The sequence below is a fragment of the Rousettus aegyptiacus genome, unplaced genomic scaffold (genome assembly GCF_014176215.1).
Source record: "Rousettus aegyptiacus isolate mRouAeg1 unplaced genomic scaffold, mRouAeg1.p scaffold_m13_p_9, whole genome shotgun sequence".
NCBI classification, from domain to species: Eukaryota; Metazoa; Chordata; class Mammalia; order Chiroptera; family Pteropodidae; genus Rousettus; species Rousettus aegyptiacus.
This window is the reverse complement of record NW_023416312.1, coordinates 6,240,719-6,301,373: the sequence shown is the minus strand read 5'-3', so window position 1 is coordinate 6,301,373 and position 60,655 is coordinate 6,240,719. Positions and strand designations below refer to the sequence as shown.

At 37.7% G+C, this 60,655-nt stretch overlaps 1 protein-coding gene and 2 pseudogenes across 5 annotated transcripts; 1 reads left to right on the top strand and 2 right to left on the bottom strand.

The window, feature by feature from the left end:
• Positions 1 to 4,001: 4,001 nt before the first annotated feature.
• LOC107514775 lies at positions 4,002 to 4,307 on the bottom strand (annotated as a pseudogene).
• Positions 4,308 to 8,832: 4,525 nt separating this feature from the next.
• LOC118607862 lies at positions 8,833 to 10,398 on the bottom strand (annotated as a pseudogene).
• A 625-nt stretch (positions 10,399 to 11,023) lies between these two features.
• On the top strand, positions 11,024 to 59,231 carry BEND2 (BEN domain containing 2). 5 transcript variants are annotated; one of them, XM_036226947.1, is made up of 15 exons: positions 11,024 to 11,123; positions 13,470 to 13,661; positions 16,194 to 16,345; positions 25,424 to 25,495; positions 29,376 to 29,480; positions 30,251 to 30,413; positions 36,259 to 36,384; positions 39,227 to 39,346; positions 40,594 to 40,701; positions 45,667 to 45,804; positions 47,877 to 48,092; positions 49,171 to 49,292; positions 50,995 to 51,223; positions 53,539 to 53,739; positions 57,572 to 59,231. In XM_036226947.1, the coding sequence occupies exons 1-15, from the start codon at positions 11,108 to 11,110 to the stop codon at positions 57,736 to 57,738; spliced, it is 2,127 nt and encodes a 708-aa protein (XP_036082840.1). In that variant the 5' UTR covers positions 11,024 to 11,107; the 3' UTR covers positions 57,739 to 59,231. The 5 variants fall into 5 exon arrangements, with proteins under 5 accessions (XP_036082840.1, XP_036082839.1, XP_036082841.1 ...); XM_036226946.1 differs by having other exon boundaries at positions 50,992 to 51,223; XM_036226948.1 differs by lacking the exon at positions 25,424 to 25,495 and having other exon boundaries at positions 50,992 to 51,223.
• The last annotated feature ends 1,424 nt before the right edge of the window (positions 59,232 to 60,655 follow it).

Here is a 60,655-nt window from a genome sequence, read left to right as displayed (position 1 = left end):
GAGCTTTATTTGTCCTCAAAACCTTTGTTACTTGTGATGTTATTGATGGAGCAAGTGTGCTAGAAAACGGCCATGTTCCCAGATACAGTCCCACGTGGGTTCACGTGTCTGGCTGGCAGTTCCAGCTGCTCTTACCACCAGGGGGCAGGAGCCAACCCGCTTTGCTGCCCTGCCCCCCAGCGTGCGTAATAGAAAGGCCTTAGAGGCCCTGTTGTGGGCGAGTTGCCTTCAGTAGCCGACCCCTCAGCCCACTTGCCCCAGGAGCTGCTGCTCGGTGCCCGGGAGCCCAGAAACCTCCTGCTGTTGCTTCTCAGAAGTGTGTCCTGTACTTCCTGGAGGCACCCGGGCCCTAACAGGCCCCAGGGGTGATGCTCGAGTGACCAGAATGGGGGTGTCCATTTGCTGCCTGAGACTTGGGTGATTCAGAACCACTTGTTCAGTGGTTTGTAAATTTTTAGTCCAGAGAATATGTTAGCCGCCTGTGAACTCTCCAGGCTTTTAAAACAATCTTTCCTCTAGCTCTGCCTCTCAGTCCATCCGTGGACACCCTGTAGCCAGCAGAATTGTGCAACTCAGGCCCTCTGGTCACGTGAGCATTTGCTTTTATCTGCATGACTTCTGCTCCTTGAAGTGTCTTAGAGTACATGTTCCATTCTGAGGACTTCTTGGACTTTGAAACATGGACCCCCTCCATAGGGATGAAAAAGCCTTGCCCTTCTGTAATATCGTCAGAAATTAAAAATCAAATATCACAACTATGAACAATAATGGGGTGGAGGTGGAGCACTGCTTTTTCAAGCTATAAAAGGGACTGTACTCACAGTTGGCTGAGGAAATGAAGTAGGGTTACATTTCTGGGGCTGTTTATACAGTGTGATGCCAGGACTTGCTTGTATTTCTGAGTCCTATGAGGCTGATCCAGGGAATGAGGCGTGCCCAGGGGAAAAAGGGTGTGCAAGCCAGGACCCATCTTCAGAAATCATGGTGGGCAGGTTTCCTTCCCTCCTGCCTGGCATTCCCTCTTTTGTCCAGCAGCTTGATGGAATTGAGCCCCAGTGAGCACAGACTCAGCTCGAGCTTGCCCATGTTCTCTGCTCTACCAGGCAGAAGATGGGGGGAGTGGTCCTGGAGAAGCATGGGACGAGTTGGTCAGCCCAGAGCTTGCAGAACAGGGCATGTCACCCTTCTGGAAAGCTGCATGGAAGCCAAATATGCTCCCTCAAGTCTTGTCAGCTACCAGCAGCACACCTGCAATCATCAGGACATCAGCCCGAACCCCCAAGCTGCCTGTGCTAACCCACTTTTTCAATGGCCTAGGCTGATAAAAAACAAAAAAAATCAAAACTCCTTCAGGGATGGGGGGGGTGGCAAGGAAGAAAGACAGAATGGTAAAATGCATCCCTCTTTTTTTTTTGTAGTGAAAATATGGGTTTGTGAACTTCTAACACAGAGACCCCAAATCCTAGTAGCTTCAAAAAGAGACGTTTTCCTGTCTTGTTTTTATGTTGGTAGGAGAAGGTGTTCCACATATCAGAGATCCACACTCCTCCCATCTTGTTTTGCTTTCCTCAGCATGTCACCTCCATCTCTTGGCTCTATATGGTTGCTTTAACTCCTTCCATCACATCTACATTCCCATTCAGCTATCCCTATCCTCTGGGGAGTCTTTAGGAGGCTGCATGCCCAGCCCAAAAGCTCTTAATCTATGAACAGGTTAACCAATTTTGGAGACAACCAGCATTCTGTCTCACATGTTTTATCATCCTAGTAAAGATGATAGTTGAGGCTTAAGTGATGAGATGAAACTAAGGTAGAAGATATAGCAAGGATAAGTTTTATCAGGTTCATAGCATGAAGGTTGGGTGGGGGTAGATGGAGCTGAGAGCTGTAAAGGATGGGAATTTTAGAGGAGTTAGGAATTTATGATTGGTGGCCCTTTCAATAATAATGTAAAGGCAAGTTAGAATTTGTTTTCAATTATTTTTGGTTACTGATCTGTTTTTATGAAAGCCTCTCCAAGTTAGATTGGACTTATGGGGTTTCAAAATGAGAATTGCAGAGTGACAGCAAATCTTGTGGGCAATTTTGGTATTTCAGGAATGACACTAGCAGAAGTGTGAGTAGAGTATAGAGGAGATGAGAGATGCATCAGAATCACGCTGTCATATCTTTCCTCCTGCGATCGGAGTCTTTGGCCAGCTGAAGGAGAGCCACTGTGCCTGAAGGGGTGCAGTAAGAACCACCATAACTAAAGGGGTACAGTAAACCTTCAGCTGGTGATTTTGTTTTCCTTCTGTGTAGGTTGGCCCTGCTCTTGAGTTTCAGTCAGGGGAAAGGGCCTAAGGTTTCTAGTGTGTAGACAGAGGGCTTGACCTCAAGGCCAAGGAGCTCTTCCCTTTACACTAATAAGAAGAAAGCAGAGCCTGGCTAGAGTGGAGGTATTTGGAGGAGAACTTGCCCAGAGGGAAATTAGGGGCAGGAGGAGGAGGTTCGATTTGCTCCCAGTGGAGCCCTTGGGGCAGACAAGATGAGGGTGCAGTCATCAACAGCCTCTCTGTGGTGGGATGGTTCTGAGGCTTCTGGAGCCATCCTGGGCACACGCAGGGACTGGGGTTGTAGCCAGTGGGACTCAGTCCTGGGGAAGCTACAAGGAGGAGTCAAGGATGGAAGGTCAGTACATGGACTTAAAACCATTACAAAATACAAATTCAATGAGAGAGGATGACATTAAATAGAAGATGGACTTCTGCAGTGTCCCCTGTGCTCCATGCAGGGAGTTGAGTGTGGAGGTCTCTGGAGGCTGCTGGCTGTCCTGGGGCCCCAGATCCTCAGGGAAGGTCTCTTCCCCTGCCATTCTGGTCACAAAGGGCTCCTGGCTGCTTTTCTTGTCCCTCCTTTTGGAGCATCTCCTGGGCCCGAGAGCGGCATAGCAGTCTTTCCAAGTATGTGACAGAGGTCTGAGAGGGAGAAGGGACTTGGGATTAGAACGCCCTCCCTCCATTTTCTGCCTATACGACTTTGGTCACATTGCTTCAGCTCTCAGAGGAAAGGATTGTCCCTTTCCCTAGGGGTCTGAGAATTTAGGGAGATATGGCGTGGGAAGCAGCTTGACATGGTGGCTGCTGAAAGTGTCTGCTCCTTTATTATCGCCTTCCCCTCCCGCAGTCCCTGCTGCTCCCTTTTCAAAATCCTGTTCACAGCTCACCTCCATTATACTGGAGCCCAGGAAAACCACTGTGTGGCCTTGATATTAAAGAAGACTTTCATTTTATTCTTTGAATAAATTTCAGCATGAGTTCTGGAGAGCTGAACAAGCCCTGGAACAGGAAGGTTGTTGCGTCAGCTTCGGACGGGCCCCCAAAGGCTGTGGGAAGCCACGAAAGGGTTAGAAATGAGGGAGGTCACACAGCCAGACCTGCGTTCTGGACAGATCATTCTGGCAGCCCCTGGGAGGTGGGGAGGAGAGTTCTCAGCAAACCGCACCCATCACCCACTCTGCACAGTACCCTCCATGTAATCCCATCCCGGTATTTCCCTTGGGGGGCGCCTCCAGTGATCTCATTCTACCTTTTCCTGGGCTGTTCTTAGAAGAATAGGTGTCACTCTGAGGGTGGCCAAGTTGTTGGGAATTACAGCCAGCAAACGATCAAGCGCAGTCACCTTTCTCTTTCAAATGGTAGAAGCCGCTACTTTAAAGATTGTGTGAGCTCTGGGAAGCCCAGTGTGTTGCAGGGGGCTTCCATGAAATTTCGGGCAGAGCTTTTATTTCATTTTTTGAATTTTTATTTATGTTTTTTCGGGCAGAGCTTTTTTCATATACATTTTTATTTGGAAATGTTTATATTAATACGGTGAAACTAAATTTTAAGAGACACGATGTCATTAGTTTTGGATATTATTAATTTATTACAAAAGAGAGACATGGAAATTATTTACATGAGATTTCAGAACTTCAGTGGAATAGGCAGCTTCACAGTTTGCCATTTCAATAGTGATTTATTTCAGTCTACGTACCTTCCAAGAATGCCGTCCTCTCTAAATAAAAAATAATCCTTGTCTAGAACTACTTTGGTGCCTCCATATTCTAGAAGAAGAAATTTGTCTCCAACTTTCATGCTAACTGGTTGAATTTCTCCACCTTTTCCTTTAGAGCCCAATCCAACAGCTACTACTGTTACTTGCAATACTTCTCCTTGAGATTTTTCCAGAAGTGTAATGCCTCCTTTGGCTACAGTTTCCCCAGCACTCCTTTCAACTAATCCTCAGTCAAAGAGGGAAAGAAACTTTCTAAATGCCTGTCCTGCCATTGCTACCGCAGTTCGTACTCCGTCTGTTCTCATGTGCAAGGAGAGACCTGCCTCGGGCAGAGCTTTTAAATGATAGTCTCTTCCGTTTGCTTTCTCAGAATTAAAATCTCACGTTAAGAACACGAGGAGGCAACCAGAAGCCTTAACTGCCTTCGAGCTGGACTCCAGGCTGCAGATTCCCTGTGGCCCCGCGCTCAGGAGTCTAGGTCTGGCAGGGAGGGCCGTGTGTGCTGCGGCCTCTCCCTCAGGTGTGAACAGTGCTGGGGTGAGGGCGGGTCCCCCACCCAACCCACGAACCCAGGCACCCAGGGGCCATGGACCTCGGCCAGGAAACAAGGTGGTGACACAAGGTGGGACTAGCATCTCTACCACATAGAAGGAAGTGAGGAGAGGTCCAGAGTTCTGTGCCTGGCGGCTAGTCTTGTCTGATGGGGCGGGATGAGGTGTCAGCCTGGTGGCCAAGCTTGTCGCCACCTGCTCCTAGAGCTGGACCGCCCTCCGTCCCAGGCTCCCTGTGTCTCCAGCAGGGTCCCAGGCCCAGACTTGGCCCAGGACACAGACTAGGTTTCTTCGGAAGGTCAGAAGGTCAGACTTACCTTGCCAAGACCACCTACTGTATGTAGGTCATACAATGATGGGGAGGTGTTCGCTTTTATTTACCTGTCTCCTTCCCAGTTTCTCTCCTGTTAGCCATCACAGTCCCATCTTCCCCTCAGTCTGTCTCTCACATACACTCTCTCACACACACATGCACGCACACACATGCACGCACACACATGCACACATACACACACTCGCAGAGACACACACAGACACACACATGCACACATCGTAGTGTGTTTTAGATCCAGACGATGGGACCCAGTCCCATCACCCCTAGGACACAGCTTCTCCTGGGACTTTTCCGCCTTTTCGAAGAAAACACGTTCCTCACACTTGCTCCTGAATTCGTGCCCCTCCCCTAAGAAGTGTTCTTAAGGCCTTGGAGCTAATTAGCCCATTGTAGCCCCCGGGGCGGGGGGTGCAAGGTGAACAGCAAGAAGAGGTCTCAGTCAAGTGCGGGGTTTCACACCTGGGCTCTGCAGCCCAGGCATTTCACTCTGGGATTGGTGGCTGTTAGCAGTGCCTTGTGAAAACTGGCCCGGGTTGTGGGGGTCAGTACTTGGCATCAAATAGAAAGCATCAGTGTGGGCTCTCCACCTAAGGGTCAGTGCTGCTCTGTGAGGGGGTGGTGTCCGTCCTGTGGCTTGTGGGCAGTGAGTGGCGGTGCTGTAGGCTGCATTAAAGTCTCTTCATGTCCTCTTTGTGCTGGCACCATGGGCCAGGCCCGCTGGCTTCCACTACACATGAACCAGGTCAGTAACATGAACCTGCCGAGTGATGTGAGAATGAAATGCTCACATTGGTCACAGGTCACAGGTCATCGGTCAGTCACAGGCTTTTTGCATGTGACCGACCCCGTGTGACGCACAGAGGGGTGCACCTCAGCCTGACGCTGTGAGAATCCCCTGGAACTTTGCATGCACAGCGCCCGGCCTCCTGACCAGTGACATGGGAGTCTGTGGGGCCCAGGCCTGGGCACCAGGATTCCTTACAGGTCCCCCGATGATTCTTATAGGTCCCCGGGTGCAGCCAGGGAGGGGAGCAGGCATCTAGAAGTGTGACTGATGCCAGTTGTGATGTAGCTGGGCCCCCTGACTGCCCTTCCTCAGGGGCAGTGGCTCTAGTCTGGGCCCTGTGCTCTCCTTCCAGTTCCCTTCATGCCTTCCACCCTTGTCCCTCTGTTGTATTCCGAGAACCCTACCAACTTTTCCCTGCTCTATTTTTTGTCCCCCCAGAATGAGGTTGTCACTTCAGCTCCATACACCGCAGCATGCGGCATCCCCCAACTTGTATAGGTAAAGGAAGCTAGAAAGAGCTGGGCTCACAAGCAAGTCTCTCTCATTGGCTTTGCTGGAACAGTTTTCCATTACTAAAGAGTGAGGAGGCTCCCGTCTGAAAACTTGGGCCCTTGTGGATTTCCAATCTGGATCCTTCCCCAAATATAAGATACTCAGAGACTAGCTTTCTCCAGAGACCAAGGTCACTAACCAGGTGACTCTGTAAGGACCACTATGTGTGGGAGTGTCCTGTTGTTGTTGTGCATCAAAGGGCTCTGCCCTCACCCCCCAGTATAGATGGTTTTATTATTTCCTTCTTCTGCTGTCTTACCTTTTTCTATACCTTGTTATATTTCACTTTGTGCTGAATATTTTATTTAAATATTTTTTGTAGAAATAACTTGATGTTATCCTCACAGGAAATAATTTTTGTTTGTTTATACTAGGTACCTGGGAGTGTTAAATCCCCAAATGATGAGACTGAGCTACAGTTCATGTGCTAAACTGAATCACTTTTACTCTGAAGGTATGGCTCTTTGTGGTCCCTATCCATGGTAGGGGTGGCTTACCAGCACCCCTTCTTCAGCGGGTTCCAAATTCTGACTTTTGTCCCTCAGTCCCACAAAACCACCAGAAGTACAGCCAGGCCTCTGTCAGTCTTTTCTGGATCAGTAAATGCTTTGGGGGGATGAGAGAGTCCCTAACCCCTAGGCCATGAACCTACGGGTCTGTGGCCTGTTAGGAACTGGACCGCACAGCAGGAGTTGAGCGGCAGATAGCAAGCAAAGGTTCATCTGTATTTACAGCCACTCCCCAGCACTAGCATCACCACCTCAGCTCCACCCCAGATCATCGGGCATTAGATTCTCATAGGATCACTGGTCCCTGGTGCCAAAAAGGTTGGAGACAACAGCTCTAGAGAAAAAGCAGTCCTCTCAGCTTCTCACACCTGTCTAAGTTTCTGGTCTTTTTCCAGCTCTCAGCTCAGTAGTTAATCATTGTTTTTCTTAACTCTTCGATGTTCTTGAGACTATCTTAGAACATTTTGCCCAACTTTTTCAGTTGTCTTTCCGGGGAACAGCTGCTGTGCCTTACCCCATCCTCCATTACAGGAAGCAGAACTCCCGGTTCCCATGGCTGCACAGGGTGTTGATAGTAATACCTGATCTGTTCGCAGCCTCTGCGGCTTAGCTCACACCTAAGGATAGGTAGATAGATAGCGCTACTAGCATCTCCTCCCACTTCTCCCAGTGCTGTGAGGTCTCCCTCTCCTGCCAGGCAGTATATTATGCCCTACTCAGGTTGATGTGGCTTAGGTATACCAGGAGAAGAAAAGCTAGCTTTAGGAGTGACAGAAAGTGTTTCCTCCCACTATTCCATGCTCCTCCATGGAGAAGAGGAATCAAGTGAATGAGTGGAGAGGACTAGAAATGAAAGTAAAGGGGTTGTTGAGCATCCATTGCATGTTCAGTTACATTCCAGGAACAGACATTGTGAACCCACTGATTACTAGGTGCTAAAAGGAGGCCCAAAAGGGGGTGAGTAAATCAGTCTTGGTCTAGGATAAAGAGAAAAATCACACATTAATTTGAACAGAGAAAAGTTAAATCTAAAAAAGTATTATGTATAAGAGAGGATTGAAATAATCAGGAATTGGCTAGTAAGAATAAAAACAACTCTAAAGAATACGGAAATAACAGGTCTAAGGAACAGCTACTACCTCTAGGGCTGAGAGTGCAATGAAGAGGCACAACTACGACTCAAAGAATGAGACAAGTCACTGAGGTGCTGCACTGGTGGAAATTCATGGAAATATACCGTGTGTGTGTGTGTGTGTGTGTGTGTGTGTGTGTGTGTGTGTGTGCAGCACTCTGCAGCAGCCTGCCTAGAAAGCAAATGGGAACCAAGAAGCAAAACTCGATTCTTCTATAGTCTCTCTCCAGCACATCCTACAGAAAAAAAAAAAACTTGAATTGTGCTACTTGCGAAGGGAAAAATATTTAAAGGGCCCATATTCATTTCCACAGAGCAAGCACAAGGAGTGAATTTGAAGCTGAGAAGCAATAAATGTATAACCAGCTCAGTGCATAGTTCTGCTTATTCACCTCCCCCATGCAGCCTCCTACATACATTTACACCTCATACAACAGCAAAGCAGCCCTGCAGTTCTACCTAATAAGATACAATTTTCCTTTTTACAGATGAAGAAACTTTCACCCTTCCCCCAACCCCGGATGAGGAAACATACTGTGCTAAGGGTCACCGTATAACCTATGCATTGAAAAGAAACTCAAATTCCAGACACTGAGTGCTTTTTAACATTTACTTAGAACCCTGTGAGGGAAATGCTATTTTAAAAATAAACAATATGTGATACTGCTCTCCAGGAACTTAGGAGAGAGGCATGTTGGCGAATATTTCTTTTTTCCCCTAATTTTGTTAAAAAATATAATTTACATACATATACATGCATATGGGAAAAACGAAATGTTAATAATAGTTAACATCTACAGAGTTAGCATTTCAAGGAGTATTGATGGATAGCCATAGTTTTTATCTTACTATTTTTCTGTATTTTCTAAATTTTCTATAATGAACTATTATCTTAAGGAAAAATAGACTATTAAAAAAAACTCCATATACTCTTAGAGACTAAGTGCAAAATGTTTACACTTATTTTCATCTTCACTGTCAAAAAAAAGGAGGCTACCGGTTTTTTAAAATTTTATTTATTTGTTTTAATTAGTTTCAAGTATATAGTGCATTGGTTAGACATTTATATAGTTTATAAAATGATCCCCCTAATTGCTCCTTCTCTCCTCTGGTTTTCCACCTAGCCAGTATATTAATGCTAACTGCATTCCCTCTGCCATACTCCCCATCTCCATGACCATCTATCAACTAATTTGTATTTCTTTAATCCTTCACCCCATTCCCCAGGCCCCCAAAACCACCTTCCCTCTGTTTGTCATCACATTGTCCATATATTTGTGAGTCTGTTTTTGATTAGTTTGTTCTTTTTGTTCCTTAGATTCCACATGTAAGTGAAACCATATGGTATTTATCTTTCTCTGTCTGACTTATTTAACTCAGCACAATAACCTCTAGGTCCATCCATGTCGTTGCAAATGGTAGGATTTCCTTTTTTAAATGGCTGAGTAATATTCCATTGTATATATGAACCATAACTTCTTTATCCAGTCATCTGTTAATGGGCATTTAGGTTGCTTCCATATCTCGGCTATTGTAAATTGTGCTGCCATGGATATTTCGGCGCATAATCTTTACAAACTATTGTTTTGGTTTTCTTTGGGTAAATACCCAGAAGTGCAATTTCTGGTTCAAAAGGTATATCCATTTTTAATTTTTTGAGAAACCTCCGACTGTTTTCCAAAGTGGATATACCAAATTGCAATCTCCCCAACAACGTATGAGGATTTGCTTTTGTGAGTTCTTTTTAACTGAGTCCAATTTATTTATTTCATTTTCGTTTTTTTTTTTTTGAGCTTACTGTTAAACCTGAATATTTTTCATCTGTAGAACGCTCGACTGGTTTTCTGTACATGGCTCTTCGGTCGACTGATGCTGGTTCGTCATCTGTTTTTGCAGTTTTTATTTCTGCTTTAATTTTCATGACTTCTTCGACTTACAGGTCTCCCTTTTTTAAAACTACCATTTGGGGCTGTTTATCTTCTTTGTCACTGTGATCGCAATTTCCACCTGGCAGCTGAGGCTAGATTCTCTTGGTCCATCCAGTGGGCTCTTCCCGTAACCCACTGTTCCTTGAAGCCAGCCAGGAATGCGTGCTCAGCTAGCCGTTCCTGCGACACCTAGTTCCATTTGCCCACGGCTGCTCTGGGGAAAAACTGGCTCGGCAAAGATTTCTAATATCAGGCAAAGTTATTTAAATACTAAAAGGAGGCGAAGGTAACCCGCGGCAGAATCCTAGAGAAGAAGCTACTCATTCTTACCGGTGAAGTATAGGAAAGTGTGTTGGTGTAGGTGTTATTCGAACAGATGTAGCACTGAACAGTCTTTGAAAGATGTGAAATTTTTCCAGAAGCAATTGAGTGAGAGGTAGAATAACATGGGGGGGTGATGCGGGTGTTCAAATCGTAACCCTGCCGCCAGACTTGTGATTTTGAGCACGTTAATGTTAAACGCTCCGAGCCTCAGTTTTCATCTTTGAAATGGAACAATAATACCGACATCTTACATAAGGACTACCACATAAGATCAGACGTGTTTAATGGCTGGCTTGTTGTGAGCGCTCGGTAAATCGTAGCTATTATTATTTTATGGAGGAATGAAGCACACGGCTGTTTGGAAAATGGCAAGTACAAAGCACTACAGCTGAAGTGTGACATAGATTTAGTGGGCCTTAGTAGGGGCACATTTTAAAAGTTGGATTATTTTCAGATTTGTTCCGAAGCTGGCATCGGGCCTGAGTATGCAACTCGGAAAACATTAGAAAGTCTGAAATCAAATCTCTTACATTCTACACTTTTTAATGATGTGTTACGTGTGAAATGCATCTTCAGAAGAGCGGAATTACACTGGTGGCTACTGGTTCATATATATATGTGTGTGTGTGTGTGTATTTATGTATTATATATATACATATATATGTATTTTTTTAAGTACCCTTTAAAAAACATACGAATATATATGTTTGGAAACATATGTATATAGGGGGTGCGGCAAGGTGCCACACTTGACGTCATCCCTGCCCCCAGCCCCCCACCCTGGCGCTCACTGGCTAGGTGCCACTGCGCAGCCGCAGAAACGTCTCTTAGGATTCGAGTCCTGCGCCTTCGGTTGGGTGCGTCAGTCTGCCGCAGTCGTTCGGTGGGTGAAGTCGCACTCCAGCCGCGGCGCAGACACCGGGCCTGAGACAGTCGGCCTGTCTTCTGCCTCACGATGTCTGAGGAACAGGGTAAGGGACCCTCCCCGAAACTGCCCCACTAAGTTCTGCCTCTTACAACGTCCAGGGAAAGGGTCTGGGAGGGTTCGCACCGAACCCACCTAGAGGGCTACACAGGCCACCGTGGGATTGGTTGGTCATCGGCCAAGGCCCGTTCGTCGTACCCCTATAGGTCAGTGAGCATGTGGGAATGTAGGTGTGGTGGGCGGGATCTGGCTCCGGGTCCAGGGTGTCCCCTGGGCTCTATGTGTCCTAGAAACTTATGGTTTCCCCGGTGTTCATGGCGTCGCAGAGTTTCGGGGCATCTTTAGGGTTTATGGCGTGTCAGGGACTCGACGTGATCCCGGGGCTCATGGCGCCTCAGGTTTGTGTGTTATAGCGGTTTGAGGTGATCGTGGGGTTCATGGCGCCTCAGAATTATGGCGTTATAACGGTTCGACGTTACCTTGGTGCTCATGGCGCCTCAGGTTTGTGACGTTATAACGCTTTGAGGCGACCCCGGCGCTCGTGGCGCCACTCGGGTTAATGGCGTCCTAGTGTCTTGAGGCGATCCTCGCGCTCGTGGCACCGCTCGGGCTCATGGAGCCCCTAGGGGCTCGAGGTGAACTTGGCGCTCGTGGTGCCACTCGGGTTAATGGCGTCCTAGTGGCACCGCTCGGGCTCGTGGAGCCCCTGGGGGCTCGAGGTGAACTTGGCGCTCGTGGCGCCACTCGGGTTAACGGCGTCCAAGTGTCTCGAGGCGATTCTTGGGCTCGCGGCGCCGCTCGGGCTCATGGAGCCCCTGGGGGCTCGAGGTGAACTTGGCGCTCTGTGGCGTCACTCGAGTTAATGGCGTCCTAGTGCCTTGAGGCGATCCTCGCGCTCGTGGCGCCGCTCAGGCTTGTGGCGTCCCAGGGTCGGGGGTGATCTGGGGCTCACTGCATTTCCGGGTTTCAGGGTGTCCCAGGGGCTCGAAGCGACACTGTGCTTGTGGCGCCAGCGTTCGGAGTGTCGGAGCCTGGTTTCTGCATGAGGGCTGAGATTCTTTCCTGGACCCCACTAGTGGTCGTGAAACAATCTCCGCCATCTCTGCTCCGGAGGCTGGGCCATCGCAGTGCATTTCTGGTGCCCTCCAGAGGATGGCTTCAGAGCTGGTCCGTTAGGCTGCACTTGTTCTTTGAACTTTTCTCAAGGCCTCGTGGGCACCCCCTCGAGCCGCTGCTGAGCCCCGCCCCTTGCGAGCGGTCAGCACTTTGCAGCGCCGCGGTGGCGTGGTTCGAGGTGGTTCCCACAGCCTCTCCAAGGGTGCTACCGCCTATCAGCTTGTATTGGCCGCTTATCGAGTAACTGGTGCTGACTTGCTGGGACTGTGTTGGTCTTTCATCCTTTCTTTTTTCCTGTTGGAGGAGGTAGGCGTCCAGGAAGGACCAAGACTCTCAGACTGTATATCGAATCTTGAGTTTAAAGGATTGATGAGCTAACGAGTTGATTCGTTTTAACATCTGAGATCGATACATTGATTTTGAAGCTTTGACGGTAACCACATTTGGTCAGAAACAGATAGTGCAGGCTTGCCGTTTTATCGTAAATACGTAAACGAGGAAAAAGAAAATAAAAATGTGGGTGTGGAGAAGTCTTCGCGTATAGAGCCTGATGCAGGACTCAAAGAATACTGTGCATGCTCCAGGGCGCATGCTGCCTGCTACACGGTTGAGCACGGTCATTTGATAAAAAAGGCTCCAATTTAGTTTGTTGGGGATCAAAAAATCCGACCCGTATGGCCATTGTAATCTGTCATTTTGCTGGTTATTCCTTGCAGTGGTCATCATGTGGAATGTCGGTTTCAGCCTTTGCCATTGTGAACTATGCCTTATCTTATAAGTTCATGGCAACTTGGTTCTTGATACCTTGGGAGCATAATCTTCAAAAAACTTATGAATGTTATAATGTCTTTTAAAAATTGCTTATGAAAGTTATATATAAATAAATAAATATATATATATATATATATATATATATATATATACCTAAAAGAATTAATTGAAATTTTACAAATTTACTGAGAAACCCTAGGGGGCCAGGTGTTCATGTTTTTTAAATAAGAAGAAATTTATTGCTCTATAAAATCACAAGTACTAAAAATAATACCGTGTGTGTCTGTAGATATACATATAAACATACATATATATCTCAAAACTTTATACTAAGCAATAGATTTCTTAGCTAGCTTGCAATGATTAGAGATATGAAAATATTTAATGTAATTTTTTAGCTAAAATATATTTTTAAAATAATCCATAACTTTATAAGGTAGTTTCCTCTAGAAACTGTTTATTTAATGTGGTATCTAACCTAAACTTTCTCTGTTTTTATTCTTAGATTATATTATTGTAACTATTGATGATGACAGTGATAACAATAATGATGAGGATGATGATGACGTTGTGGTAATCGAAGATTCTGAAACAGAATCTACTGAGAACACAGATTTCACTGATAGCGTGCCTACCACACAACCAAATTTTCAAGGCAATAGTGATAACTATCAGCCACCATACCAAATGTCATATGGTAATTTTGTTAAATTTCCTCCTGCGTGAAATTTTGCTTCTGGTCCCCTTTTTCAGTAAATTGCTTAAATATTCCTATGTGTTTTTTATTAATTAGTAATTAGCAGAGGGCCATAATATTTACTTGTGCTTGCATTTTCCCTTCATTTAAGCTTTGTCATGTTTCCTTTTCTGTTTTTGCTGTACAGAGGGTGGAGAAGTAGCCTCAGAAAGCATTATGGAGAATATATTCTTTCTCTGAAAAATTTGTGCTTGGGAATTATAATTATAACTGTGTGGTGACAAAGTAAAAGCTGAATTTATGGGAAAAACAGGTTGGGTCAGGGGTTCCTGAAACAGATGACATGGTTGTCTATGTGGAAGGTCTCAGAGAATCAACAAAAATCTCTGGGAACTAATAAGCAATTATAGCAAGATTGTAGGATACAAGGTTAATATGCAAAAGTGAATCCTTTTTATATATACCAGCAATAAACAATTAGAACTTGCAATTAAAAATAGCACTATTTACATTAATACCCCAAAAAGAATCCATGGGAAATGGAGTCCTGCTTCCAGAACTGCTATAGCTACTTGTCCTTTCAATGGTTGCTTCTCAACCACAGTGATGGAAATGGGAGGCCATTCACCTCACTTGTATACAGAGAGCCAAGAGACATTAACCCCCTGGAACATTTCTTCAGTAGCTATATGACATTTTGTTCTTTGCCTTTTGCTTAGAGAACTGGGTTTCCTACTCTTTAAAATATTGAAATGTTTGCTTAGTTGGCAAACTTTCTGTAAAGGGCCAGATAGTAAATATCTTAGGCTTTGCAGCCATAAGGGCTCTGTCACTACTCCACTCTGCTATTGAAGCATAAAAACAGCCTGTACGTAAATTGATGAATGTAGCTATGTTTCAGTAAAACTTTATGAACATTGAAATTTGAATTTCTTATAATTTTTCTATTTCAATGAAATATTCTTTTGGTTTTTATTTTTTAAATCACTTAAAGATGTAAAAAAAATTCTTAGCTCATGGGCTTTACCAAAAAACAAGCGGTAAGGTATATTTGGTCTATAGGCTACAGTTTGTGGAACCTGATCTAACTGATGCCAAAAACCCTTTGATACCACTTGTTATTTGTTCTGGTTCTAAAAATATGTGCAGGACCAGCAGATACTTCTTGTATGTGTTATATCTGGCTGACTCCAACAGTACTCCTTAGTGGGAATGAACAAGAGAAGAATTTTCAAATGTGGATACCCATTTTTTTTTTATCATTTCTACTTCTAGGAATTTATCCCATAGAACTACTTGCACAGTGCAAGACTGTTCAGCAGTGTTTTTTTGCAAGAGCAAAGCTTCAGAAGTAACTCAAATATCCATGAATCAGGAACTGGTTAAATGAATCATGGCCTGTCTGCATGATAGGAAACTAAGAAGCTGTTAAAGTGATTTTAGTATATCTAAAGGTATTGGTTTAGAAAGACCAATGCACATTTAGTGAAAAAAAAGGAGGTTGCAGAGCAGTAATTATAGTCTGATCCCTTTTATTTATCTAACAGAAAAATTCAGAAAAGGAGATTTCAGTAAAGGTAGATAAATATTGTTTTTATTGTGGGAAAATATACATACATCATAGTTTTCATTTTAACCTTTTGTAAGTGTACAATTTAGTAGCATTAAACAGCCTAATAGCTCTGGTAGAATTTTCAGTATAATGTTGATACCAGTGGTGAAAATAGGCACCCTTGTCTTGTTCCTAAGCTTAGGGGAAAAGCTTTCAGTCATTCAACATTGAGTATAGTGTTAGCTGTGGGTTTTCGTAAGTACCCTTTATCTGGTTGTGGAATTTTCCCTCTGTTCCTAGTTTTTTGAGAATTTTTATAATGAAATGGTATTGGATTTTTGTCAAATGCCTTTTCTGCATCAATTGAGATCATAGTTCCCACCCCTTGATTTTATTAATGTGATATGTGTACATTGATGAGTTTTCTTATGTCGAACTATCCTTGCATTCCTGAGATAAATCCCCCTTGGTCATGGTAGGTAATCCTAATATGCTGTTGGATTAGATTGGCTAATATTTTGTTGAAGATTTTTTCATCTGTATCTATAACAGATATTGGCCTATAATTTTCTTTTCTTGTAATGTCTTTATCTGGCTTTGGTATCAGAGTGATTCTGGCCTCATAGAATGATTTAGGAAGTATATACTCTTCAGTTTTTTTGGAAAAGTTTGAGAAGGATTGTTGTTATTACTTTAAATGTTTGGTAGAATCTGCTAGTAAAAGCCCTATAGTACAGGCCTTTTCTTTGCTGGGGGGGTTTGTGATGACTGATTCAATCACTTGTTACAGATCTGTTGGGATTTTCTATTTTTTCTTGAGTTAGTTTAGATAATTATTTAAATTATAAGAATGAATTGCTTTCTCTAAAATTCAGCCAGGACTTCAATTCAGTTTGAGTTGGCATTCTGAGAACATATCCATATTAAATTTATTAAGGTTGTAAATATGTGAATTAACTTTTTTATATGTTGCTTTTCAGGAGTTGAAAGTTTAGCAGAGCTAAGTAACCAACCAGCTTCACAAATGAACCATCCAGGAAATTTAAAAAGATTTAACCCCAACTCAGGAGAAGTGGAGTTTATCCCATCGTACAGAAACAGCCAATTCTCTAATTCAAAAGAGGATGATATGGTTTGTATAGTAAAGTGAAAATCTTTATTTTTTTTATTCTGCTTTTTTTTTTAAAAAAAAAAACGAGTTTAATTTCATACATTAAAATGCACAGACCTTAAGTATATAGCTCAATGCATTTTGACAGATATGTATACCCACTCCCATCAAGATAAAGAACGTTTCCATCATTGCAGAAAGTTGCCTCATACTTCTTTCTCATAAGTCCCCACCCTCCCCAAACCTTTGAGAAATATTATTCTGATCTTTTTTTAATCATAGATTAGTTTTGCCTGCTTATAAAACTTAATATAAATAGAATTATACAGTGCACACTCTTTTGTGTTACAGTCTCTTTTCCTTAGAATAATATTTTGGAGAATCATCTGGTTGTAGCAGTATTTCATTCTTGTTTATTGCTGAGCAATATGCCATTGTGGGAATATCTATAATTTGTTTATTCATTCTCTTTTTGATGGACATTTGAGTTGTTTCCAGTTTCTGGCCACTATGGGTAAAGTGACTATGAACATTATTATGGAAGTCTCTTTGTGACCATTTATTTACATTTAACTTGGGTAAATACTCAGGAGTGGAAATACTGGGTCACACAGAGCAGATGGAAGTTTATCAAAAACTGCCATATGGTTTTCTGAAGTGGTTGTACTGTTTTACATTTCCATCATATTCTGCTATCCTTTTTCATCTCTGAAGTTGAATAAAATAGATTATTAAACTATATATAATTTGACTTAACAGAAAATGCATTTATTTCCTTACATAAGATTGAGGATAATAATACCACATAAGTGTTATAGGCAATTCTCTTAACTTCTGTCAGCTCCAATATTTTCATCTTTGGGGAAAATGTTAATTTCCTATCAAGAGCCAGGGTTCCTGACATAACTATGTGAAAGTAATTTAAAAAGCATAGAGCACTATACAAGAGTAAGATGGCAATATTGTTTTTATAATTAATCTGTATTATAATTCCATATAATTTTTGCTAATTTTGTAATACAGGGCTAATTCAGGTAATTTTGAAAACAAAGATATTGATTACTATTTGATATGTTTTTAAAAAATAATTTAAACATTTTTCAGTTACAGTTGGCATAAATCTCATATTAGTTTCAAGTATATAACATGGTGATTAGTCATTTATATAACTTATGAAGTGATCATCCCAATAAATCTAGTACCTATCTGACACCATACACATTTATTACAATATTTTTGACGATATTCCTTATCTGTACTTTACAGCTCCATGACTGTTTTGTAACTACCAATTTGGACTTCTAATCCCTGCTCCTTTTTCACTCACCTCCCAACCCTCCACCCATATGGCAACCCTCAAAATGTTCTCTGTATCTGAGGTTGTTTCTGTTTCATTTCTTTTGCTTAGATTCCGCTTGTAAGTGAAATCATATGGCATTTGTCTTTATCTGTCTGACTTACTCCACTCAGCACAATACCCTCTAGGTCCATCCATGTTGTAGCAAATGAAAAGATTTCATTCTTTTTCATGGCTGAGTATTATTTCATCGTATATATGTACCACCTTTTTTTCCATTTATCCATTAATGGACATTCAGGTTGTCTTAATATTTTGGCTATTGTAAATAATGCTGCAGTGAACATATGGATTCACCTGTCCCTTCAAAAGTAGTGTTGGGTTTCTTCAGATGAATATCCATCCAGAAATGGGATTACTGGGTCCTTCTTTGTCTCTTGTTATAGCTTTTGTTTTAAAATATGTTTTGTCTGGTAAAGTGTTGTTACCCTAGCTTTTTTTTTTTTCCCATTTCTGTTTTCATGAAATATCTTTTTCCATCCTTTTTCTTTCGATCTCTGTTTTTTGATCTGAAGTGAGTCTCTTGTAAGCAGGAGATATAAGGGTCTTGTTCTCTTATCCATTAAGCCACTTTATCTTTTGATTGGAGCATTTAATCCATTTATATTTAAAGTCATTATTGATAGGTGTGTACTTATTGCCATTTTATTATTCATGTTTTCAATCTTTTTTATTCTTAAAGAAGTCCCTCTAACATTTCTTGTAATACTAGTTTGTTGTTGATGAACTCCTTTTCCTTTTTCTTGTCGAAGAAGCTCTGTATCTGTCATTTGATTCTAAATGATAACTTTGCTGGGTTGTAGGTCCTTGCTTTTCATCACTTCAAATATTTCCTGCCAATCCCTTCTTGCCTGCAAAGTTTCTGTTGAAAATCAGCTGCTAGTCTTATGGGAGCTTCCTTGTAGGTAACTAACTGCATTTCTCTTGCTGCTTTTAAGATTCTCTTTGTCTTTAACCTTTGGCATTTTAATGATGATATGTCTTGTTTGGGACTCTGTGCTTTCTGGGCTTGTATGTCTATTTCCTTTGCCAGGTTAGGGAACTTTTCCATCATTATTTCTTCAAAAAGATTTTCAATTACTTGCTCTCTATTCTCCTGGTATCTCTATGATGCGAATGTTGGTATGGTAGATGTAGTCCTAGGGGCCCCTTAAACTATCCTTAATTTTTTGGATTTTTTTTCTTGTTGCTGTTAGATCGAGTGTTTTCTGCTACCTTATCTTCAAAATTGCTGAGTTGATTCTCTGCTTCATCTAATCTACTGTTGATTACCTCTAATGCATTCTTCGTTTCAGTTATTGTATTCATTTCTAACTAGTTCTTTTTAATGTTTCCTATTTCCATTTTTATTTATATCTTTTTGTTTTAAGTTCTCACTGAGTTCATCTACTCTTCCCCTAAGTTCATTGAGCATCCTTATAACTAGTGTTTTGAACTTGGTGTCTGTTAGATTGCTTGTCTCCATTTTGTTGAATTCTTTTTCTGGAGCTTTGTTCTGTTCTTTCATGTGGGGCATGTTTCTTTGTCTCCCCATTTTGGATGCCCCCCCTGTTTTTGGTTCCATGTATTAGGTAGAGCTGCTATGTCTCTCAGTCTTAGTATGGTGGCTCTATGTAGTAGGTGTTCTGTGGGGCCCACTGGTGCGATCTACCTGGTCAACTGAGCCGGGTTCTCGAGGTGTGTGTCTTGTGTGGGTTGTGTGTGCCCACTTCCTATTGTAGTTGACTTTTGGTTGCTCAGCACATCCGTGGAAGGGATTGATTCTCGGGCTGATTGGTTGTGAGGACTGGCCAGTGAAGAGCTGACCCTATGGAGCAGGATTCACTTTGGCAGGGCTGTGGCGCCTGCCCAGTTTGACCTTGGGTGTATTGTCCTCAGATGCAGCCCTGGCTGCTGCTCTGGCTTGGTCTGCAGCAGGCCACTGGGCATGCTGGCTCTGGGGCCTCCTGGGAGGGGCACTGCTGCAGCTAAAGTTTAGCCGCAGCCTGTGCCTTGCCTAGGGTCACCTTGCAAGAATCACAAAGCAATCTACAGATGGCCACCACCCATGCTGGGCTTGGAGGTGCCTCGAGAGACCAAGCCATGAACTGAGGGCAGCTGCTGCCTGTGCTGGACTTGGGGCTGCACGGCAAGAGGTACAGGGCATGCCAAGGCCAGATGGTGCTTGTTTGGGTTTGCAAACCTTTGAGAAATGTTAGGAAAGTCTGCAGCATGAGCCCAGACAGACTATTTGTATGGAAAAGCCTCTGGAAGTGGCTTGGATAGGCCTGCATGTTGGGGGGTGGGCAGAGTCTCAGGGAATCGCCTGGGCAGGGTGGCCTGTATTAGCCAAGTCGACGTTGACTCAGACATGCTGCTGCCTTCATGTGCATGCTGGGAGTAGGCAGGGCTCAACAAAGGAACAATGGCCTCTGCCAGCACTTCTGTCTGGGAGAAAGCTGCCTCTCCAGCCCTCACCCTGAAGCCAGATAACTCAGTTCCTCCCTGTATATCACTGGTGCCTTTCAAGCTGCTGCTCCAGCATTGGAGCTCAGAGTGACTGAGGCTGTCAGTTGTTAAGTCTGCGCACAGGCCCCTTAAGAGAAATCTCTGCTATTCCCACTGCCCTCCATCTCACTCGTCACTCAGCCACAATCTCTGCTGGTTTTTACAGCCAGAAATTGTGGGGACTTCTCTTCCCGGCACTGAAACCCAGAGCTGGGGAGCCCAGTGTAGAGCCAGGACCCCTCACTTCTCCAAAGAGACCCTCGCAGCTGAGATATGTTTTTCTGATTCTCAACTGCTACACACAGGTGTGGGACCAGCTCACTCCGGGTCTCTGCCATTTCTACCAGCCTTGAGGTGGCCTCTTCTGTGTTCCCGGTTGTAGGACTTCTGTTCAGCTAGACTTCAGGCAACTCCTAATGATGGTTGTTCTGTAGTTTAGTTGTAATTTTGATATGGTTGTGAGAGGAGGAGGTAAGTGCAGTGTTAACCTACTCCACCATTTTGACTAGAAGCCTACTTGATATATTTATATTTAAATTATTTGTATAGTCTGCAATTCATCCTGAGAATAAAGAGTTACTATACTTAAATGTAATTGTTATTTGCTATTTACTTATTTTATCCTGTTTTAGTCTGGAAAAGGATTTAATTAGAGATTAATTTATTAAGAAAAATAGGTGCTTAAGTTTCCTCTTTTGTCCACAAAGTGTCACTGTTGGATTATTTGAAAATCAAAAGCCATATAACATTTGGTTCTTTGTTTGCAGTTAAAAGTACTTCCTTTTAAAGCACTTTTGGTGCCAGATTATTGGAAGACTAGTCTGTCCTACCCTTAAGTATGTAAGGGTTAAGCTTGGTGAAAAATGGTGCCTTTAGTATAGTTGGTTTAATGAGGAAACAGTTCTGCAAGTATCTTTTTTGCTGCTGTAGTATTTGCAATGGGCAGAAGTACTTAGGCCTTTGGTGCTGCTTGAAAGTGAAATTAAAGTCTTAAACCTTTCTTTCTTTCATATTTCCTTTCGGCCTATTAATACATCTTCCCTAGGGAAGAAAATAATTGGGAAGAAGGTGGAAGCGTTATTAATACATATATATATATTTTTAATTAATTTATTTTAATTAGTTTCACGTATACAGTACATTGCTTAGACATCTATATATTTTGTAAAACAATCCCCCCAATTCCTCCCTCCCTCCCCTGGCTCTCCACCTAACCGAGTTATTAATGCTGACTGCATTCCCTATGCCATGCTCCCACCCCTGTGAACATCCAGCAGCTACTAATTTGTACTTCTTTAACCCTTCGCCCCGTTCTCCTATCCCCCTAACCCCCTCCCCTCTGTCTACTACCAAATTGTCTACTATATTTGTGAGTCTGTTTTTGATTAGTTTGTTCTTTTTATTCCTTAGATTCCACGTATAAGTGAAATCATATAGTGTTTATCTTTCTCTGTCTGACTTCAATACCTTCTAGGTCCACCAAAGCAATATCTTTTTTTATCACCTTTTCATATGCAGGGGTCTTGTTTTCTTATCCTTTCAACCACTCTATCTTTTTGTTGGAGCACTTAATTCTTTTCCATTTAAGGTACTTATTGATAGGAATGTAGTTGTTAACATTCTTTATTCCTGTTTTGGATACATGATTTTTCTTCCTAAAAAAGTCCTTTCAACATTTCCTGTAATACTGGCTTGGTGGTAATAAATTCCTTTAGCTTATTTTTGTCTAGGAAGCTCTTTATCTGCCCTTCAACTCTAAGTGATAGCTTTTCTGGATAAATCATTCTTGGTTGTAGATCCTGGGTCTTCATCCTGTTGAATGTTTTGTGCTAAGCCCTTCTGTCCTGCATAATTTCTTTTGAGAAATCAGCTGCCAGTCTTATGGGTTTTCCCTTATAAGTAACTATCTGCTTTTCTCTTGCTGCTTTTAGTATTCTTTCTTTGTATTTAACCTTTGGCATTTTAATGATGATGTGTCTTGGTGTGGGCCTCTTTGGATCCCTTATTTTTGGAATTCTCTGAGCTTCCTGGGTTTTATGTCCATTTCCTTCACCAGGTTGGGAAATTTTCCATCATTATTTCTTCAAACAGCTGTTCAGCATCTTGATTTTCTTCAGTTATGCTGATCAGATGGATATTTGGACCCTTAATAGCGTCCCATATTCTCCTTAAGTTATTTTTAAAGTCTTGGCATCTTATCTCTTGCCGTTCTGATTGCATGTCTTTGGCTTTCCTGTCCTCTATATAAAGCATTTGATCCTCCTCTTTATTCACTTTGTTTATTCCATTTAATATACATTTCATCTCAGATAATGTGTTCTTCATTTCAGACTGGTTCCCTTTCATAATTTCCATTTCCATTTTTATGTTTTTTTTAAATCTCTTTGTTGAAGTCCTCACTGAATTTAACCAAAAGTCCATTGAGCATCTTTATAACCAGTGTTTTGAACTCTGCATCCGTTAGATTACTTGACTCCATTATATCTGGATCTCTGTTCTCTTCTCTCATATGGTTTCTGCTTCTTTGTCTTCCCATTTTGGCTGCCTTTTGGTGTCTATTTCTATGTACTAAGCAAAGCTCCTAAGTCTCCTGGTCTTATTAGTGAGGATTTGTGAAGTAGGTGTCCAGTGGCACAGTCCTGAGAGGGGTTCAGCTGCAGGCCAAACTTAGCTCAAGCCTCTGTCCCTCCGGGGCCACCTATTAAGATTCAGCAAGCAGTCCACAGATGCTGAGTTTATAGTTGCCTCAAAAGGCCACACCAGAAACCGAGGCCAGCTGCCTCCACCCGTGTGAGTCTCAGCAAGGAGCACCTGACTCAGTGAGGATACACGTGGATGTGGCTTGGGTGGGGCCGTGAGTTGAGGGAGGTGGGGTTTCAGGGGATCCTCTGGGCGTAGCTACCTCTGTTATCCAGTTTGATGACATTACGGTTATGGTGGCACTGTGTCCACACACAGGGAACAGGGAGGGCTCAATAGGGAGCAATGGATACCGCCGGCACTTCTGTTCAGAGTGAGTCTCGCTTCTGCCCTCTCTCCACAATATCTCACTCTAAGTACCCGGTGCCCCCTGGGCGCAGCGGAATCAGCACTGGTGCTCAGAGCAAGCAGGTCCTTCACTACGAAAATGAGGTTGCGGCCCCTTTAAGAGGCTTCTACTGCCGCAGCCTCCATCTCACTCAGTCACTTGGGACCGGGCAGCCCTGCGTCCTCGCTCTGTCCTACCTTCTGCCGTTGCAGGGTGCTTTCTTGGATTGCTCTCTAGTTGTATGACTTGTTCACCCCAGGTGATTTACTCTTGCTGCTGCTCCTTGTTTCCACCAACTTTGATTTGGTTGCCAGAGGGATGAACAGCCTCTATCATCTACGCCATTTTTTTCTCCAATACATATATATTGGACTGAATATTTATGTATATTAATCGCTAATTGCCAAGTATGTTCACATTATTATGATTTACTATCTAAGCTTAGATAGTAAATTCCTTTTAGCCTTTATATACTGTGGAGTTACACTGAAGTCATGAGTTCAAGAAATATTTCTCTCGTGAATTTGTATACTTCACTTCCTTAACAGTGAGCACCTAACAAGACAGTGAACACTTAACCATTTTATTTCCCTGTTTTCCTTATTTAATAGGAAATTCATAGAAGTTTTGTACCCTGTTCAGTGTCTTTTCTAATTTTTGAAATAATTTCAGATTTACCGAAGAGTTGCAAAAATTTTAGAGTTATCATGTATACACTCCAGACAACTCCCCTTAATCTTAAGTTATCTGTATAACTTAAAATTATGGTAATTGTATAACCACAGTGCAGTTTTAAAAACCAGGATATCAACTGCAGTCCTCGTTTGAATTTCGCCACTATCCCTTCTTCCTCCATCCTTTTTCTATTCCACCATACAGTCCAGCATCCCATACAGACTTTAGTTCTGTCTCCTTAGTTTCTTCCAGTCTGTGACAATTTCTCATTCTTTACTTTTTTCTCATGACCTTGACATTTTTGATGAGTGTGCTCATCAGTTATTTTGTAAAATATCTTTCAATTTTGGTATGTCTGATATTTTCTCTTGAATAGATTGAGATTATGAATTTTTGGCAAGAACAGCACAAAATGATGTGGTCTCTTCAATGAATCATATCAGGAGTACATGGTGTCCACATATCTTTTTACTGGTGATGTTAACGTTGATCACTTGGTTTACATGATGTCTTTTGGATTTTTGCCCTGTAAAGTTACTGTTTTTTCCTTTGTAATTAATAAATATATTCGGTGGATGGGTACTTTGAGACTATGCAAACTTACTGTTGCCTACTGGTTAAGTTAGCTCGTGGATTTTATCTGCAACATTCACTATCGTGGTGTTTGCCTAATAGTGACTCTGAATTTCTCTTATTCCTTTGTAATAATTAGAATTCATTTGTAAGTAAGAGCTTTCCTTTCTTCCCCATTTATTTATTCAATTATGTATTTTATATTAATATGGACAATAAATGACATTACATTTATTATAATACAATAAATTTGTTTATTAATTTATTAATATAATAAATGGCATTTATTGTATTTTTTGAGTAATAATCCAATGTTATAATTATTTTATTGATGAAATTTTCTAGCATTGGCTAGTGGGAGCTGTTTCCAGTTGGTTCCTGTTGCCTTTTGACACACTTCTACTTTTTCTGGGCACTTTATTATTTTTTGATGCCACAAGATGTTCTAGGCTCATTTATATTTTCCCTGTCACAGCCCTCGAATTCATCTCTCTCCAAAGAGCTCTGGTTCCTTTTAGTGCAGTGTGGTACTTTGAAACCAAGATCTGTATACTATATGTGTTCACTGCTACTCTTGTGTCATTGATCTTAGGTCCTCTTAGTGGACAGAGGTAGGAAAAAAATGTGTGTATAATAATCTATCCATACACATACATCTATATTTCTATAATACTTTTTACATATATTATAAACTGTGTTCATACTGATACTTAGCAGCTTTTATTAAGCTTAGATTCTTATATAATAACTTCTTTCCTTACCCTCACTCCCTTTTAATCAACTCTTACCTTTACATTCTCACATGAATGTGGATTTTGGTTTTACTTTACCTCTTTCTGAGACTTCCTAAATTTTTTTGGAATGTAGGTGAAAAAGAAAAACAATTAAAATAGATATATAAAGTGTTATATTTTTTCGAGTGCTTAATTTGGCTCTTAGTGCTATGAAGCATTCACTATTTATTTTATAATTTTAATAGGGAAATACATCTGACATTTTCTGTGGTGAAAATCATCGAAACCAACTTATGAAACTCCAACGCTCTTGTGAGGTACGAATGTTCTGTTTCCTAAATGTAGTTTTCCAAAATATTGATCTAAATTTTTCTTTACCTCATTTGATGTCATTTTACTATTAACAGAAATTTTGTTCTACTAAGTTCTGTATAATTATCACTCCATTGTGATACATTAAAAGAAATTCTAATTGGAATAACATTCCTAGGTGAAATAATAAAAATATGAAATAAAAATAATGGTTATTGTAGCTAAAAAAACTGCTCAAATATATTTTTTTAAAATCTAGATTTCTCAATATTGAATTAATTTTCTCTACAAAATCTTTAAAAGAAATTGTCTAATTTGGATAAAATTTAGTATGTTCATACCATTTAGTATGTAAGTGCATGTCAAGATATCTCAATTGAAACAATGGCCGCCTACTGATGTTTTTACAAGAGTATATATTACATAGTTTTGCGGGAATTTTGTAAATTTAGCATGTTGGTAGAGATTGATAGAAGTATGTAATTATCAAGGATTTTGTGAGCAGCATACCCTAGAGGTAATGAAAGTTTTTTGTAAAGAAGTATTTCTGTCTTGAATAAAATAAGCTACTTTGAAAAGTAAAGAATATTTATGAGAGTCTTTATCATCATTATCACTGAGAACAGAAGTGCAGTGCTTAAAGGGAATATACTGAGTCTTCTGGGGAAGGGCGTACAGAGGGTGGGCTGTAGTGGGGAGGGAGGGGGCTCTGATTTTGAGCAGGGCTATGCCCCAGGCTTGCCTCACTTAAGCATCCACGATGACCTAGGTGGACACTGCCTGTAGGATGAAGCCCACTTGATCGTGGTGTATAATCTTTTTAATATGTTGCTGTATTCGGTTCGCTAGTATCTTATTTAGAATTTTTGCATCTGTGTTCATGAGAGGTATTGGTCTGTAGTTTTCTGTTTTTGTATTATCTTTACCAGGTTTTGGTATCAGGGTAATATTGGCCTTATAGATGAGTTGGGAAGTATTATCTCTTCTACAGAGGATCAATGGATATTGCCAGCACTTCTTTCTGGGAGAAAGCCTCACCTCCAGCCCTTACCCTGAAGCCTGACAACTCAGCATTCCCCCTTATGTCCCTGGTGTCTCCCGAGCAGGTGAACTGGTATTGGAGCTCAGACAAGCAAGTCTGTCACTGATAATGTTCAGTTGTTGTCATGGCCCCTTTATGAGGAATGTCTGCATCTGCCGGCTGTAGCTGTCATAGCCTCTAGCTCACTTAGCCACATGGGACTGGGCAGCCTTGCGTCTCTGCCCTGTCCTACAGTTACAGGGTGATTTTTTATTTCTCTTCCTAGTTGCAATGCCTCTGTTCATACAGACCCCATATGACTGTGCTTGTTGTTTGCTCTGTAGTTCTTCACATTTCTGATGTGTTTCCAAGAAGAGATGAACAACACTTCTATGCTCTACGCCATCTTGCCCCTCTCTTCTTTTGCTCTGGTAGAATTTTTTTTCTCCATTTCCTCCTTTCCATACACTTTATTCCCTCTATCTGGAATGACTTCTAGTTGGATGTGACAATTTCTATATCATCCATGTTGCTTAATGCTTATCTCATTTTCTGACTCTTTGACCTATGCACAGTATTCTGAGAAATATCCTTGACTTTATTTTCCTGATGTTTTATTAATGTTTTTTGGCAGAGTAAATCATATTTAAAATTTTCAGTAATTCGTTTTTATTTTCTGATTGTCTTTATTTTATAGTGTTATAGTCTTGTTTTATCAATGTGTGATATCAACCTGAATCTCTTTGAGCATATGATTTAGATTATTGTAAGTGTTCTTCTGTTTTTGAAATTACATCTTTCTTTTCTAAGTTCATTTGTTTTTTCAATTGCTCCTTTGCTCAGTCTGAATCTACTTGAACCATTCCCTATTTACCAAAGGTTTTTATTTAGTACAGTTCTGATTCTCAAGTCTATGTCTTTAGCCTATGCTGCTCTCCACAGCCCCAGAATCAGGCATGTGTCTAACTGCCTGCTGGAGAACTCTATAATGTGTACAAAATCATCTATTCTACATGTCCTCCCTCAAGTTAACTACCATCATTTCCTTAATTGTTTAAGCCTGAAATCCAGACATTGTCCTTGACTAGTTTCTTCCCCTCTTTCCAATTTACCAAGTCCTGATGGTTACTTCTCCTTAATATCATAAAAACCAGTTTCTTTTCCATCTTAACCATCATGACCTCGATCCAGACCCTCATTATTTTCATTTCAATCTTTTCTAAAAATGAATCTGCCTCATGTCTTTCTTATGTTTGAATTTCTATCACTCGCTCTCAGGGTAAAAATCTAACTCTGGTACTACTTGCCTCCCCAGCCTTCTTTCCCAACACTTTTCCCTTTAAATCTCATACTTCACGCTAAACTTTAAATGGTTTCCTAAATATATTAGGCTTATTCATGCTTCGGTATTTCTGAATCTGCTTTTTCTTCTGTTCTGTTTGCCCTTCCATACATCTTCCCCTGGAGAGCAATTTCTCATCTTTTAATTCTCAACACAGACATCTCTGAAAAACCTGCCATGACTGCTAGCCTGAGTTAGGCCCCTTTTTTTCTGTGCACACTTAACTTCCTGTTCTTACCTGTGTCATGGCACTGATGATAATAATAATAATAATAATAATAATAATAATAATAATAATAATAAATGACTGAGCACTGTTGAGCCAGTCATCATATAGTACTGTTACTATTATGTTAATATGAACATAATACTATAGCACCTTATTTAGTCTTCTAGAGAATTCTGAGATTTTCATCCCAATTCTATACATGAGGACATCAAAGCACAAAGAAGTAAAGTAACTTGATCAAGGTCACATAAACAATATGGCAGAACTGTAGTATTTAAACTCAACTGTGTTCTCCTAGAGCCTGCATTATTTACCTCAGTGCTATAGGCCAGTGGGTCTCAGGCTTGATCGTGCATCAGAATCACCTGGGAGGCTTTTAAAACCAAAGATCGCTGCCCCACTCTCAGAGTTCCCAGTTCCTTAGGTCTGGGGTGAGAGATTTTGCATTTCCAACAAGCTAGTAGGTGATATTGATGTTGCTGGTCAATGTTCCACACTTTGAGAACCACTGCTCCAGGCTGCTAATCACTTTCTCTGTTGAAATCGTCTCTTTACTTGTCCCTCTCTCCAGCTAAAATGTGAGTTCGTTAGGATAGGAGCTGTTTTTTTTTTCTTAATGTGCATGTTCCCAGCATCTAGTATAGTAGTTCTGACAGGTGGTAGGCCCTCAATAAATGTTTATTGGAATGAATGAATGAGGAAATGGTCCTAGCCTCTTATTTAAGTGTATTTTTTTTGCCTGAATGAAATTTCTGTGTATTTCAGGTTTTATCAGTCACATACCTGATTGGCATATAGGGAAAGTGTACTCAAATACTTTACAAGGTTAATTGTTGATTGCATGATTTTAAAATACTTTGAAGCTAACAGTCACGTCTGTTTTATTTGGCTCACTGTTCTTTCCAGAATGGAATGCTCAGTGCCTATTAGTACATGTCACCATTACATGGAAAGAGGCTCCTTGGCCTTTTAGCAGATGAGAAAATATCTTTCATAAAATAACACCTTCCTTGATGTAAAATGACTCCATCATAAATGTGATGGGTTATAGGAATTGTGGTACATTTACTTTCTGAAATTAAAGCTTCTTAAAATGCCTGTATGACATAGAATAGTTGTACAAGAGGTTGGGCTCCTTATGTCACCAGTAACCAGGTATCAGGTGGGAAACAAAGAATTTATGACAACTTGAGAATTTTGTTTCTAGCAGTTAAAATTTGGCTTAATGGTATTTTCTTATATGCTACTTTTATTTTGAAATAGGTGCTACTAAAATATTTTTTATTATTATAGGGTTTGCAAGACCTTATTAAGAGCACAAATAGGCAGGTTAACCAGCTGTGTGGAATCGTTTCAAAAATGCAACATTCTTGGGAGAAACCACCATTTTCAATCAATGTAAGTGTTATAAAAAGATTTTTAGTACTGTGTTAAAACTCAAGTTACTAAAGATCCCAATCAAAAGTGAGAGAGAACTAATAACTGTGAGATTGGCAAGTCTGATCTGTACTTCTTTTAGAAGCAGATGGGAGACTAAACCTCTTTGAAAGAATGGTGAAATTTAGTTTCGAGAAATTATGATACTGAATATTTTTGTTTGTAACTATAATGCAGAACATTCAATTAGAATGTAGAGTTGAATAGGAAGGAATAAAAACCATGTAATACGAATTTAGCATTTATCCTTAATTTTGGAAAACGATGTTGCAAGGAAAATAGGTATTAGTGCTTTTATCAACTTGTTCATTCTAATTTTTACTCACAGATGATTTATACTTGATTTGTGTTGATTTAGAGGTCATTTGGATTTGCACAAAAAAGTTTTGATTGTATACCTCATGGAGAAAACCTAGGAGCCAAAGAGAAGAACTTAACCCATTCTGTTTTCTTACCCTGGACAGGGAAATTGTAGCCCATCTTTACCAGTGCAAAGGCAGGAAAACCATGCCTCCTGGACCAACCCTATAGGAACATCTCTTCAGTCAGCAGTACTCCCTGAACTGCAGCAGCCAGTCCTCAGGGAGAGTCTACCACTTTCCAAAACTGTCCCCATGTATTCATTACAGCTCCATTCGACACTAGACAGTCTATTTTCTGGTCTTGCTTTTCTATCCTGCTTTTGCAGCGAAGGTGCCAAAAGTACCAGCAGTGTTATCTCATCTTCTTAGGCTTTCCAACAGCAGTTTTGCCACAATGAGAACCCAGCAGCTGCGCCACAAGAATACCGTTTGGCAAACGCTCCTGAGATGATGAACTACTCAACTTTAATGGAAAATAACAGCATGAGACCGAACGCTGCCTCGTCATCTCTCTATAACTCTCCCAATTTTGGTGAGTTTGAAATGGCATGTATTATAAATAGCATCCTTTAATCTAGATTTAATGCAAGCTAGCAGTAGCTATTTTTTTCAGTTAAAAGTTTTATTCTGAGATCATCGTAGATTCACACGTAGTTGTAAGAAATAATACAGAGTGATACCTTTCACTCAATTTCCTCCAATGGTAACAGCTTGTAAAACTACGCTAAAATAGCACAACCAGGATATTGATGTTGATATAATCCATGCTCTTATTCAGTTTCACTTGTATTCATTTGTGTTTCTCTGCATTTAGTTCTATATAGTTTTGACATGTAAGGTTTGTATGTCCACCGCCACAGTGAAGGTACAGAACGTTTCATCACCACAAGGATCACTTGTGTTGCTCTTTTATCACCACACTCATTATCCTCTGGTAGCCCTACCCTTCACATTCCCCAATCCCTAATTTTTGGCAACCACCGATTTACTCTTCATCTTTAGAACTTTGTCCCTTCAGAAGTGTTATATAGTTGGATGCGTATAGTATGTAACTTTTGATATTGGCTTTTTTTTTTGCTCAATGCAAGTCCCTGGAGATTAAACCAAGTTGTTGCATGTATCACTAGTTCCTTCTTTTTTATTGCTGAGTGGCATTCCATGGTATAGATCCGATCTGACATAGTTTATAACTATTCATCCATTGAAGAATATTTTGTCTTTTTTTCCCCCTCCCAGTTTTTGACTATTAGGAGTGAGGCTGCTATGAATATTCATGTACAGGGGATTTTTTTTTTTGTAAATGGAAGTTTTCATTTGTTTGATATAAATACTCAAGAGTTCGATGCTGGTTATGTGTTAATTGCATGTTTAATTTTATGAGAAAACTACCTGTTTTCCAGTGTGGCTGTACCAGTTTACATTCCTGCCAGCTATGTATAAGTGATCCAGTTTCTCCGAATCCGTATTTCTGCTCTTTCCATTTTTCTTTCTTCCTTCTTATGCTTTTATTCCTCCTTTCATCAAATCCTTACTGGTAGAAGATTTCCTTTAACCTTTCTTGAAGAGTAAGTCTGCTGGGGACAAATCTTTTAGTTTTCCTTTGTGTGAGAATATCTTTATTTTCCCTTCTTTCCTGAAGGACAGTTTTACCCAGCATAGAATTCATGGATGTTCTTGTACTACAGGCTTCGAAAACTGTTTTATTTATAGAAATGCCAGAAAGAGCAGGGACCAGCCTTGAAAACAGCAGAGTCAATATATTACACAACTTTATTGGGAAATGACAGTGATCAAGAAACTACCTCTTCATCTGTGTTCATCTTTTCCCATTTTAATGAGTTAGAAATGATACATATCCCAAGTAGCACTGTTTAATCTAGATTTACCAACATTCTTAATACAAGTCAGTGGTAGCTCTTTTTAATTGAGCTTTTTATTCTAAGGTAATTTTCGATTCATGTGTAGTTGTATGAAATTATACAGCGATTCCATTTATGCTTCACCCATTTTCCCCAATGAGAACACCTTGAAAAACTATCATAAAATATTACAACTAGGATACTGACATTGATTAAATTCACATTTGTGCATGTATGTGTGTATTTAGGTCCATGCAGTTTTATTCCATGAGTCAGTATATCTGTCACTACCACAGCTGTGATACAGAACATTTCCATCATCACCACAAGGACCCTTCATATTGTCCTTTTATAACTATAACTACCTCCTTCTGGTCACCCTTCCATCCTACCCTGCCTCATCCTAACCTCTGGCAAACAGTGAGCTGAACTCCCTTTCTATAATTTTGTCATTTGAATATTGTTATTTAAATGGAATAAAATACTATATAATGTTTTGGCATGACTTTTTTTTTTTACTAAACATAATTTCTTGGAGATTCATACCAATTATTGCATGTATCAATAGTTCTTTCCTTTTTATTGTTGAGTACTATTCCATGGGATGAACGGATAGCTGTTTTATCTCTTCACCCATTGAAGGACATCTGCAATATTTCCAATTTTTGGCTGCTACAAATTAAACTCTATGAGCAGTCATGTACTGATTTTTGTGTAAATATAAGTTTACATTTCTTTGAGATGAATGCCCAAGAGTACAGTTCTGGGTCATATGGTAATTCCATGTTTAGTTTTATAAGAAACTAAGCAACTGCTAAAAACATTTTTCAGAGGAGCTGTGCCATTTTACCTTCCACGCATAATATATATGATACAATTTCTCTGTATGCATTTTTTTCTCTCCATTGTTCTTTCTTTTTAAATTTTATATTATTAGTTTCAAGCATACAGTACATCGGTTAGACATTTATATAGTTTATGAAATAATCCCCCTGATTGCTCTTTCTCTCCTCTGGCTCTCCACCTAGCCAATATATTAATGCTAACTGCATTTTTATGCCACACTCCCCATCCCCACGACCATCTATCAACTACTAATTTGTATGTCTTTAACCCTTCACACCTTTCTCTCAGCCTCCCAACCCCTTTTTCTTCTTTTCTTCCTTCCATCCTTCCTTCCTTTTCTTTTTATTTTTTCTCTTTTCTTTTCTTTTTTTCTTTTCTCTTTTCTTTTTTCTTTTCTTTTCTTTCTTTTCTTTTTCTTTTTCTTTCTTTTCTTTCTTTCCCTCCTCCCTCCCTCCTCCCTTTCGCTTTCCTTTCCTCTTCCCTTTGCTTTTGCTTGCTTTTCCTTGTCCTTCCTTCCTTCGTCTTCCTTCCTTCCTTCCTCCTTCCTTCCTGTCCTTCCTTCCTTCCTTCCTCTTTCCTCCCTCCCTCCCTCCCTCCCTCCCTCTCTCTCTCTCTCTCTCTCTCTCCTCTCTTTCTTTCTTTCTTTCTTTCTTTCTTTCTTTCTTTCTTTCTTTCTTTCTTTCTTTCATTTCTTTCACTTCTTATCAAAGTTCCATCCTTTCATTATATCATTTTCATTTGAAGACTTTTCCTTAGCTTTTCTTTAAAGATATGCCCGTGAGGGACAAGTTCTTTTACTTTTTCTTCCTGTGAGTCTGTCTTTATTTCTCATACATTAATGAAGGATAGTTGTGCTTTGTATAGAATTAATGGTTGAGAGTTCTTAAGCACCTGAAAAATGTTCTTCCTGTAGAGATGCCAAAAATAGCAGAAACCAGTCTGGAAAACAACACTGAGACAATGAATAACCAAGCTTCATTGGGAAATGATGGAACCCAATGTTCTTCCTCTTTATATGTCTGCCTCACACCCAATTTTGGTGAGTTTCAAATGATAAATATTACAAGTAGTACTATTTAATTTAGATGCATCAACATCCTTAATGCAGGTTAGTGGCAGACCATTTTTTTAAATTAAACTTTTTATTTTGAAATAATTTTAGATTCATATATATTTGTAAGAAATAATATAAAGAAACCCTTTTACACTTTACCCTTTTCTTCCAATGATAACATCTTGCAAGATAATAGTAAAATATTGCAAACTTGGTATTGACGTTGATACAATACACAGGTTTTCTTGAGATGCTCCCAGTTTTACTTGTAGTAATTTGTGTCTGTTTATATTTATATCTAATTTTATCACACAAATAAGTTTGATATTCTACCAACACAGTTAAGATATAGAACATTTCTATCCCCATACACATGCCTCGCTTTGCCCTTTTATAACCACACTGACCTCTGTCGAGTCACCCTTTCCTTCCCCACTGCTCATTCCCTAATTCCTGACAAACACTGATCTCTAATTTTTTCACTTCAGGAGTATTATATAAAGGGAATCTTATGGTATGTAACCTTTGAGGATTTTTTTTTTCACTCAGCATAATTCCCTGAAGATTCATCTAGGTTGTTGCATGTACCAGTATTTCCTTCCTTTTTATTGATGAATAGTTTTCCATGTCTTCGCTGTGCATTCACTAATTGGAGGACATTGTATTTTTCCCCCTCCATTTTTTGGTATTAGGTGCAAAGCTGCTGTGAACATCCACGTACTGTTTTTTTTTATGTAAATATAAGTTTTTATTTCTCTGTTATGAATACCAAGAGCGCAGTTGTTGAATCTAATGGTAATAGCATGTTAGTCTTATAAAAAACTCCAAAAAAAAGGAAAGGAAAAAGAAAAAGAAACTGCTAAACAGTTTTCCAGAGAGGCTGTACCATTTTTCATTCTTACCAGCAATTGTAAGAGTAATCCAGTTTCTCTACATCCATATTCCTTTTCTTCCCATTGTTCTTCCTTCCTGATGCTCCAAATTTCCTTCTTTCCTCATATCCTTTCCGTTTTAAGGTTTTCCTTTAGCCTTTCAATATGGAGAAGTCAGCTGGGAACAGTCTTTCAGCTTTTCTTTGTCTCAGATGATCTTTATTTCATCTTTTTTCCTGAAGGATAGTTCACCTCAGATGGAATTCACGGTTGAGATTTCTTTTCTTTCTGCAGGTGAAAAATTCGTGGTTACAAATATGCCAGGAAAAGAAAAAACCAGCCTGGAAAATAGCTCAAACAATGCATTGCCCAGCTTCCCTGGGAAATATCAGTGGCCCAGATACTGACCCTTCTCCCTCTCTGCCACCCAATTTTGGTGAATTTGAAATGATACATATTACAGGCAGTGCTGTTTAATCTAGATCCATCAACATTTTTAACAAGACAATTGCAGCTCTTTTTAAAAACTTTATTTTGATGTAATTAAAGATTCATATGCAATTGTAAGAAATAATACAGAGAGATCCCATTTATCCTTTACTTATTTCCTCCAGTGATAACAACATAGAAAACTATACTACATATAGTGGTACAACCTGGATATTGACACTGATACAATCCACAGATGTTATTGAGCTGCTTCCAGCTTTACTTATATCTGTGTTTGTATGTGTGTGTATATACGTTCATGTGTATATTTAGCACTATGCCATTTTATCATATCATTAGATTTGCACATCCACCACCATAGTCAAGGTAGAAATCATTTTCATCACTCAAGGATCCATCATCATTGCCCTTTTACAATTATATCCACCTTCCCTCCCTCCTAAGACCCATTCCTGATACCTGGCTGCCATTGACCTCTTCTTTGTTTCTGTAATTTTATCTATTCAGAAGGTTATATAAGTGGACTCACACCGTGTGACTTTTCGGGATTAACTTTTTTTTCACCCAGCTTGATTTCCTGGAGACTCATCCAGTAATTGCATATATCAATAGTTTATTACTATTGTTGCTGAATAGTAGTCCATGCTATGGATATACTAAATTTTGTTTAACCACTCACCTGTTGAAGGACATCTGGGGTTTTCTTTTTTTCAGTTTTTGGTTATTAGGAGTAAAGGAGCTTTTCATTCCTCCGTAGTTCCTTTCCATGGTATAGATATTAAAAAAAAAATTCATACATTGAAGGACATCTGTTTTTTATTATTTCCAAATCTCTGGATACTACATGTAAAGTTACTATGAGTAATTAGGTACTGATTTTTGTGTAAAATAAGTTTTCATTTCTCTGTCATGAATGCCCAAGAGTGCAGATGCTTGGTTATATGGTTATAGCATGTTTAGTTTTAGAAGAAACTGCCGAACAGTATTCCAGAGAAGCTGTACCATTTTACATTCCCAACAGCAATGTATAGGTGATCCAGTTTCTTTCCATCCATATTTCTGATCTATCCATTGTTATTTCTTTCTTCCTGATGCTCCAAGATTACTTATTTTATAATGTGCTATCTGAAGATATTTCTTTAGCTATTTTACTCTGATAGGGACAATTAAAAAAATTTTTTCCTTTGTGTCAGACTGTCTTTATTTCCCCATCTTTCCTAAAAGATAACTCACCCAATATAGAAATCACAGTTGAGAATTCTTATCTTTCGGCATGTGAAAATTTTGTATTTCTAGAAATGCAGTCAAAAGGAGAAACTATCCCGGAAGATGGCGCTCAGATAATGTATTACCCAGCTGTATTTGGAAATAACAGTAGCTCATCTGTTGCCTCTTCGACTCTCTCCATCCCACCCAATTTTGGTGAGTTTGAAATTATACATATTTTAAGTAGCACTTTAATCTAGGTCCATCAACGTCCTCAACATAAGCTAATGGTAGCTGTTTTTTAAATTAAACTAATTTTGTGGTAGTTTAAGATGCACATGTAGCTGTAAGAAATAACATGGAAAGAACCTGTTTATGCTTTATCTATTTCTCCCAACAACAACATCTTGCAAAGCTATAATAGAACATCATAACCAGAATATTGACATTGATAAAATCCACAGATCTTATTGAGATTTCTCCATTTTAATTGTATTGATTTGTGTGTATGTATTTAGTTCTGTTTGATTTTATCGCATTAGTAGGTTTGATATCCACAGCTACAGTCAAGTCACAAAACATTTCGTCCCCATGTGGATACCTCACTTTTCCCTTTTATGATCAAACTCACATCAGAATAATTCCCTGGAGATTCATCTGACTCATTGTGTGCATCAGCACTTCCTTCTTTTTTATCGTTGAGTACTATTCCATGGTGTGGATGTACCACAGTTTGTATATTGGTTTACTGTTGAAGAACATTTGGATTTTTTCCAGTTTTCAGTGTTACAAGTAAAATAAAATTGGTATCACCATTCATGTACAGGTTTTTGTGTAAATATAAATTTTTCACTTCTCTTAGATAAATGACCAAGAGTGCAGTTGCTGGTTGTATGATAATAGCATAATGTTTAATTTTATAAAAAACTGCCAATTTTCCAGAGAGGCTGTACTATTTTACTTTATTGCCAGTGATGTATGAGTTACTCAGGTTCTCCACATTGTTATTTCTTCTGCTTTCATTGTTTTTTTCTTCCATTTTGATACTCTAAGATTTGTTTTTTCAATATTCTTTTCTGATAGAGGAGTTATTCCTCTAGCCATCCTTAAATGTGAACACCTAGTGAGATATACTTTTAGGTTTCCTTCATGCGAGAATGTCTTTATTTCCCCTTCATTCTTTTTTAAAACAGTTTGAATGCTCATTTCTTTTTTTTAGCTCTATTTAAGTATAATTGACAAATAAAATTGTAATATATTTAAAGTGTACAGTGTGATTTGATACACATATACATTGTGAAAGGATTCTCAACATCAGATTAATTAACACATCCATCATTTCACATATTTACCTTTTTATGTTTTGTGATGAGAACACTTAAGTTCTATTCTCTAAGCAAATTTCAGTTATACAATCAGCATTATCAATCATAAGTCACAATGCTATACATCCTGAGACTTCAGTTCATTTTATAACTGATAGTCGTACCCTTTTACCAACCTCTCCCTATTTTTTTTAACTCCCCAACCCTTGGCAGCCACCACTCTATTTTCTGATTCTATGAGTTTGATTTTTTTTCTTTTTAGATTCCACATATAAGTGACAACATGCAGTATTTGTCTTTCTCTGGCTTATTTTACTTAGCATAATACCCTTCATATTCATCCATGTTGCCACAAATCTGCTTCATTCCCGAAGAATAGTTTTGCCTGATATGGAATTCATGGTTGAGATTTGTCTTTCAGTACTTGAAAATATTTTATTTATAGAAATGTTGGTAGAAGCTCAAACCAGTCTGGAAAAGAGCCCTGAGACAACAAATTATCCACTTTTATTGGAAAACAACAGTAGCCAAAACATTTCCTCAGTATGTTACTGCATTCCTCCCAGTTTTGCTGAGTTTGAAATGATACTTATGACATGTAGCATATTTAATCTAGATTCATCAACATCCTTAGTACAAGATAGTGGTAGCTTTTTCTAATTAAGGTTTTAATTTTAGAAAAATTTAGTGGCACATGCAGTTGTAATAAATAATACAGAGATTCTGTGTTCCCACTACCCAAATTTCTCCAGTGGTAACAACTTGCAAAGTGAGAGAAATGATCACAACCAAGATGATGACATGACACCATTCACAGATAATACTCAGATGTCCCCAGTTTCACTTGTATTAATCAGTGTGTGTGTTTAGCTCTGTACAGTTTTATCACATATTCTCTACCACAGGCAAGTCCCCTGTGGTAGAGGATATGTGATCGGAAATGGTACCATCACCACCGTAATCCCTCATATTACTCTTTTATAACTACACCCACCTCCCTCCACTTGACATTTCCTCCCATTCCTACCCCCTGTCCTGTCTCTAACTGCTGGTAGCAAAGATCTCTTCTCCAGATCTATGATTTGTCCCATCAGCATTGTTATCTAAATGGAATCATGTGGTGTTTGAGATGGGTTTCTTTCCCTCAGTGTAATTCCCTAAAGACTCATTCAATCACTCCTTCTTTTTTATTGTTGAGTAGTATTTCATGGCATGGATGTACCAGGAAACATGTACATGTTCACCTGTTCAAAACTTCTGGGTTTCCTATTTTGGGTTGCTAGTGGTAAAGGCTGCTATGAATACTCATTCATAGTTTTTAATCTTTCTTCATTTCATTCATTTCACTCTTTCACACAAGTTTTCATTTCTCTGGGATGAATGCCCAAAAGTGAAATTTCTGGTCCTTTGGTAATTGCATTCTTAGTTTTTTTTTTATATGAAACTGACAAACTGCTTTTCATTGTGGCTGTATCATATTCCATTCCTGCCAGCAATGTATGAGTGATCCAGTTTTTCTGCATCTATATTTTTGTTCTTTCCATTGTTCTTTGTCCTTCTTGATGCTCCAAAATTCTTTCTATTATATCCTCTCTGTTTGAAGATTTCCCTTTAGCCATTTTTAAGCATATATCAGTTAGTGATAAATATTTTACAGAAGGATAATTTCATTGAATATAGAATGTAAGGTTGGGAGTCTTTTCTTACAGAATTTGAAAATATTTTCCTTATAGAAATGGTGGTCAGAGCAGGAACCAACCCAGACAACAACATTCAGATGGTGAATAACCCAAATTTAATGGAAAATGACAGTGATCAAGATGGTCCATGTTTCTTCATCCCTGCTGATTGTGGTGAGTTTGAAATGATACATATTACAAGTGACACTGTTTAATCTAGATTCTTTAATACCCTTAGTAGTAGCTTTTCTTAATTAAAAAATAATTTAAATTAATTAAAAATCAAAAGTTTTATGTTGAGAAAATTTTAGCTGCGCATGCAATTGTAAGAAATAATACAGAGAGGTCTTGTGCACAGTTTACCCAGTTTCCCCCAATGATAACATCTTGCAAAACCATAATATAATGTCACAACCAGGACATAGACCTTGATGCAATTGACAGATATTATTGAGATGTCTTCAGTATTATTTGTATTCTTATGTGTGTTTATGTTTGTGTGTGTATGAATATTCAGTTTTATATAATTTCGTGACATGAGTAGGTTTCCGTATCTTCCATCATAGTCAAGATTCAGAATATTTCTATCCTCACAAGGATCTCACTTGCTGCTCTTTAAGACTGCTCACCTTTCTCTTGTCACCCTCCTACCCCTACCCTGCCCTGTTCTTGCCCTTGGCAACGGTTTATCTGCTCTCCTTCTTTATAATTTTGTCATTTCAAGAGCTTTATATAAACAGACACACATAATATCTAACCTTTTGTGATTGCCTTTTTTTTTCATTCTGCATAATTTCCTGGAGTTCCATCTAAGTGGCTGAGTATACCAGTAGTTCTTTCTTTATTATTTCTGAGTACTATTTCATAGTATGGCTATACCGTGATTTGTTTATCTGTTCGCCGGTTGGAGGACATCTGGGTTGTTTCTAGTTCTCAGCTATTAGTTGTAAAGCTTCTATGGACACTCATGGACAGGTTTCTGTGTGAATATCGGTTTTTCATTTTTCTGGGATAATGCCCAAGGGCACAGTTGCTGGGTCCTATGTTAGTAGTATGTAGAGTTTTGTAAAATATTACCAAGCTGTTTTCCAATGTAGCTGTACTATTTTACATTACCACCAGCAATGTTTGAGTGATCTAGTTTTTCTGCAGGTATATTTCTGCTCTTTCTTTTGTTCTTTCTTCCTTCCTTATGCTCCAAGATTCGTTTCTTCATCATATCTTTTTGGTTTGAAGATTTTCCTTTAGCCATTTTTAAGGGTATGCCAACCAATGATAGTTTTTTTAAAATGTTTTTTTTTATGCCTTTATTTCTCCTTCATTCGTGAAGAATAGTTTTGCCTGACATAAAAATGATCTTTGAGATTTCTTGACTTTTAGCACTTAAAAATGTTTTATTAATCAAAATGTTGTTCAAACAGACTCTAGCACAGAAATGCAGCCTGAAACCATGATTCACACAACTTCAGTGGAAAATGGCAGTGACCAAGATAATGCTAACGAATCTTTCTTCCTCACTGCTGGTTTTGGTGAGTTCAAAATGACACATTTTACAAGTAGCACTCTTTAATCTAGATTCATCAACATTCTTAATATGAATTCTTAGTGTTAGCTCTTTCAAAATTAAACTTTTCACTTTGAGATATTTCAGAATCACATGTAGGTACAAGAAATAATGCAGGGAGATCTGGTGCACTCTTTGCCCAATTTCTCCCAATAGTAATATTTTATAAATACATAACAACTAGAATTTTGACATTGATATGATCCACCAATCTATTCCAATGTCCCCAGCTTTACTTGTATTTATTTGTTTATATGTGTATTTTGTTCTTTGCACTTCAGTGACATGTTTAGGTTCAGGTATTCATCATTACACTCATGATACAGAACTGGTCTATTATCTCCAGGAACGCTCTTGTTGCTTTTTTATAACCATACCCACCTTCACATCATTGCTTCCTGGCTTCATCCCTAACCCGTCCAACTTCTGTGTTTTCCCTCTTTATAATTCTATCATTGCAAGAATGTTATATTAATGGGCTCATGTAGTATTTAATCTTTTAGGATTGCTTTTTTTTCCCATTCAGTGTAATTCCCTGGATATTTAGCCAACTTGCTGCATGTATCAGTAGTTCCTTTTTATTACTGAGTACTATTCCATGACATGTATGTACTGTGATTTTTTATCTGTTCACCCACTGAAGGACATCTGGGTTTTTACAGTTTTGGGCTATTAGGAGTAAAGTGGCTATGAACACTCACGTACAGGTTTTTGTGCAAACATAAGTTTTCATTTCTCTATGATAAATGCCCAAGAGTGCAATTTCTGGCTGGTATGATAATTATATGTTTAGTTTTATAAGAAACTGGCAAACTATTTCCAGAATGACTCTACCAGTTTAAATTCCCACCAGTAGTGTATAAATGATTCAATTTCTTAGCATCCTCATTAGCATTTGGTGTTTTCACTATTTTTTTTATTTTAGCTATTCTGATAGGTGTATAGTAATACTTTGTTGTAGGTTTAATATGCATTTGCCTTTGGATAATAATGCACAACATCTTTCCATGTGTTAATTTACCGTCTGTATGTTCTTTTCTCTGTAATGTCTGTTCTTTCTTCTTATAGTAATATTTATGTTTTTACTGTTGAGTTTTGAGAGTTGCTTAGATATCTGTAGATACTAGTCTTTTGTTGAATATGTGGTTTGCAAACATTTTCTTTATGTCCACAGCTTGCCTTTATATCCTCTACAGGTTTTTTTGTTTTGTTTTGTTTTGTTTTGTTTTGTTTTGCAGGGAGAATGTTTTTAGTTTTCACAAGGTTTAATTTATCGACTTTTCCTTTTGTAGATAGTACTTTTTGTATTAAGTCTATGAATTCTTTGCTTAGTCCTTGATCCCAAGTTTTTCTTTGTTTTTCCCCCAAAGATTTTATACTTCTCATTTCATATATAAGTTTGCGACTCATGTTGAGCTAATTTCATACAAGGTGTGAGATAGGTTGAGGTTCTTTTTGTTTTTATTTGAATGAATTTCTTTCCTCCATTGAATTGATTTTGTACCTTAACCAAAAATTAATTAGACATATTTGTGTAGGCCTAGTTCTGGGCTCTCTATTATGTTCTACTGATCTATATTCCTATTCTCCTGCCAAATCATAATGTTGTGATTACTGTTGTTATACAGTAGGTAAGCCTTACTATCAGGTAGAATGATTCCTCCTATTTTATTTTTTCAAAATTGTTTTAGTTATTCTAGGTCCTGTAACTTTTTATCTTAATTTTAGAATAACCTTGTTTATGTTTCCAAAAAACTTGCTCTGATTTTGATAGGAATTGCATTAATCCTACACATCAACTTGAGAAGAATTGATACCTTCAGTATGTTGAATCATCTATGAGCATTGTAGCTCTGTCTGTATATTTATTAAGGTTTTCTTTTATTTATTTTAGTAATTTTTAGGATACAAATCCTGTCAATTTTTTAAAAATAAGTTCTTAGGTATTTTATTTTCTTTGGAAATTTTGTAAATGGTATTATATTCTAAATTTTGGTTTATACATGTTCATTGTTAGTATATAGAAATGAGCCTAAATTTTGAGTACTGATCTTGTATCCTGTGACCTTGCCAAACAGTTTTAGAAGTCTGTTTTTTTGGTATTTCCTTGGGATTTTCTATATAACTATCTTTCTTATATCATGCCATATGCAATAGGGACCATTTAATTTCTTCCAGTCCAATCTGTATGCCTTTTATTTCCTTTTCTTGTATTATTGCTATGGCTAAAAATTCCAGTGTTATGTTGAATAAGAGTGGTGAGAATGTAGATCCTTGCCTTTTTTCTTATCTTACAGGGAAAGCATTCAATCTTTCACCATTTAGTATGATGTTAACTGTAGGTTTTTGATAGATGACCTTTATTAATTTGATGGATTTTCCCTCCTCCTAACTTGCTGAGAGATTTTTAAAATCATGAATGGGTATAAATAATTAATATTACAATGGACACATTATTGGTTTGTTTTGCAAATATTTGATTAAGAATTTTTGTGCCTAAGTTCATGAAAAATATTGGTTCTGTATTTTTCTGTTTCTTGTTCTGTCTCTGTCTGGTTTGGGTATCAGCATACTAAACTTATAAAATGAGTAAAGGTTTCCTCTTCTTCTATTTTATGGAAACGTATATAAAAAAATTAGTGTTAGTTCTTTAAATATTTGGTAAAAATCTCCAGTAAAATCATCTTGGCCTGTAGATTCCTTTTCGGAATTTCAAACTCAATTTCTTTAATGGCTTTAGGACTATTTAGATTATCTGTGTCATCTTGGTTGAGTTTTGGCATTTGTAATTTTGGAGAACTTGGTCCTTTTCTTCTAAGGTATCAAATTTATGAGTGTAAAGTGATTTGTAGTATTCCCTATTATCTTTTTAATGGCTACTGGATTTGTAGTGATATCTTGTATCATGATTTGCATCTTCTCTTTTTACTTTTTTAGGTCTTTCTAGAGTTGTGTTTGCTTTATTAACCTTTTTGAGGTATCAGTTTTTGATTTGTTGATTTCCTGTTTTCATATTTTTAGTTTGATTGCTTTCTGCTCTTTATTGTTTCATTCTTTTTGCTTAGTTTGGGTTTATTTTACTTTACTTAGTTTTTGGTGTAGGAACTTAGAATATAGATTTGAGACCTTTCTTTTCTAATATAAACATTAGTGCTATAAGTTTCACCTTCAGTATTGGTTTAGTTGCATACCATATATTTTGGTGCATTGTACTTTCATTAAATATTATGTGTTTTATTATTTCCTTGGAAACTTTCTCTTTGATACATGTATTATTTATAAGTGTGCTGTTTAATTTTCAAGCATTTAATGATTTCATCATGTCTTTCTGTTATTGATCTCTAGTTTGATTCTGTTATGGTCAGAAAATGTACTATATGTAATTTCGTTTCTTTTCAATTTGTTGAGATTTTTTTTTCTCTGGCCCAGAATATGGTCTATCTTGGTGGATGATCCATAGGCATTTGAAAAAAAATACATACTTTGGATTTTTTTTTTGGATGTGATGTTCTACAATGAGGATCCTGTTAGTAGATTGTGTTCTTCAGGTCTTCTGTATCCTTACTGATTTTTGGTCTGGTTGGTCCATCAGTTGCTGAGAGGGTTGTATGAAGGTCCTCAACTATAATTATGGGTTTGATTAGTTCTCCTTTCAGCTCTTTCAGCTTTTGCTTCATGTATTTTGAGACTGTTGTTTGGCATATTGAGGATTATTATGCCTTCCTGGGGGTTGATTCTTTCATCCTTATTTGTCTTTAGTAACTTTCTTTGTTCTGAAACCTACTTTGTCTGATGTCGGTGTACCTGTTCTGCTCTTCTTTGATTACTGTTTGCATGGTATATATTTTTCTGTCCTTTTACTTTCAATCTACCAATATCATTGAATTTGTAGTTTCCTGTAAACAGTATATAATTGAGTCTTGTTTTTTTAATCTACTTTATCAATTGCCACCATTTAATTGATATGATTAGGTTATTTACATTTAAGGTAATTATTGATATCCTAAAGCGTAAGTCTGCCATTTTATTATTTTTCTCTCCATTTTCTCTGTTTCTCTGTTTTTCTTGCCTTCCTGTGGGTTACCTAAACATTTTCTAGTATTCCATCTTGATTTATTTATGTTTTCAAGTATATTGCTTTGTATAGTTTTCTGAGTTGTCAATGTGGACGTTACTATATATGTCTAATGGTATCAACATTTTACCACTTAGAATGAAGTGTTGAAACTTTAATTCCTTGCCCTCCTCACTTTTAACTATTATTGTTTAGATGTGAGATGATGTTTTCATTTTTGTTTCAATCGTCACGTATGATTTACAAAACCCATGATAGTATTGTATTTACCCATATGTCTGCTCTTTCTGTTCATTATTCATTTTATTGTTGAATAGTGTTCTGTGGTATCGGATTTACCACAGTTTCTTTAACCATTCACCTGTTAAAGGACATCTGGGTTGTTTATAGTTTTTGACTATCAAGAATAAAGCTGCCTAGGAACATCCATGTCTTAGCATGACACTTAGGTTTTTGTGTCATCGAGAGCTTTTATATCTCTGGGATAAATTCCCAAGAGTGAAATTGCTGTGTCATGTGGTAATTGCAGGTTTAGTTTTATAAAAAACTGCCAACTGTTTTGTAGTGTGGCTGTTCCATTTTACATCTCCCCCAGCAATGTATGAATGATTGAGTTTCTTGGCATAAATACTTCTGCTCTTTCTATTGTTCTTTCTTCCTCCCTGATGCTTTAAGATTCTTTCTGTCATCATAACTTTCTGTTTGAAGATCTTCCTTTAGCCATTCTTTAACAGTAGGTCTGCTAGTGACAAACAGTTTGTTTTCTTTTGTCTGAGACTATGTTTATTTCCCCTTCATATCTGAAGGATAGTTTGCTGGGTATAGAATTTTCAATTGAGAGTTCTTTTCTTTTAGCACTTTTACCTATAGAAATATTGGTAAAAGCAGAAAACAACATGGACAACAGCCATGAAACAGCAACTCGCCCAACTGTAGTGGAAAACAACAATAGCCAGAATTCTTCATCATCTACCAACTTCCCTACAAATTCTGGTGAGTGTGAAAAGATACATATTACAAATAGCACTATTTAACCTATATTCTTCAACGTTCTTGATACAAGCTAATGGAAGCTTTTTGTTTTCTGTTTTGAGGGCTGGTTTTAGGTGATGTTCATAATGATGACTAACATTTATTGCGTGTGTATTATTTGCAAGGTGCTGTGCTAATCAACTTACATACCTCTTCTCTGTTATATCCCCCATGGATGTAGATACTTTTATTACTCCCATTCCCAAAGTCACAGAGCTTGCGAGTGACAGTTCTGGAACTATAACCCAGTTTTCTCTGACTTTAAAGCTTGTGTTCTTTAACAGTTTCCTGTATTGCCTGCCAAGTCACAGTGGCCGAGATGAGGAGACCCCATGTTTTGTGGCCTCAAAGGGCGAGCTTCTCTAATATTTTATAGTTCCTTTGTGTCTCTACTTCTAAGTAGCTAATCTCTTATTAATATCCTAGTGCAGGGCTCAGCAAACTTTTTCTGTAAAGGGTAGTGATGATTTTAACCTTTGTGGGCCATCTCATGTCTGTCACAACTACTCAACTCTGTTGCTGCAACATGAAAGCAGCCACAGATGCAGGTAAATGAATGGGTGTTGCTGGGTGCTAATACAAGTTAATTTATGAAAATCCATGGTGGGATTGACCTGTGGAACATAGTTTACTGACTTCTGTCTTAGAGACCCTTTTCTTTTAAATTATTTTGTTACCCAAACTGGAAGAAACTTCAAAAATTGTACTCTTTGTACAAAATGGGTGCTATGATATGCTGTTGTTAGAAGTATAAATCGGTGAAAACTTTCTGAAGGGTAATTAGTATAAAAATCCATAGAACTATTTATGCTAATCGACTCAGTAATCCCAATTCTATCTGAAGGTATATTTTTTTTAAAAGATTTGTTTTAAAATTTTAGTACAAGAATGTTCTTTACAGAATCATGAAGAATTAGAAACAGCCAAAAAAGCAACCATAAGGAATTAGTTAAATGACTCTTGGTATATTCACAGTATATGAGACAGTAAAGCAAATGGTTAAGAGTATGGTCTCCTGAGTCAGACTGCCTGGGTTCAAATCTCAATTCTATGTCTTAATAACCATGTGACCTTAAGCCACTTCTCTAACCTAAATATTAGTTTCTTCATCTGTGAAATGACAAAGACTATAGTACCTACTTCATAGAATTGTGAGGATCAAATGGTGTAATTCGTTTAAAGTTCCTTGCACAATTTTCAGAGCATAAATGCAACATAAATGTCACCTGTCAGGAAAGTCATGATGACAGAGATGCAGACTTAAAAAAAAAAGAAAATGGAGAAATGCTCAAAATATAATGTTAACTGAAAAAGTAGGATTCAAACTATATATACAGTATGATTTCAAATTTGTGTTTAAAAAAAGAAATAGGAAAAAGAATGGAAGACATCAGTAGATTAATGGTCAGAGCACCTGGCTTATAAAAAGAGACAGACTTAGATTTTAAAACTGGCTCTATAACCAGCAGTGTAATCTTGTTCAAATAACTTACCTTCTGTGGGCCTCAGTTTCCTCCTCTGCTAAGTGGGATTAAGTTGTTAGGATGATGAAACTGAGCTTATAGATATAAAATATTTAGCACAGTGCCTGATATATAATCAATACTCTAAATGCTAGCTATTTAAAATTTTGTTTAAATTATGCTCACATATACTTTCCAAATTGTCTTCAGGGAACATACATTACTCAGTAGTAGAGCTCTGAGTGTACTTCTAGAGTGTCAAAGGGAGCAGTGAGATCTCAGAGCAATATGTTCACATATGCACCTGTGGCCTAAGAAGTAAATTCATTCAAGACAATGAACAAATTAGTTCAAGCACAGCAAATTCAAAGCTAGCAAAGGTGAAAAATGATAGTAATTATGTAGATGGCATTTCATTTATGTAAAAGAAGAGATAAGTATAGAAAAAAATTCACCCAAATAGAAGTTTGTGATTTAGAAATCAATTAGGTTAATTTTCTTGGGCACTTTCATGGTAGCTTTGCATGAAAAAAAAAACAAAGATTTTACTTTTTTCTTGTATTTTTAAAGGATTTCTTGGCGATCCAGAAAGAAATGTCAGGATTCTTAATTTGCATTTGATGGTTGCACAAAGGAAGGCCGAACCTAAGCTCGCAGCCCGCTACTTGGCTCGCATTTTATTCTCCAAGGATGTCCTGGTTTGCAGCTCAGCAGGTGTTAGTTCTCGCGTACCAAACCTTAGTGGCCGCCAACCCCTAGATCCAAACAAAATGGCTGCAATAAGAGGTATGTAAAGTCATTATGGAATCTTGTTTTATTATCATTTGGTCATCTGATGGATGTTATTGGCAGTTGAAGAAATAATGATTAAATCTTGGTAAATCAGAACTGTTCATTTTTTCACCTGTCTGCCTGACTCAGATTTTATAATTTAATAGTATATGATAGGTAACAACTTCTGAAGAGTAAAACTTGTCCATAGATGGTGGTATAAGATAAGCTTTATTGATTGTAGTTACTTATGGTTAGTACTAAGTCAGTTCTTCAGTGATGAAACTTGGTACTAAAAAATAAAGGGAAAAAATCCCCCCTAAAATAAATGTGAGTGAATAAATCACATTTCAGTGCTAGTAGCTGGAAGCACAGAAGTCGAATCTCGTGATTAATTCACTTTAGCCTTCTACCTTCCTGCCTTCCAGAAATGTGTATGGATATCCTAGAACTTATAGGCACTGAGGATACAAAGAATGAGTATTAACAGTCTAGAAAGGGACACACTGAGCGAAACTGATTAATTCCATTCCAGCATGGTAATATTATGGAAGCTGAGAGAGCAGAGCAATTACTTTGGGGGCATTAGGGAAGGCTTACTAAGGACAAGACATTTGAGCTGGATTTGGAAGGATTCCTTAGCTAGGTAAAGAAAATAGGACGGGTATCCTAGGCAGAGGGAGTAGCTTATGGGGAAGATAGACACGTAATGTGCACAGATAAATAGAACATGGTGTAATAATGTTTGCAATAATATTATTTTCTCTTTATAAGTTTTCTTGTATTTTTAGTTCTAACTCATCCATTGGGGTTATTTAATGAAATAGTTAACTTTTTGTTACGTATTTTTTTAAAAGCACCAAAACCTTATTACCGGCTCACTAGGTCAGTGTTTTAGGGAATTGCGCATTGGAAGAGATGAGATATTCAGCAAAGCATCCTCTTTGGGTAGAATTTCTAAACTCTCAGAGAATTAGAGGAAAGGATAACAATTAAAAATATAAAATTTTAGTATTTTAAATTTAAAAATTTCTTGTTGGTTTCTTTAACTTTTTTTCCCTTAATTTTCATGAATGCTTTCTGCTATTCGCAGAGTATCTGGCAACAGCTTTTCCAAACCATGATTTGCGTGAATGTGGAAAAGACTGGAAAACCTGTATTTCCTATATCAATTCTCTGATCCGCTATGTATGCTCTGACTCCAAAAGAATATCGGTAAGTTATTTTTCATCTAAATATGGTCACTACTGTATAAGTGCATACCTCATAAAACTTTAGAACCGAAAGCACGACACACAGGGTCTTCAGGAATGTGTTCAGAATCTTGTTTGTTTAATTTAGGAGCAGGGCACATTCTCAAAAGCATACTGCTTGTTTATTTCACTCTTTGGTATTTATGCTTCATAAAAATATCCTAAAGATAGAATAAATCAAATATAATGTTATAATTAGTATGTTTGAAGCCAAGGGCTATACTAGAAAAAATATTTCAGTCACAAAGTTATTTGGCAAATCTTTTTCAGCATCCCAACAAACAGCACAGAGCAGACTGTGGTGCTGCTTAGCTGTTCTAGTGGTAGTTAAGGATGGCACAGGAGAAAAGGAAGGCACTTCATTACTTATTCACTTTCAATGATAGCAGAACCTGGTGAAAATAATACATGTCATGAGGTTAAGCTATCACGGATATTTTATATTCTATATGGTTACATGGTAAATGGGAATCTGATTCCTCTTTCATTCAGTCTATCTTCAGAGCCCATTAGAGATTTAACATGAATGAGTCAGTAGGGAAGAGTGTCTTGTCTATTGCTTTCTCCTGACAAACTTAATGAAAGTTCCTAACTTCCGCCCACATGTCTAAAAACCCCATTTTATTCTCGCCATGTTTAGTCACTCCTGTGTCTCTAGAGTAAGTTTATGGAAACTATTTGCCACGAATATTTGTAGCTGAGCTTATATTTTCCTGGCGAATGGCTTGATTCTAGTGATAGCTCAAGCACCATCTGTCTGAAACCAAATCTGCTTATTTTTCACATTCCCTTTTATTTCCTACAAAAATTACACCCTAAACATTTGAATGTAAAATTAAGATACTGCCTGGAAAATGGTAATTTGCATATTTGCTTAGGCATCGGAAGAGAAGCAGCATCTGCCAAGCGCCTGCTGTGTACTTGACTAGGAGTAGGGTAGGAGTGGGATAGGTCCTCGCCATTCAAAGTGGGGCCGTGGACCAGCAGCAGCAGCACTGGAAAGCTTGTGAGAAATGCAGTCTTGAGTTCTAACCAGACTCACTGAGGCAGAATTTGCATTTTAGCAAGACCCCCCAGGTGATTTGTGTGCATGTGGAAGTTTGAGAAGCTCTGTCCTAGAGCAGCGATTGTCAACTGTGGGTACATATTAGAATCACGTGAGACATTTATTAAAAAGTTATTAAAGTTATTAATGCCTGAGTTCCCTCACTCCCTCCCCCAGAGATTCTGGTTGAATGTACTGAGAATGGGGCCCAAACAGAGCTTTTTAAAAAAAAGGTCCCTAGGGTAATTCAAATATTCAGATGTGCAGCCAGATTTGAAAGCCACTGGGGAAAGAGAAAACAAACAAAAAACATTAAAAAAAACCCCAAAAGTTGTCATCTTCAGGAAACTCATTTATTTGTTTATTAATTAAATGTTTATTAAGTACTTATTTTCTGCCAGCAATTATCATCCAGTTCATTGGCTAGAGCTACCAAGTGCCCCAGGAAGCAGCAGTCACAGCAGCTTGAGGAAGAATCAAATCCACACCTATACTTTGGTCATGGCACACAATATCTGTGGGCTTATGCCCACCTAGGTTGCCCTGGTTGATGATGGAGCATGTCCATATTTTTTCACAATGGGACTTTGTTTATTGATACCTTTTTATGTTTCAGCAGAAAACTGTTGCCCGCAATAAAGTCCCTACCAACACCAATACACTAGCATCTGCAGATTTGAATGATAAAAAGGATGGTGATGGCGGCGAAAGCAGCTCCCAGTTATCTCAGCAAGCAGCTGCCTCGGAAACAGGAGCGAATGGCACTTCTCAGCAGAACAGCAGTGCTTTCTTTGAAAGATTTAAACAACGTTCCACTGTTGACATAGCAGTACCTTTTGAAACAGTGTGTGAGTTTTAAAACAAGTTCTCTTGATAATAGATGTTGAATCTGGATGATGCTTTTATGGGGTTCATTGTACTATCTTTCTGCTTTTATGTATGTTCAAAATTTTTTCATAATAAGAAATCTAAACAACTTAATCTCCTAAATTAATGAGTTAATGAAATATGGATACCTAGTTCTGAGACTGATAGTTTTAACATTAAGCGAAACCCATTATTTTTCCTTCAGAAAGCAGTTCTCTGCTAACTCCTTTGAATGGTGTGAACTCTCAGGTTAGGCACCCTGCTCAGCAGGTAAAGGAGCTACAGCTTGATGAGCCAGAAGTAATTCAGGGGTCTTGCTCTCTGTGTGCCGGGCACATTGCAGGTGCTCCATAAAGAATTTTTGTGTGAATGAATGCCATTATTCGGAACATTGTGCCCTCATGCTAGTTGTCTGCCAGAGGCTGTCCTACTTCATTAGTGTCAACTGGCTGTGAGTTCTGTAAGTGACTATGCCACCTCCCTCTCGTGATCCCTAATGCCCCCTTCCCAGGATGCTGGGGTTTATAAGCACCTGAGGTAGCAAAATTATTTTCTATTTCTCCCCTGCCCTCATGTCAACCCTAAGTAGACACTACCTGAGAGCCTATTCATACAAAATTGTTTAAACGATACGTCTTTATAGTATATTTTTTCCATTATAAAAGTAATAACTACTGTATTTGCTCAAGCGATATACTGCAGAAACAGCTTCTGGCCAAATTAAATCACTGCAACAAAAATCACCAGACAAATAGCTCCTAGATTTAAAGAAGCAAAGAACAAACTGAGCCTCAGGTAATAGCCAGAGTAGCCCCAAGACTGTGGCATCTGGGGCCCATTTGGGTCTCTGGGGTTCCATGTCTGCAGCATCCATGATATCCAAGTTCTAGGTTTCTTTTGTTACTGTCCAGATTCCCAGGAGAAAGAATTCAATTTGGGGAGGTTGGGTTACAGGTCTCTGACCCTGACCCACCTAGAACCAGAGGCCAGGGCAACTAAGCAGATTGTGAGCTAGGCAGCTGCCCCAGTTGGCATGTAGTCTATGATACCATTTTAGTTTTCAAAATCAGAAAATATTTAGGAAAGAAGAAAAGCTCCTACAATCAAGATACATTAAAAAAACTATTATGGACAATTTAATTTTCTTCCAGTCTTTTTTTCCTTACTAACCTTTTAAAACATTATGTCCTCCATGTAATTACTCTTCTTTTTAAACATATGTATATGTTTTTCCTCAAAAATCTCCGATTGTCATAATCACTGCTTTGAACAGATATGTAAAATTCCATTGAGTAAGTGTACCCTAATTTATTTAACTACCTCCTTCCTGTTATATTTTTTCGAGGATTTTTTTGGAGGGGATCATCAGTCATATAAATCATGCTGCCTAAAACCTCCAACTTCGTCTTACAGCTTTTTATGTATTTTGGATTATTCACTTAAGTGAGGTTTTTAGAATTTGAATTACTAAGTTAAAGAGTATTAACTTTTTTCTGACCCCTCATTAATATTTCCAGGTTAATCTTTCAGAGTTAAGTCTTTGGACCCACTGAGTGAATTTTGAAGTAATTTAATCTCTCTTGGTAAATATTGGGTCTGGGGGATTCAACAGTTTATACTGTCACCCCTTACATGATGGATATTCCAAGATGGAATATATTTAAGAATCAGATTGTATTTCTCTAACATATTTTCTTCAACAAATAATTATTATATGTAAAATATATTTTTCAAGCGTGGCTAATTTGAATTACTGTGGATTGAAGAGAGATGGTGATGATTAGATCATAGAGTTGAGATATGAAAAGACTTACAATTTATTTTTCAGTTCAAATAAGTTATTTAAAAATATATCCAAGATGAGTTTGTCTATTTTTAAATGAGCTTAATACCAAATAGAAAACCTACATTTTAAAAATTATAAATGTTTCAGTAAGAATCATAGTGCTTATTTTTGAAAAGGCTTTTTTTTTTACAATTAGGAAAACAGTGCATTAAAATGACTTAGACTTTGTTATTAAATGTAATGAAAACCTGATTGGGACCTAAAAGGTAGCAGAACACTGAATTATCTTCTTGAACAATCAGAGCACATGTAATCATACCAGCATTGATTCCTGTCTCATTTCTCATGCTGTTTCATGATACAATAACAACTTAAAGCTTTAATTTTTTTAACTTCTCAAGTTCTTGAGCCTAAAAATTCAGAAAAATAAACCTTTCAGTGACAGCTTTATAAAAAACTTGAACCTAACATCTGCTATGAAAATTGACATCTTTTTTCTCTTGCTTCTAGACTATCTTGGAAATCCACGTAGAAATATACGGATACCATTCTCAGTTCTGACCATAGCGAAAGCAAAGTGTCGCCCAGAGCTGTCAGCCAGATACCTTGTTCGCAAACTGTTCGCAGAGGAAGTGCTGATAAAAAGCTTTCAAGGAAATCTGGCGCGTGGCGTATGTGCCCTTAACTTGAATACGATGAATGCTCTCCAAGGTTTGTATCAGAGAAGGGCAGAAAGAAAAATCCATTCGGTTTGTGTGTATTCTGAGGAGAGGGAGTTCTTAGATCTTCCTCATTAGGGCACAACAATGAGCAGGTTCATGAATTGTGTTTCTTTTTGCATTTGTGTTCTTAGGGCTAATGGCTCTGTCTTGAATGGCATTCTTAGTACAGGAAAGGCATTATTGACTGTGGCTCCCTAAAATGGATCGCCAGAAGTATGCAAACTCAAACACCTTCATTTACTGAGGTTCAAGGTTGAAGCTGCTGGGCTTTGTCAGTTTGCAGAAGTGTCAACAATAGCACAGCAGGCTAATTGGCTAGTTTTTTCTTACGCACATGAGCATAGGATAGCCTATGTCTATTACATATATCGATGAAGTAATAAAGCTTTCAAAAGAAATTCTGTGAAATCTTAGATTTGGACAAAACAGGAAGCGAGTATTTCTTATTTATGTCATTTGTACCCGGCAAAGACATAGTTCTGAGCCCCAGCCTGATCTCAGCTGGTTCCTATATTCATATCACACGTTTCACATCCAACAGATTTGAACAATACTTGTGTTTCAGGCTAAACTGAAGAAACCTGAAACATAAGTATTTTAGAACCTTTCACAAGCATTTGCTATCACCTAATCCAATTGTTTTCAATTTTTTTTTACTACAATAAGATATACATTTTACATTGTGACTCAGGACATGTGTTTGATTTTAAAAAACTGAAGCAAAATTTTCACAAACAATACTTATTCTTTCTATGAGAATTACATTCAAATATTTACTATTCTATTTTTTGAAAGTGCTGCTAGCACTGATTTCATGACGTAGTAATTGATCATGATTTGCGATTTGAACGTCACTGAACTAACCCTCCAGGCCAAAAACTGAAACCCAATTCCTTTTACCTTATAGTACAAAAAGAACACAGTTTATAACCAATTCAGAAATACAAGTGTTTATAGAAGAAAATAGTGTCTTTCTAATTAAAACTTTTTAAGTGAGGAGGAGAAGGTGACTTTTATAGTTTAAATTTCTGGACTGGACCAATTCCTTAAAAATTAACTAAATATATTATTCTATGTATTTCATTTTGCTTTATCTCTTATTGAAATATCTTACAAATCAAGATGTCTTTTGTAGTAAAAAATGTTTAGCACAAGTTGATATTGTATCCACATGTGGCATATTTTAACAAATTTCACATAAGACTTAAAATTCTCCTGAGTTATTTCAGGAGAGAGAATACAGAGTCATCACTGTCCTGTGGGGCAGAGCCAAGGCCAAGGAGGCTGAGAAGAAAATATATTTTACTTTAATATGAGAACAAAATGAACTTGGAGAATGAAGAGTCAGAGCAAAGGCTCAGTGACCAGATATGAGATTCCTATACTCATAGGAGGACTGGGCTTTATGGCCTCTAACATTTCTGTAGAAGTATTAGTTCAGTATAAACTATTTAAAACATAAAGAAATGCACAGAAAATAATATAGTAAAATAATAAACACCTGTCTAACCAGTACAGATATAGAAATTTTGCCTTTTGTCCTTCAGTTTTTTTTCTTAATAATAAAACATTACTGATATCATTAAAACTCCATCCTTCCCTTTCCCATGTCTTTCTCCCCAGAAGTAATCACAATCTTGGAGTTGGATCTAACATTCTCGTGCATATTTTACACATTTGCTACCTATGTTGATAAATCCATAAATAATATGTGATATTGTTCTTTAGCTGTTTTAATGTACATAAATGGGAATATATAGTACATAGCCTTTTGCAAATTTTTCACTCAACATTTTTGAGATCTACTTCATGCATTTTAACTGCTGATTGGTGTCCCATTGAAGGAAGAAACCAGTTTATTCTATTGTAATATAATTTCTTATTCTAAGATTTTATTATTTGGGAGGATAGTCCTGGAAATTAGTAGTCAAAGGACATTATGTCCAATAGCCAAAGGTATTGATTTCATTTAAGAAACTATTATTTGATGCTCTCTAATGAGAGTTCAGTATCACTTAAGAGCTCTTTAAAGAATGGTTTATGTGGAGAAAGTTAGTAGGCTGCAGATTTTGTAATCGGTGAACAACCTCTACTCCTATACCCTCTCATCCCTTTCTGCATATTACAGAACCGTAAAATCTTAGCAATAGGAAATGCATTACAGGTCCTCTAATACAACTCACCCAGAGTAGGAATTCTGATATATAGTCACCTCCCCCTGTCTCGAACGTTTCCATTGATGGCAGTCTACTACATTTTAAAAGGGCTCTAATTCATGAGAAAGTTCTTTTTCCAAGTGACTCAAAATTTACCTTCTCACAAGTAAGACACATTTGTTCTACTTAACCTCTTTCAGAGCTAATTAGGGTAGATCCAGTCACTTTTCATATTTATAGACCCCTTCGGGTATTAAAAGATAGCTATTATTTCCTACTGGATCATTAGGAAGTAATAAATATAGCCCCTCCCCACTTCAAGTTCAGAACCAAGTGAGAGCCAGTAGGATCTGGCAGGTGGAGATAAAAATATTAGCTTTATTTTTGATCAGACATGTCCGGTTCTTTCATGCTTTCTAATTTCAAAGTCCTTCTACACGGAAGCATGATGACTGGAGAATAGATGTTATTCCCAACTTTTTCTCATTAAGTCTTACACTTTTACAGTTAAATATCTCCATTTCCTTTAATATTCCTCATTAAAGTATTTTCCTAATCTTTCATGATGTGATTCAGTGACTAACTCCAAATGTACTCAAGTTAACCCAGACTTTTCAATGGAGATTAACTTTAGATTAGCTTTTCTCATTTATACAACTGGAACCTTTTCCCCCAAGAAACTTCTTTTATGACTAGTGTTTCAGAGAACACGTTTTGGGAAATAGCAACTGATTTAGGCTCCTCATTGCAGCCTGTTGAAAGCTTCGCAGGTACTGTATTTGTCTTCCAGTCTATTATGTATCCTAGCTTTGCTGTCATGGGCAGATGGGACAAGCCTACTTTCCATAACTTCTTTTTTTGGTAATAAAAATGTTCAGTAGGATAGAGCCTGATACCAAATCCGGTGATACACCACTAAAAGCTTCTTTCCAGGCTAACACCAATCTATTAATTAGTCCTTAATATATGAAAGCTTTTTAATTTTGTGGAATAAATGCTATGTTTATGGCACTGGCCTGATTTCCCAGCCTATTAATCCTATTGAAAAACAAATGAGATTAATGTATCCATCAATTTCTGAGGGCTCAAAGTTACTTAGGAAGTTACCCAAAAATGTATCTGAGGGCAACTCTGCTCTTTTAGTTAACACCTCTCTTCCCTACCTTGCCCTTTGTCTTCCCACTTTCTCTACGGGTGCTCCTGAGCTGTATTGCTCTGTCAGCTTTCCTCTAACTGCAAGATCGAAAGACCACAAAATTTAGCAGCTGTAGCTTCTTGCCTCTAAAAGCATGAAAGACACTGCAGCCTCTTATGTGTTGCCAAGCCTTCGCATGTCTTTATTTGGTATAATGAATAACATGCATGTTTGATAAATTTAAGAATAAGAAAAGTTTACGCTGGGTACCAAAGGCAGCAGAGGATTTTCATTCTGGTTATGAAGCAAGATCATGGGCTGTTATTGTTTTATTGTGGTTTAAAAATGCTGCTATTTCATATTATTTTTTTTAGATTAAAAAATTTGTTAAGGTAATTTAATAGTCATAGTCCATATGTTTTAATTAAAGTCTTACTGACCTTTACACAGCAATAGAACTAAGGTTGAATAAATTCATTTCTCCATGAAGTGATTTCTAAGTAACTTATGTTTTGGGTCTTTGCCATCAGAATTTCTCCAGGAGAACTACCCGAATTGTGACCTAACAGAATCTGGATATGACTGGAAGTTGTGTGTTACGGCTATCAATAGCTGTATCCGTAGCATTCGATATGAATTCAATAAGTCTACATCCAAATCAGAGCCACTTCCAGCAACGACCCCTTCAGCGAAGTAGGAGCCAAGAGATGACAATTTAACTGACCAAAATGCTTGAATATCGGCCATCCTACTTTTTTTGTGTGTGCTCTTGCATTTTCCTATAAATTTCTCAAATTATAACTCTAAACCTAAAATACTGTTGTAGTGGCAATGTGGTCTTACATTTATACCGGAAGAGATAGCGAATGTTCTTTTTTTGCCCACATACGAGGAGGAATTGCATGGGGAAGATGTGTAATGTTTGATGAGCAGAGTGATGGGCAGTATTCTGTAAGAACCGCTGATTAAGGGAATGTTCTTAAACTCTTTAAGGTTAACTGACCAGTTAGCTCAGCTGGTTAGAGTGGTGCTAAGAAACTCCTTAAGATTGTTTTCATTGCTATTTTAACGTAGAATGAGAACAGCACATTTAGCTCTTAATGACACGTGAATTCTGAGTGTTAGTGATGCGGATATAGATAGTGAAGTAAAAAGCAATAGTTGAATATGCAAACCATAATGCTGAGTTTAGGAACTTGTAGGTAGTAGATACTCAATATTCGTAAAGTGAATTGTCACTACAGAGCTTAGGTTTTTTCACTAATTCGGAAGGGAGGTATGATTCACATATAACCAAAACACCTGTGCTGGCTTTCTTTTACATCCATTAGTAGGGGATTTCATAGGATCAACATCATATTGTTTGATCTGAGCTTTCCAGAGATGAGACCTATGTTCTTTAGATTTACTCCTGATAAGAACAGCATTCTTTTAATTACCTCCTGATAATATTTTGTTACAGAAGTTTGCTAAAAGTCAACATAGAAAATCATATCAGACTTTCTGGTTCCATAGAAGTAATGTGAACTTAAGAACACAATGCTTCGAATAAAAGAATCTGATTAGATTTAGACAGTAACATTTTTTGCTTTCTGAAATGTCTGGGTGAAGGTTTAATATCTTTACTGATTGAGTCTACTAGTCAAAATGCATACAAATTTAACTCTTACAATGTTTAAATTAAAAAAATACTGATCAGAAATTCAATTAGAAAAAAGTTATCATACAGGATATTGGAGAATTAAAAAATAGTTTCGCTTTTCTCATAAATAGAATTTTGAAGTTCCTGAATGTTTATTTTGTTTCAAGCATTTTAAAGTTCTTGAATGTTTCAGCCATAGGGAATACTGCGTAATTTCACTGTTTAATTATTTGTGTTTAAGAAGCATTTTGTCAATTACAATGCCATCTTTCAGCTTTCAACCTATCAAACAGTCCTCATTTACATTCATTTTATTATTCAAAAAGCAAATTTTTTTCTTGTGAGAGTTCAACCTTCACATAGGGCCATTTGCTTGTGACCCATGGCTTTGTCTTAATTGACGTTCATTAACTTTGGTTTTTTGATAATGCAAAGAAAAAACTCAATAGAAAGTGATAAGGCAGTCAAACACTGTAAGTTGTATGAAAATTGACAAGTCTTCTTATCTTTGTGACTTGTGAGATAGTTTAAGATGGTTTTATATAATTGATTTGTAGACTAGATACATTATTTTCAAAAATATTTTGAAAACTAAATTAGACTTTTAGAGTATTTTACTGAAATATAGTATAGTTTTATAAAAAGGTTAAAATTTTAAGACTGTCCTCTAAATAACTTGCTGTTGCATTTAGCTTAAAACTATAGTATTTCTATGCATATCTTTATTTGTTTATGCTATACCTACAATAGTCTTAAAAAGTAGATAATTCAAGCCAAAAAAATCTTGAGAACAAAAGAGCTTTGAGCAGTTATTCAGAATAATTCATCTAAGGTATTCTTTGGCTTCACCATGCAGTTTCACAAATAATCCTACAAACTGCTGGTAATGGAGCTAATATGGAAAAGTAAAACTATATCCTAGGCAAGACTAAAATTCAAATTGCATATGTAGAGTTCAAGTTCGACTTGTACTTTACACAAAATTTGTATCTGAAATATTCCCTAGATTAGAAGCAAAATTACAAAAATAAAAACTTCAGATTTACAAAATTTTTTCAAGGTTTATTTGGCTAACTTTATTATGATAGTTGCTTATATAAGTTATTAGACCAGCTTGATCTTTCCATTAGGTTGGTAATATTCTTTAATTTACATTGTTCAGTATGGTAGTCATGAGCCACATGTAGCTCTTGAGCGCTTGAGACGCAGCTAATTAGACAAGTTAACTAAATTTTAAATTTTATCTCATCGTAGCTAGTTAAAATTAAAATTTAAATAGCCACACACAGATAGTGGCTACTGTATTGGATAGCACAGTCTAGAATGTTCTTTATTTTTTTAAATAAAAGGTATTTAAAATGGTCCCCAACGTTTGAAGCAAAATAATATGCACTTATTTGCTTTGAAAACACTGAGTAAAATAAAGTTCATAAAGTTGCTTCATATTTTATTTTATTTTTATGTATTTTATATTTTTTCATTTTATAGTATTTTTATATTTTATTTTGTAGTATTTTTTTAAAATTTATACTTTATTTTAAACAAAATTAGACCTTTTCTGTTTTCAAAATTTCATAGGTTTATTAATCCAGTGTCAAACATTTGTATTAGTGCAATGTCAAACATTTGTATAAGCCCAATGTCCAACATTTGTATTAGTCCAATGTCAAACATTTTAAATGCCTGTTTTTAAGACCTATTTTTGGTAAATTTATCTTTAATATATTGGTTTGTTTTTCAAATAAAAAGAGTTAACATTTAAAATATTCTTAATACAGATGCTTGGCATTTTTTATGGAGTAATTTTATAGAACTTTTACTAATGTCATCTATAGTGTTTATTTTAATTAATGATAACATTTTCCACCTAGATCCATAAGTATGGCACAGTTAGAATGTTTGCTTGCTTTCTTGATAAGTAAAACAAAATAGTGTAATCCAGTAACATTAATTTACTATTATCAGTGTTAAT

What these genes read in the sequence shown, in the direction of transcription:
- BEND2 (XM_036226946.1), top strand. An exon ending in AACCACCATTTTCAATCAAT is followed by an intron (nt 29,481 to 30,250) that starts GTAAGTGTTATA and finishes TCATCTTCTTAG; the next exon opens with GCTTTCCAACAGCAGTTTTG. An exon ending in CTATAACTCTCCCAATTTTG is followed by an intron (nt 30,414 to 36,258) that starts GTGAGTTTGAAA and finishes TTGTATTTCTAG; the next exon opens with AAATGCAGTCAAAAGGAGAA.